General features: G+C 38.2%; 1 protein-coding gene and 1 long non-coding RNA gene across 2 annotated transcripts; both read right to left on the bottom strand.

Moving 5' to 3' along the window:
- Positions 1-52,173: 52,173 nt before the first annotated feature.
- Positions 52,174-53,306, bottom strand: GSC (goosecoid homeobox). The gene is made up of 3 exons (XM_072339133.1): positions 52,979-53,306; positions 52,616-52,875; positions 52,174-52,326 (listed from the first exon to the last, which is right to left on the bottom strand). Exons 1-3 carry the CDS (start codon positions 53,304-53,306, stop codon positions 52,174-52,176), a joined length of 741 nt encoding a protein of 246 aa, XP_072195234.1.
- Positions 53,307-64,050: 10,744 nt separating this feature from the next.
- On the bottom strand, positions 64,051-71,019 carry LOC140252476 (uncharacterized). Its single transcript, XR_011903662.1, has 3 exons — positions 70,978-71,019; positions 67,331-67,420; positions 64,051-64,076 (listed from the first exon to the last, which is right to left on the bottom strand). It is a non-coding gene; the product is annotated as an uncharacterized lncRNA (long non-coding RNA).
- Between the last annotated feature and the right edge of the window lie 1,070 nt (positions 71,020-72,089).

The raw sequence follows: 72,089 nt of genomic DNA, 5'->3' as shown, positions 1-72,089 counted from the left end.
ACCACATATTGCTTTCTATTTATTTTTCAGAAACAATAATGAGGTATTAAAAATGCTAATACATGACCTAGTATCTTCAGATGTTGCTCAGTTGCTGCTAAGAAGCAATGAATTGCTGCTTAAAAATGGTGAGCCCCCAAAATCCCAGCTGAAATTAAATAATAATAATATTACAAAAGCCCCACATATCTCAAAACTGTAAACCTCTTTTTAAAATTCAGTTCTGAAGTAAACATAAAATTAAAGCTATGAGCTGACAAACAGTTCTCTGCCTTTCCCTCTCTAGTTGCCATTTCACACTCTCCAGCTGCTGAGACAATCTGAGTATAATAAAGTAGCAGTGTAATGCTCAGGAAGTGATATGGAAGTGTGCATGCTTGAGAGTCAGTGTATAAAGGGCAGGGAAAGCACAACATGTGCAACTCCCTAGGCACCTTTCTGGAATTCTGCCCCTCCTGCCTGCCTGTGATTAAGCACACTGCACACTGTTTTTATGAGGATCCTCTGAGAATCGTTTCATTTTGTTTTCCTGAAGTATGAAAACGTCAGAGTTCTTGAATTGCTTCATTCAGATGTCCAAGTGAATCAAATGTAATTCTGAAAAAGTGGAAATACAAGAAAGCCAGGACCTCATACCATTTCAAATTATATTTAGCTGATCCTCCTCATTTTGAGTGATTTTGCTCTTTGGAAACATCTAGCCTGGTTGGATTTTATTCCACACCCAGAAAACATTGAAAGACATCCCAAAAGCCATCTTCCTCACTAAACCTTACACACAGAATGGAATAAAATGGGAAAGAAGCAGGAATATTCAAAACTGGCTGCAGAGAATGTCCTCTGAGAATATCTGTATTACATGGCTATGTAAACTTATTTCTTACCTGAATAAGGTGAGTGGAGTCAAGAAATTCCCATTGAACACAGTGGGAAACAACTGCAAATTGAATTTGGATCACAACCTTTACGTATTTACCCAAATGTGAACGTTTGCCAAAAGCTGCCTTGGGACATGGAAAGGATTGATCACTTTAATGACAACTGATGTTAGCCTCTGGAAATCACGGAATCAGAATTGCAGGGGTTGGAACACTCCTGAGAAACAGCATGCATCTCTCACTCTCTTTTGCATGAATTAATTCCTCTTTCACAGAATCACAGGGGTTTGAAGGGACCTCTAGAGATCGAGTCCAAACCCCCCACAAAGCAGGCTCCCTACACCAAGCTGCACAAGTAGGTGTCCAGGCGGCCTTGAATACCTTTGGAGAAGGAGAATCCATAGCCCCCCTGAGCAGGCTGTTACAGTGCTCACAATTCTATGACTCTTCCACTACTTGAACCACAAAAAGCTTCAAAATACTGTCATTTCTTCCTGCTGGGTTCCTATTTTCAGCCCTTCAGACTCAACAGAGGTGGTGCCATTGGGAAATATAATTTAGGCAATCAGGTTGTAAGAGCACTCCCATATGGGTTTTCAAAAAGGTTCTGCAGCTCTGCCTGTTTTCCACCACTAATGCAGCTGTACAATGTGCTGTTACCCTGTAGCTGTTGACTACTTGCGTTTTCAGGCAAGTTCTAAACTTTTTGCATTGAGGTAAATTATCAACTAAATGTCAACTTACAATTTCCAGTTATGTGCTGTTTCTTCTGACAGCCTCTCCAGAAAAATCACAGCTTACTGTCATCAGTTCTTATCACTGACTGACACTGATCTGATTTGTGTCTTGGTTTTCAGTTTTGCTTTTTTGTTGTTGTTTGGTTTTTTTGTTTTGTTTTGTTTTGTTTTGTTTTTTTTAATGGTACCTGCTCAACAACTTCTATTAAAAGATTTATGTATTATTCATAATGCCCCTTAATATAAGAATGCTTCCTTCTCCTCCCTTCAGTCCCCTACCTATTCTTAAGAATAAATAAATTAATAGGAAAAAGGGAAAGAGACCACTACTAGGCATCCATTTGAATCTATTTGCAAGACTGAGCACTAATAAAACAATGGTACTGGGAGTTATACCATTTCCTCCAACAGGCAAATTCCAATCACAAGATGTCCAGTTCCTGACGCTGAATTATGCATCTTTTCTCACTTGCTGAGAAATCTCGCTGATTTTCCCCTCTTTTTTTCCTCATCCAAGAATTGTTTCTTTTTCCTACTGACCACTCCATAGCATTATTTTGGGACTAGATTCTGGAAAACGCTTCACTCATTTCATTCTACTTTTCATACTGGATTTCATGATTTAAGCATGAACTTCATTATATCATTCCCCACTTTGTTTGATTTTAATTCACATTTTACAAGAGCTGCTCCAAACGTAATGCCTCCTATTTTGTCAACCCGCAACATCAGAAGATAATGTTGGTGATACAGTAGTAGAGACTGAACCTCTCCACCAATATTTCATTACATTTTGTTGCTGAGCAACAGATGGCAGCAGAGGAGCAGTGTGACAGAATGGCATCTGATATGAAAGTGTGGTTGAAAGAAAAGTGTGGAACTGAATTCCTTCAAACAGAAAAATGACTCTCACTGACATTCATCAACATTTGCTGAACACTGATGGGGACCAAAGAGAGGACCTGAGCACAGTGAAGTGGTGGGTGTTGTGTTCCAACAGTGGCTAGAGTGACAAAAAAGGCAAGCCATGTTCCAGACAGCCATGGATATTTTTACCACAGGGATATTCAGGTTTTTAATCATCACATCACACATCACATATGTGAAAACACATAGCTAGTGACAGTAACTGTATTAAAGAAATAGTATTTTGTGGCTGAGAATTTGCTTTATCAAATAGTGTTATTCTGTGTTTCCATTCAGGTCTGCAAAAAGTGGTAGAGGAGAAGATAAAATGAGAATCTAAAGTTCACCTGAGAACTACCTGTTCCATGCTGCTGCATGTCAGACAACATTATATTACACAATAATTCCTTACTAGACTGAAGTAGTACTTTGTTGGGTGGGAAATGTGCCATATCTGCTTTCTGCCTGCAACATGTCTAAAGCTCATAAAAATTCAATGGATAGATGTATGTCTTTCTTCTAAATTTGTGTGAAAAGTCAACAGTAGGAATATGTGAACAGTAATATTGCTTAGATAACGTTATTTGCCTTCACTCACCCTGAAATTTGTGTTTGAAAGATGCACTCATTTCCAAATACATGATTTTATGGAAAGCTGTTACTTTTTCCGTTTATTTTCCATTTTCTCCTATGTGCAATCTGAGATCCTACTCAGTCCCTTTCTCCATATATGATCAAAACTGAACAAAGACAGAAACATCGCTATTTATTTCTATCTTCCGTTACGAATGTTTAAGTCAGAGCAAACTTAGAATCACAAGCTGGCAGTGAAACTCTGTTTGGAGTGATACTTTTCTTCAGTATTCAAGATCTCTTTAAGATTTGAGGAGAAGCTTTTATCATACAGTTGTTAAACAAATGACCTAGAAGGTACCCGCCATGAGGGAAAACATAATATAGCAGCTTTCTGATGATTCTGTTTGTCTGCTGTCAACAGAGAATTTGTGAAATTTGTTACCTGTGATCCTCATTTTTTATTCTTAAAAATATAGCTCCAAAAAACAGTGGGAATGCTGTTCTGCCCAGAAAGTTATTCCAGCAGTTGGCAACTCCTGCCTAATGCAGATTTTGTGCCTCCACAGGACTTCCACCTTCCCTGTTATGTAACTTATAGCTATTTCCATTAAGTCACAGAATTCTTTTAAGGTTTAATTCACGTGTCTGCAGGAGCAGACAGTCATGGAGACAGTGTTTTGGGTAACAACATATAAAAATTAAAAATAAAAGGACAGAGCAAAACAGTGGCTGCCAATAGTAAATTCAAGTTGACAGACTTGTACAAACGTCAGTACTTAAAAGAGCTGAGTCATTAGCTTTGTGCTTGCATTCCCTGTGCCAGGAAGGGAAGGGCAAATTGTTTCCTAAGAAGGGGTGTTATATGAAACAACTCACATCTTGCCAGAAGTTGCAGTGCCATCAGGCTCAATCCTCTAAATATTGATCAGACAAAGAAAATCTGATGGCATATCTGGTTCTGCTTCCTCTAGTCATCACTATCTATGCTAAATCACGAGGAACTTCCGGCTTGCAACTGTAGAAGCACAAGAAAAGTTGAAGAACCATATCAAGACCTCAAGCCAGGATGGAAAAGCAGACAGAATCTAGCACATCATTTAAAAAATTCTAGTGAAGCAAGAAAGAGGAACAGCACCTAAAACCTAGAGGAAACAGAGCTTTAATGTATGCATAATGAAAAGAGGTTGTACAGGTGAAAAATGGAAGAGCAAAGGACAGCATAGATTTCTAGTATGTAAAATGTGTCTTTCAAAAGTAAATTGATTTCTAGGCATTTAGAAGCTTGTGTAAGGTTTGGCACCAAATGGATAAATATAAAGCAAATGAGCATTTGCAGAAGCAAAAGGTAGGTTGAAAGAAATTACTTCCAGATAAATAAGTATGTCAGAATCCCATCACCAGCTCCCCTGCCTTAAAGATCAAGAGGCTACTTAGTAGCAGCCAACAAAATGGTTGGTGGGAGTTTGCCAAGGAGAGCCACATGCTGTTGCTGGAAAAAATCTGTCGCAACTGAGCTTGGCATATGTATCTGAGATTGCCATTCAGGGAGTCAGAGAGACTAGCTAAACTGCACACTTTATTGACCACCATTATTATGAATACACTTAAATTAGGAATATGAATGCAAGCAATTAGCAGCCCTGCATTTCATCCAGAGATCCACATCTCACTCTTAGTGCAGGGGTTTCTGCAGTGTGGATGTCAGCAGGTCTGGTGCAGACAAATGCTTTTTTTATTATACGAGATTGGAACACAGAGTGAATTCTAGGCACTTAGTTTGCTTTCTCAATGCTATATAAATAATCTCCTAAATTATGAAATATCTGTAATAATTTAGCCTTAAAAGTCTGAAATACCAAGAACATTTCACATCCCTCAGTTTTATTCCTTTAGTACTGTTTGAAAGAACTGTCCACACAGCTGATAGGTGTTATATCCCTAAATCAGCTGCTCTGTTTATATTTCCTGACGTGGATGGAAAAGAAGCATAACCAAAGTCATTTCCAAAGGTACGAGACAATACCTTGAAGTAAAATGACAAAGACTTGAAATCTGTTCCCTGGACAAAGAGTATTAATGGGAATCACACAAAACAGATATTGAAATCCTTGAGATGCATGAAACATAAATCATTTAAATGGAAGAACAGAGACTGTAGATTAAATCATTGGAGGTGGAAGAAGAAAAACAAATAAGACCCAGAGCTAGCTATATGAAGTGCATACACAACATTTTAAAATTAACAGGAAAAGAATTTTTGGCTCTGTTTCACCAGCAAAATAATCTGAAAATTCAACGAGGTATTCTATTTCTCACACTTGTCATGATCCTTTCCGCACTAATAGTCTAGAATATGGTAATTTCTCTGACTAGGCAGACCACCTTCCAATATTACTAAGCGGAAACAGGCATTTCAGATTCCCATCTCAAGAACATAAGTCTCCAAAAATGTTATCCAAAACAAATTATTCATTCATGACATTCAATAAGCAGTACCTATTTTTCTTGCAGAATGTTCCAGACATGACTTCCAGGTCTCAGCTACCCTCTTCCTGTTGGAAAAAGCTGAAGTATCTTTCACCTTCTGGAAGGCAATTTCTTCAGAATAGATTATATGGTTCTGGAAACCTTCTCAAAAGAGTCCTTAATATTCTTTCTCAGCCCTTTTGACTGTACTCACATAGAATGCCAAATCCTCCCTTGAAATTGCTGAAGAATGCTCTCAAGAAGGGCTATGATCAAACATTCCAGGAACTGCAAAAACACAGGTCCAGGAACATTATAATACTTCCAAATAACAAAATTTTTTGTCATTCATCTTCACTAGTGTTCTCACTTAAAGAAAACTGTGGCAACTGAGATTCTGGGTGTTCCTGGCAGTAAGGTTGGTTGCCTTTTTAAAAAACTAACTTAATTTCAGATGATTTCCATTATTAGTTATTTTAAGCAATTACAATGAAATGAAGTGCCAAATGGATACCAGAAAATGCTTTAATTTAATTATATGCCTAATAATCAGCATGCTATACTAAACTTGCTGAAGTTTGGAAAACAGATACAAAAATGAGCTCATATTTTTCCTCTGAAGGTTTCCAGGACTTTTCTTATTCTAAGTGTGCAGATATTACCACTAAAATACTTCTGCTTTATTATTTCACATAAAAGAGAACTTGGAATTTTGTTAAAACCACGAATGGTAAAGGTTAGTTGCAGTACAATAGGCACTGGCTTCTAGTTATCATCATTCTGAGAGAAGCATTCACATTGACAACCTCATTCTGAACTAAAGTAACTAGATCTATTAAATGAACTTTGTACTGTTAAACATGTTGTTTTCATCCAAAGCATTCTAGGCTGACTTAACAGTCTGGCTGAAGAACACTGTGTGATATTTCCCAGACCCATACCCAAACAACTTTCTCCCACTGAGCACTTGAATGGCTGAATGGCAAAAAGCAAAGAGGCTGTCAGCAATACACTTATGTACCTGCTCTAGTACTACTGGTAGCAGTAGGACCTGACTGCTAGCTTGACCTTTTCTTTAAGCCTAAACTTGGAGGAACATTTAAAGTAGCCACATAAATGGAACCTTTAAATATATTAATAATGATCGTTACATCCTTAAAAAGTGAAGGATAAGTAAGGTAACAATTTACACTTTCATCTTTAAATTAACTCATAGCACCAGCATTTGTAGTCAACAAAACACAAGGTGCTGAAGACAAAAAATATTACTCATATTTAACACAATGTAAAAGAGAAAGCTGAAAGCAATTTATCTTAGTGGCAAAGTTGCTCCACCCAGAACTATGACTGGAATGCAAGAGACTCCAGTACCCGACATATCGGCTGTTATTCAGGCTTCTCTGTTTCAATGCTTTCAGTACACACAAGTGATAAAAATTCCAGAAAAATACATGACGGCTGCTCCAAAAGTAATGCCTCCTATTTCATTGTGTCAGCCCACAACATCAGAGGTGGATGTTAGTGGTATGGCAATAGAGTATGAACCATCCCACCAATATTCTGTTTCATTATGGTGCTGTGTAGCAGAAGGCAGCAGAGGGGACACTCTGGCAGAATGGCATCTGAAATGGAAGTGTGGATGAAGTGAAAGTTTGTCACTGAATTCCTCCAATAAATAAATAAATGGCAACAATTGATGTTCACCTCTGCTTCCTAAACACTGATGGAGACCAAAGAGTGGATGTGAACACAGTGAGGCCATGGTGGTGTGTTTCTTCAGTGTTCTGGGCAGTCATGCACAGCTGTCACACCACAAAATGAGAACATTTGTGGGAATCAGCTAATGGTTGGAAAATATCATTTTGTTGCTCAGAATTTGCTCAAACAAATAATGCTGTTGTGTTCCTGGTGTCAATTGCAGTTTCTATAAAAAAAATAAGAGACCTCGCTTTCAGAGTAATTTATGTACATAAGCTGCAATCAATTTTCTCAGTAGATCAAGCAACAGATCTTATCTGGCACAATAGAAAACAAATAAACAAATAAAAAGTGGATTGAATGATAATTAAAGGTGATTTCTCTCAAAACAAAACAAAAAAATCCTTGTTGCCTGATAAAAAGGAAAATTAAAATATATTAAAAATAAACAATGAGGGAAAAAATTAAAGTAAGATTCAAAAACAGAGAGACTTAAGTAATTTCATAGATACATCTCTTACCATAGTTAATCTATTTGCTAAGAATTACTTAGCAAGATTGTTTACAAATTGAAAAGTTATTATATAAATATTGTAAACTATCCAAAGAACTCAGTATCACTCACAAAAGAAATTCAAACAGATTTTTTGACACTTACCAAGCTTATTATGAAAACTGCAAAGCACACCACAGACATAAAATCACAACTGCCTTAAGCTGATCTACCTGCAGGCTACTGAAAAAGTGCCAGAAAATTGCCTTTTCTGCAGATCTTTTTGAAGTCCTTTGTTTCAGCTCTAGCAATTATTGTTTCATTGCAGATCAGATTATCTCACTGATCAGATTTAAAACAATTATCTATTTCCAGTTAATTTTCATCCTGATGATCTACTTCTTCCACAGCTTCATGAGTTCTAGAACTGATGTAAAGAAAGAGACAGGAGAACATGGCCAGAACAAAGGTGGGAATGCACACAGAAAGCAGCGTAACCATCAATCAGCCTAAGATATTTATGAAACACTATGGGAGTATGAAAGCTATGCAGTTACAGTGGGAGGACTGATGTGAAACTGACCTTAGTAGCTTCTGACCAAATATGTTTTATGCCATTGAGATACTGATGAGTGTTTGTGGATAACTACATTATAGCAGATTTGGAACAGAGTCAATGTATTCTGAAATATGGTTACTTTACACAGGATGAGTCTTCCTGAAGTCTCATTAATTTCATTGCATAGGCCACTTGCCCACTCTACCTACCTTTATTTCCATTTCTTCACACCACCTTGCAAAATCATTAATAGAGCACTACATATTTAAGGAGAAGCAGGAATTAATTTCTACTGAGTGATTCGTAATAATAACCAGCCATATTCTAGCGAGAAAGGCACTAGCCTTTGAGATAAAGCTATTGCAATTTTTAAACGGCTGGTTTTAAGATGGGATTTTCCTAAGTTATTTAATAGATATTACTTAAAGCTAATGTAAGACCCGAGTATCTAAATAGGAGACATTTTAATTTTACGTATGTCAGCATTAAACAAATAACATAAAAAGGGATGAGCAGTATTTCAAAAGGAAAGTTTTGTTAAACAGAAAGGCTAGAAAATGAAGATTAACTTTATGCACATTTCTAAACAAAGAAAGAAACAAGTCCAGAAGAGAACTAAATATGAAAAATAATAATAATAATAAAATGATGACAATCAATGGAAGATGTGCCACTATGAAACAACATCTGACTCACTGGAAACAAATCATCCACTGAAGCTTGCATCAGAAAGATCCAGCTAGATGACATTTCAAGCCCTGTACTAACCAATCTATTCTCCACCCCACACAGGCAGGACAAGACATCTCCCAACATGCTATCTGTCTTCTCAACAAACATTACGTTTAAAAGATTGGCCCCTCATGTAAGACAAATACCTCTGGATTCATTTATTCAACAACAGAAACAAATTTAATGCAAAGTCAAGTTAAATTATAGACAAACATAAAATAAAGGATTTAAAGGTGAGGTCAGTGGTACTTAAATGAGGATACTCAAGAAAGATCTGTCATTCTGGATAAGTTCAAGACATGTGTTATCAATGCCAGATGTCTAAACTCTGAAGTTCACTTCTCTACCTCTTACTTTAGTAAGCCATTCCTAGTCCAACCCTTGCCTTTCACATCTGAACTTTTTGTCAGTGCTACATCTTTAGTACATTCTTTCATAGGACTTGAAAACATTAAGATAACAGAGATAACCAAACCACAGAAATCTTGGGTAGGAAGCAGCCACAGAAGATTGGTTTTAATTTCCAGCTCTGAAAAAGAAGTGAGAAAATTTAGACTATCCCTGACACTCATCTCCTCTTAACATTTCCAATAATAGGGATTCTTCAGTCACTAAAATTTAACGTATCCTACAGAAAGAAAGATTTCGATATTTAACCTAGATTTCCTTTGTCAATTTAAACTGGTTACAGTCAGCACTGGTAACAATTTACTGTTGTCCTTATTCTCATAATATTTAAGAATTAGTGCCTTTCCTACCTCTGTTCACCTTCATAGACTTGTATAACTTAAGATCTTGGCAAACTGGCCAAGAGTGTTGTTTGTGTGCAAGCTTTTGTGGGAAGCATCTGGCCCAAATTTTGTGGTATTCCATGTTGGCATTGTTGTTACCAAAGCAGTGAGGCAGATATTCAGCTCTGTATACAGTGACTGAGTATGAATATGCCAGTTTGCATGGATGAACTGACTGAGACACTTTTCATTTTGTGGTGTAACAGATATGCATGGCTGTCTGGAATTCAGCTTGTCTGTTACAGTGCTGTCACCACTGCCAGAGCATCCCCTCTGCTGCCTTCTGCCACACAGCAACATAATGAAGCAGAATACGAATACTGGCGGGAAGGTTCAAACTCTATTGCCGTACCACTGACATCCACCCCTGACGTTGTAAGCTGACATAATTAAACAGGATGCATTACTTCCGGAGCAACCCTTAAGTATTTTCCTGGAATTTTTATCACTTGTGTGTACTGAAAGCACTGAAACAAAGCAGCTGATGTGTAGGGTATTGGAGGCTCTTTTAATTTTGGTAACTACAACATATTTGGTATGAAACAATAGGCTTATTTAGAATCTCCCAGCACATAATTCATTATCAAGCATCTCTGTCACATCACAGACTACCATAAAAACTTTGCATGCTTCCTTCCCTGTCTCACTGGCTACACTACTGCAATGATATTTAAGGTATTTATCTTTTACCTTGAAAATACTCAGCTTTCTGACAACATATAGCAACAGTGATTTCAATTTTAATATGCATGTGATACTCTCTGAAAGAAAAGATTCTTCATAAGTGGCTTTGAAACACTTAGTGTTTCAAATTCAAAGGGACTCTCAAGACAGAGTATGTATTTCTCTGTATACAATTCAGCTGATTGTAGATAGGAACATGTTATTTTGCATAAGGCATGGATATGAAACTTGTGCTTCACCTAGTGGTTGACAGGTCTTTCTGTGGCAGGGCTTGAACCTGATGATCTCTGAGATCCCTTCCAGCTGAAGCCAATCAGTGATTCTATGAAATCAGATCATCTTTAGCCCATCAAGGTCTTATCTGAGAGTCATTAAACATTCTTTTCAAATAATTGTTGCAGAACAAACGGGTGAAAAGGAAAAGGAAAAAGAAGAACAGGTCTGGAAATTTGAAAGAGGGAAAAGTGTATAAGAAAATCCTAGAAAATCCTTGAGAAATGTTAGAGAAGACCAGGATTACTTCATGTTCCAAAAAAAAAAAAAAAAAAAAAAAAAAAAAAAAAAAAAAAAAAAAGGATGAACAAAGTCATAATAAAGTAACAAAGTAACAAGACTTAATTGTGTGTCTTGTGACATGAGAACAGGTATTTCAGTTAAATGAACAAATATTACATGTATATATACACACACAAAACAAACTGAAAATTGAGAAATTCAAACACAGTGAAAGGAAAGGCGTGTGCACAATGACTAATGACATCCAGGATCTCTGCCCTACAGAAGGATAATGAGACTGAGAAATTACACAAAAAGCAATGAGGTACTTGCCAGTAGCAAAAAATTCCCTGACATCACACCAAAAAAGCCCTGCATATCATACACTGGGCTTCAGGCCTTAAACAGTCTCTTCAAAGCTAGTACATAAAATAAAATCCAGTGATGAGGCAGGCAATGACATTTCAGCCTTCTGTGGGTTATTCCCCTTGCTCTCTGAAACATCCACAACTCACTGCTCTCAGGTCCACTCCCAGGATCTAACGCCCGAGCTGGCATAGCATCTCCTAAAATCATGAACATACAGATTCATAAAAGCATAACTCCAATTTATAAACACTTTGAATTCAGTTTTACAAAGAAAGAACACGTCAAGATTGTTTTTATTTGTGAGGAATAGTTGTACTTCTACTCAAGTTCAAAGAACATACGCCTGTCTATTCCTCTCTACTGCTACCATATGACATAGGGGTGGAAGTACTCTCAAAAGGCTCCCTTCTATCTATCTCTGGATGATTTTTCAATACTGCACATAGTTATTCAAGCACTGAGATATATTTATAAGTAAATACAGATATAAATGTACATACAAACTTCCATATAAAAATACTGTAAAAGAAAGTGCCTTTAGTGAGGATTGAAACAGTTGTTGTCCAATCCATTACAGATTCTAAATATGCGATTCAAAGGCATCTTGCCAACAAAGTCTTTGCAACTAAATGTGCAGCTCTTGATTAATTCTGAGGATGGTTTTGATTGGGGAAAAAAGGAGGGAGATGGAAAGGGAGGGGGAAATTTACCATTATTAAAACTTTGTACATCAATAAAAACATTCTGTTTATTAAAAAATAATTATAAGTTTTTTTATATTTTAGAAAGTGATACTGGATATAGCACTTATGGTTTACTATTCATTCTCTTCCATATGAATTTCATTTCCAAATGCACTTTGATATTATGTCTGAACTAGAAAGAGCAGAGGTTAACTGGGAATGAAACAGGAAATGGAACAACAAATAAAAGCTCTGAAACAAAACCCACGTTCTCGTTCTGTGTAATCTGGTCACTAATGGCTTTATGCAGCAGGAACACTACATATAGAGGAAGCCATGGAAGGCTGTAGACTGTTGGGTATCCAAATACTGTGTCCTGCCAACCAGAAAGCTGGCTATGGTCCAAGGGCCTAAGAAATACAAAAACACAGTTCCAAAACAAAAAGAAACAAAAAAAGAGATCCCATTCAAGCTCCCTGAATTTTGCTGACTTCATAACTTTACTGAGTTCTAGTTTTAGACTTTTTTTTTTTTTTTGTGCTGAAACAGCTGCAAAAGCATTCTTTTTTAATACTTCAGAAGTTTACCCCCAAACTAGATTAGAGATGACATATCTGCTTAATCTTGGACCAGAAAGCTGAGGGCAGATTTTTTACAGACTTTTCTGGCTACAGCTCATGCCCCCTCAAATACACAATGCTAATACATAGTCTCTTGGCTGCCTTTGCATATAACCATCTGTTAGGCAGAATCTCCCATTCACAAACAGTTCCAGCCTGTTTCACAATGGTTTTGGACCCAAGAAAAAGCTGGCTGAGATATGAAATTGTGCTGTTGTCACTTGCAGGAAATATCTTTTGCCTGACTGTAATGCCAATCTCACATGTTTCTGTAGATTTTATCATACATAGCAGAGCTTAAAGCCAAAATGAACAATGAGTGGATAATGGGAAAAGTACTTTACAGACACTTGTAGCTCTGATGTTTTATGGTAGAATCTGTCTAGTAATCTTGGAAAAATAGGTAAAGTAGTCATCTCAACATTTGGTGGTCAATATGCAATGATACTCAACTAATCTCCCCTTGAGAAACATCAGATTTCAAGTTAAATATAATAGATATGCAGCCTCAAAATATGTTACATAAAGGATGGAATCTTCACGCAAGCACAGGAAATGCAAATCAAAGCTAACAACCTAATTGAGACCCACAGTAATATTCCATTCAAACTCAACAGCAAGTCTGTGAAGAAGACTATAGCTTTATTTTCTTTGAAAGACAAATGAATGCAACCTCAGACTTAGCAGTGATTTTAAAAAACTAATCAGTACTAACCCTTATGTATTCACTAAATTTTTTTTCTGCAAAAGATTTCTCAAGTAAGATTGGACATATTTGACAAACGTAAAGCATAGGATAAGAAGTGAAAGAATTTTCATCATTTCTCTGTGGAGAGTATTCTCTACTTTCACTGAGATAAACTGTTTATTAAGGGAACACTTCAAAAAAGTAGAACAAAACAGAGAGCTGGGAAAAAAATAATAGGTAATACAACCTCATTGGTGCATACTTCTGTGATTTGCTTGCAGCATAAGCTGATAGCCACCAACTGTGATTACATGAACACCCTTTTTTTAATTATTTTTATTTATTTATTTATAACAGAAGTTTATAGTTCTGGTGGCTCATCTTTGCCAGGGGTTACCCAGATTTGATAAAGCATCTAGGTATGTCCGAAAAGTTTGTGCCCATTATACATGAATGCCTTCCTACCTTAAAAATGAAAACAGAAATATTTAAATAGGTGTTTAAAGTAGCAGTTATGCTCAGCTGATTCTGACATAGCCTGGATACCCAAAAATCATCATGAGGCCATCTCCTTTAGTCTGTTTTTTTCCTCACTGCAATTTCAGTTGCCTATAAATGATACCTGACTTCACAACAGGCAACAGTGGAATTCTTCTACTCGATATTTCATCCATGACTTCATTCTATCCAGCCTCTACAATATCCTGCCATCCCAACACTGCTTGTGTAATGTTATTAGAAGACCAGGTAAGAAACACAGAGAACAAATGTGAAGTTCTCTTCCCAGTTATCTCCAAGCTTGACTTCAGTGAGATCCTCTCAGTTAGCAGTATGGATTAAGAATGAATTTTAAGTTGATCCCAGCCTCCAGGCCAGTCTTAGAAGACAGAGGAGTCTTAACCAACCACTACACTTTCCTGGACTGGGGCCAAAGAGTTCAGCACTTTCCAGGAAAATCCAGACCCTGAATCAACTTTGAAAATTATCCTGAACTCAAAAAACTCAAAAACAGACCTCCTGATATGTTTTGTATAGTCCTATACGTTATTTGATGACATAGAATTCAATAGTCCTGCCTGATGTCAGAACAGTCTTAAGTCATTCCAGTTAAATAGCAGAAGCCCCCAATGTCCCAGCTCAGGTTTTTCTGCTAATTGATCAAACATCACTACATCTTTCACTTGAACATGCTAATGAGCATCTACTCCAATTCATTAGAAAAACGTAATATTCCTGATTGCACACATCAGCTTGCCATTAATTTTTATTGGACATTTTCCTCATTTACAATGTAGTCAGTCTATTCATCTGCACATTTCAGAGTTTGTCATCTGACTTCTTGTAAACTTCTCATTTGGCACTAAATGCAATGACCATGTTGATTAGAGCAACCGTATGACATGGGGATGGAATTGCTGTCAACTCATTACAAAAATATATAAGGCCTCACTTTTAATTACTCACTTAGTAACAGATTAGTTCTTATTGCCTGCCAACAGCATGACCTCTCTCTCTTTCAAGGTCAACATAAATCAAAAGAAATCAGATGAGCTTGAACTTGTCGTTTATTCACTTCTAACCCTTTCATAAGAAAATCTGTTAAACAAAAAAAACAAGTCACTGTTCAATAAAGAGACCATTATTAGAGCTAAAGAGCCAAATTTCCTGTTGTGTTTTTTTTTTTTTTTTTCTTTTTTCATGAATAGCCTCAAGTAATATTCCAGGAAAAAGGCCTTGATACTGTTTTCTTTGTGGAATGAAAAGAAAATCAGCATTAGAAACTTGAGATTGCTTACAGGTATCAAATACCAGTACGAATAAGAGTTTCCTGATTCCGTGCTTTAAGGATTAACAGTATTAAGTACTGCAAAATAACATTTGTCATGTTTACTTTAGCTGTCTCAATCTGACAAACCACTGCAGAGCTTATAAACAGGGCTTGAACGTGGCTGTTTTCTAACACTGCTCTTAAACAGTGGAAAAATTCAAAAAAAAAAAAAAAAAGTATCATTTCCCTTTCAAGGAAAATCCTTAATAAATAATATTATATATAATAAAATGGTAATACTTTTATTACCAGTTATGACTTTTGAATATGTGGCTGCATCCATTGTCAGTAATAATGATTTAAAGGCTTTGGTGTTCTAACACATTTTGTTTAATTATAAAATTATCTTTGTGGGCGTACTGCCCACATAGGATGTGTTTACTAGCCACCTAGCACAGGCTGCTTTGGCAAAGAGCCATGTATGTATGCAAGTGTCTGGCCAATTCAGATGGAGGGCAGGTGCCCAGAGAGCTAGACCTTTTTGTATTCCCAAAAGTACTTCCAATAGGTCTGTCATATTTATTATTATATATTAAAAAAAAATAAAAAAAATAAAAAAAAAAATCGCTTACTTCGGCCTTTTCCATAATTGCAAGTAGTCTGTGCTCAGATATGTCAAGTCTCATATTGTTCAAAGTGAGTTTCAGTACTCAGAAAGGAAGAACCTGGATGTCTGTGAAGCTAGAAGGAGAAACAAGGGCAATTTCTCAGCCACAAAGGAGAAGGACTAATTCACCTTTGTCCTATGAGGAACTTATTTCAAATGAGTAACACTGGATGAGGTAGTTTTAACATGAGAGATGAAGTAAAAGTTCTATAGTAAACAATACTGTTTATAGCCAAAACATTAAGGAATAAATTCATATTTATTATTTGACATTTGAAGAATTGTTAAGATACAGTAGTTTCCTAACACAGCCCTATTTAACTCTTATTCAGATATCAGACTATTAGTAGGGCATTTGACTAACTCAGTTATCCATATATACTTCTGCAGCATGATTTGTGGGTTAATTTTAGCAGGAAAATTACAATGACAAATATATAGACAAAGCAATATACATTATTCATATATGCAATAAAAACATCAAATGTATTGTCATGACTTATTGCAGTGCAATGCCTCATTGGCCAGATGATACACCAGATGTTTCCCTTCTTTTAGATTTGAAAAGTTCACATGAAACAGAAGTCAGGTCCTGAGGGCAGGGTTGGGATTTAATTATCTAAAGTTAAATGTGGAAGTATTGGCAATTAATAAACTGTTAAAGTCATACAATTCATTGTCTGCTTAAGTCCTATTTTTCCCTGTCCATTCTCTTAGAAGATAAAACAAATTGTTCAAAGAGACTGTAGAGAAAGACTTGATAATGGTTTTGTCTTTGTCTCTCCACCCATCCTACTTTGAAGCAACTTGTACTTAAATTTTAAAGTGCAATGGGATAAATGTGTCTGACTATAGAATGTATTAAAAACAGGATTATATTGTTTTAATCCAGCCTTTTCTTTAGCCAAACAATAAATAAATAAAAACCACACACACACCCAAAAAAAAAGAAAAGAAAAAAAAAAAAAAGGAAAAGAAAACTACACTTGATTTTTAAGTATCAAAGACATTTGCTCTCTGAATACATTTGTGATTATAGAAATAAAAATAAAAGTACAACATCAGTAAAGACTTGTTTCTTATGCTTCTATGCCTGGGTCTTCCCCTTTATCTCCAAATGTTGTAAAAACAAACAATAATAATTAAAAAGTGGGATCGGAATTACAGACAGAAATACATGACTAAGAAATGTATACACCAAATATAGGTAAAGAATGGAGCAAACTGCCAGAGTAGACAATGCACTCAAATCATTACTGACACCACAAGAGCATTGCTCAATCTTCCACTAGAAACAAAATGCCAAATGCCTCACACCCTTTTGCTTTTGGTGTCCTTATGCTAGAATACGACCAGCTCTGCTCCCCTCCAACAATGCAGCAGTGTCTTATTTCAATATAACAGGCAGTGACCACCAGCTTTCCCATCAGCTCCGCAGCTTTTTCACTGGAAGCTTAGCAATACTCAGGGGCATTCTCCAAACCTGGGCCAACCACAGGACTATAAAACCCTGAAACCCATAAGGATCCCACCTTTCCTTCCTGCAAGGAAGGAGGCAGAAGTCCAGCATAATCGAAGGTTTTACAGTTCTAAAGAGAGCTGGGGGTTGTAAACTGCAATTAGACCCTCATGCACTGTTACATTTTAAAAAGATAGTTCAGCAGGGTTTTCTGGGTCTCACAGGTGCCCTCATACACCCTTTACAGGCATCTCAATAGGTTTGTCTGAAGAGATGGGGAACATATCAGGCTGGCTTTCATTTTCACTGATTCCATTTGAGCCCTGACAATATTAAAGTCCAGAAACTGAATAGACCACAATGGAAACCATCTTAACACTGCACTCTGCTGTATAAAATACATTACATATCTCTTTTATGACTTATTTTGTGCAATTCTCTTTAACCTCACTCTGTGTGGTACCTGTCACATAGACGAGAAAAAAAAAAAAAAAAAAGTAAGACAAGAAAGAAAAGCCACAGAACACATTTGTGTGCCTGTCTTTAGATATCCAGAATGTATCTTCACTGTCTAAATGCTTGTCAGAAGACAGACTGAAGAACCGTGCAAAGCAAACCACAGAGCAAAACCAGCTCTCCAGAACAGCAGTTCTCCCTCAGGATGGGAGATATTTTCCCCCCATTAGCTACACAGTTATCTACAAGGAGTTGCTTTTGATCTTCTTTCTGCTTGAAGATCATCTCCTGACTGTACTTCTCCCATTATATCTGAAGTGTACAATGAGATTTAGAGGAACTTCAGTCTATCAAACTACTAGAAAGTCTTATACATAAATACATCCAATGTCTTTCATGAGAAAATAAACTTTGAAAAACCGAAAAATAAATAAATAAATAAATTATCCCATCTCACTAAAATTCAGGCAGCATTTTTGAACACAAGGTGGCAGCACAGAAAGTATTATTCCTTCCTTCCAGCAAGGAAAGTTGTTGATAAAATTTCAGAGCGCTTTTAGAAATAAATAAAAATAAATAAAATAAAATAAAATAAAAATAAAGGAAATAGATGAAGCAGCAACTTTAAAAGAGGGAGGAGTCTAGCTATAAAGCTCTGAGGTCAATAATGGGCAAGTAGAATCATCATAGAATGGCTTGGAAGGGACCCCAAAGAACATCAAGTGCCAACCCTCTGCCACAGGCATGGCCACCAACCTCCAGACCTGGATCTAGATCTGTTTGCCCTGGGCCCTGTTCAGCCTGGTCTGGAACACTCCCCAGGGACAGAACACCCACAGGCTCTCTGGGCAGCCTTTTCCAGCACCTTACCACTCTCTCTATGAAGAATTTCCCTCCAACATCCAATCCAAACTATTCCCCTTTGATCTTAAGACCACTTCTACTTGCCCTATCACTGTCTACTCTTGTAAAAAGTTGATTTCCCCTCCTGTTTGTAATCCCCTTGGGGGATTATATATAATACTGGAAGGCTACAATAAAGGATCCCCACAGTCTTCTCTAGAGCCTCCAGGCTGAACAATCCCAGTTCCTTCAGCTTGTCTTCACAGGGGACATGCTCCAGCCCTCTGATCACACATCTCTATGTCAGAGACCATGCACCTCCCCCAGATAAAATCTGCTCCAGGCTGCTTGTTAGCTAACCTGATCTATATAGACATCTTAGGTCCAGCAGCACAGCCCTCACCAGAAGAAATTTTTCAATATACAGGATAAAGCTTGAAGGGTGGGAAGAAGCTACTAAGGAAATACTCTTTTATATTGAATATTTAGTAGTTTTTGCTCTATTGCCATTTGTCCACAGGCATAGAGAAAGAAGACCAGTTCATGTCCATGAAATATAAACTGCACTAATTTTCAAAACAAAGCATATTTTCCAATACTTCTGATCACTTCTGTAGATTTTCTTTGAACCCTGACCACATTATTATTATTATTAAAACTATAAGTAGTAGAATTTAACTTCTTCATCCAGGTATGATTCTTGGAACCAAACAGTGAACTGAGTAGAAGTTACATTATTTAACATTCTCCACTCCATGCATCCAAGGGTCATTCTTATTAAGAACTACTCTATCCATAGCAGATAGAAATATCTGTCATATGCAACAGGCTGCTGGAAGAGATAGAAATCCACGACCTCAACGCTTTATTAATAAAAATACTTAAGGCCTACTATAATAATAATATAATATTAAGAAAATGTAATTGCAGCATAGCAAGAGTAACTGGAACAAACTCTGACAGCTTCCAGCAGCAAGTACTACTGCATCTCCCTTAGCTTCTTCACTCTTCCTCTTTTTCACCACTCATCCTACCTAAGGTAGCAAGAAAACCCTTGGATCTCAACACTTTCAACTGTACCCCAAATTCATTTTCTCCACATCTTTCCTTGCTCTGACAACAACTGGCCCAAGCTTAACTTAACTTTGAATAACTAGACTTGTCATTATTCATTCTGCTCCCATTTTGATTTTGGGTCATTTGACTCCCCAGGAAGTCACATACATGTTTAGCTGTATCCGGGCTATCAGGATATGAACTAAATCATGTAGATGTGGCTCACTTCTTTTCTCCTTAAGAGATGAGTCTGCAATTTGCCAGAGTAAACTTACTTGTTTCCCTTCTATAGCCAGGGCTGAAGGCAATCAAATCTTCAGGTAAAGAATAGGGAAATGATAAATAGACAAACCAATATGTATTAACAATGTTTGAAACTCATCTTCCAAATCAATGGTAAGTAACAAAGCAATATACTTTCTTAAATGGTTAAGATGCAAAGTAAATATGTATAAGTGAATTATAATAAAGAATTTACCCAGTGAGAACTTGGTTGAAGTGCTGTATTGTAATAAAGATAATTTTACATGAAAGGAAACAATACAGCAGAGTATGAAGAGAGGCATTTGAACTCAGTGAATCTGCATATCAGAAAATTGTTTTTTTACAAGATGCAGCTGTTCTGGTGGTAGGAAGAAGAGGTTGTACCATGTGTATGACAAATGACTTCCTCCATTCTGTACCAAATGAAGGTGGGAGATGTTACAGTCATCTTAAACCCTGATTCCCCTAAAATCTGGCCAGATCCAATGGTGAAGCATTTCTGCAAAAGATTATTGCTACCTGACTAATGAATCTCATTTCAAATTAAAACCAGAGAAACCCAATCTGATGTAAGAATCTGAATCCAAGGCCAAAGCACCCACAAGGATTCAAAGAGGTTTATATTAAATGTTCTGGTTTTGGATTAACTCTGATTTCAAATGTAAGTAACTCTAATGCACCTCATGTGACTCAGTGCATAAGGGTTCCTCCCAGTTTCGACCCAGTTGTTATTGGAGAACTAGTTTTTCAAGCTGTGAAATCAACTTTATAGCAGGGCCTTAAAACCTTGGCAGTGCCTTTGAATGACAAATGCAAACCTTCTCTGAAATACATTTCAGCTATGTGACCCTGATTTAAGTTAAAATTCATAGACTGTTAATTAGCATGTGGAACAGGAAGCTTCTAAATAGCTCACCAGCTATGTATTTGGCAGGCAGTACACCAACACTCCAAGTGTGGTTTAAAAAAAAAAAACAACACTTTTTTTTACATCACTGAAAGTTTAATAAATATTTATTTCTTCAGGGACCTCCTATGTTAATGAAACCTGTCTGCTCTTGTTTGAATCTCTAAAACTCAGGTTAAATAGTAATGCTGAGGTAGCGTCTCTGAAATTACACCACTAACAGCAGAGCAAATACAGAGCATAAGTGTTTTTTTGTGTCTACTTAACAGCTTTTATGTGTCCATTAAGTGCTTGTTTTCTGTTTTGTTAATCATTCCAACTCTCATAATAATTAGACCGAAGAGGAAATCACAATCTCAAATGCTACCGTTTCTCTGGTTCTCCAGAGTTAAGAGGAGGAAGCAGGATTAGATGGCTTTCTCAAATGTTGTTTTTTCTTTTGCTAATCATGCCAAAATCACATTTCTGTGCACGTTAAATAGCCAGATAGCCCATCAAAATATTGTGTTTAGTATCAGGAAGCAATTCCATCCACTGTACTAAGATAATATTAAATGGCCTAAACTGTTATTTTATCAGTGCTATCATTATCTAAGGACATGTTCTCTGTCCTCTAAACATGTACAACTACTGATCCCACCATTTACAAATCCAACTCTTAACTTTCCAGCCCTAGAATGACATACCACACTGCAGAACAGCTTGGCAATCTGATACAGCAGAGTGCTTTTAGTGCCAAAAGTCACGTGCCAGGAGAAAGGTCACAAAGTCTCAAGCTGAACAGGGTCTTGCTCTGTCAGCTCAGACTGCTCTTTACAGCAGACTTATTTCCTCTGCAACACACCTCTCAACTTTAAATGGATCATGAATTTGCACTTCTGTGTTTCAAGTCAGTGCCTGGATGTTTTCTGATACTGAATCTTAGCTAGATAACCCCCCAGGGGTCTCTTCCACTCCCAATTACCCTGTGATCCCATAAGTGTTACTGAAAGAGAACCTGCAACAGCTTAGCACCACGGCCATTCCTCACATTTGTGACAGTTATGTGTATTCTTCTCTTCATGTGATACATGTAGATGCATTCACCAGGACACAGGAAATGCAGACATCTGCTGCTGTATTAAAAATGTCTCAGAGTGAGACGGTAAGCCAGGCTTGGACACTCAAAATATCATCTTTTCAGTTCTATTCCCAGCTTTCACTGCAGTCTTATTGCTTCTTTCAACAAAAATTTTGTGCAGTGGTAGATTCTGGGAGTTCTAAAAAATCTAGCCTATTCAAAGCAATATTGATTACAGTATTATTCAAATTCCTATAATGCTAGGAAGCATCACAAATCCTGGAGATGCAGCTTCATTTACAGGACCTTTTCTCTAAAGTGGGAAAAATACTTAACTCTTACTCCATGCTTCATAAGAAAAGTTTCTGCTGGAGTTGTAAGGCTCCTGAGGCAGCTAAAGTGAGAGTGGAAGACATTCCAGGAGTGCCAATGGAGAATAAAAGACTGAAAATAGTCACTAATGGGAGGTTTTTGTTCCAGCAGTTGTACATTGTGATTCTTGGCCAAGACAGCTTTAGGGTGTATAGGTGATACCTCACATTCTTTCCTAAGAAAATTCTTCTTTTACTCTGGATAAATGCGTAAGTCTGCAAGGTTTTTATTTGTCCAGATTGCAAGAGATCTAGAATCTTGTTATTCACTGTTTCGCAGTTTTAATACCATATTCTATTATAGAGGAATGCCTGTTATCAGCTCAAATCTCAATTGTCTACCACTTTCCGAATTTCAAGCTTCCCATCCTAAGTGTGCATCTCATTTAATTTATCTAGACTAGGCATAAACTTGAGTATTCTGCATACGAATTATTAGGAAGTACACACTGAAGAAGTATACAGACTAACTTATCAGAATACGTACAAGGACGAATTAAACTGAAATTTAAGAACTGTTTTCACCTCTCTGAGCTGTATAGTAGACATTAACCCTGTTCTGTTCAGTACATCCATTCCCATAATGCTAAATAAGATTTCATATACATAAAGTTAATAAAATGCTAGTGGTGAAATTCACCTAGCAGACAAAATACTAACATCAATCACCAGAAAAACAGAGAAGGAAAATGAGATACTTTTAACGAGCTTTACTCTGCAGGTAGAAGTATAGATATTAGCATGCATTTCATAATGAGAGAAAGTAGAAAACTCTGTTTTTCAACATGTGATTTGCCATTTACTATCACGATTGCTGTTTTCACTGGGGAAAAAATTCTAAATCCTGCAATCCATTTCACTGCCCCATTTCCACTAGGATCAGGTGATACATGACAGTGTCAGAGCGGCACTTTAAATAGGACTTTCAGTTCTTCCTTTGGGAAAGCAACGAAAGAGTGATACATACCAGAACTTCCCATACCAGATTGTCATAGTTTCTATTCCAAGCACTACATATTTCTTCCACAAAGCAACAATTCCTGTTCAAAATAGTTTCCTTAAGCATGGTAAACATGTAAAGCAACAATAAAAGAAATCTATTGACAGAAAACAGAAAAGAAAAATAGTTCTGGTGCATGAACCTCTCAGTTTTACTTACAGTTATCAGAACACACAACACGTTCTATCTGCAGGCCTTTGTATTTACTACTGAACCTGAAACAGTCCCCAGCATTCTTACCCCATTCTATAGGCAAAGAATAGTAGATACAGAAACATTTTGTCCAAGTGACTGCAAGACTGGCAGGGTAACATCTCTCATATAAAAATTTCAACAATAAATATTTCTCATGCCCCACGTCTACTACTTCACAATTATAACTGTTTCAAATTAGCATCAATTACGCAGTGTAATTGTTTTATAAATAAACATAGTATATATATAACCAAGTTCAAGATAATTTCAAACCCTACTTCAAGAAAAGTTCTAAATTTTAGCAAGAACTGACTAGAATAACCATTGCAAAACAAATCACGACTAGAAGGATCTTGCTCTCTGCACAAGAGCAGGACAGCAATACAAAACTGGAATGGGGTTACATCAATGAAAGGAAGAACCCAGATACACAGGCTAACTATGGGTACCACTGCTATCTGAATATGCATTTGAAGATATAGTTTCTGCAATATTAAGAAATCAGTGACCGTGAATATAAGTGATCTATCAGTTTAGTGTGTAGATATAATATGTTAAATATTGTGTTTTAAGAATAATCAACCCAAGTCTTCTGTGAGACAGATTTTTCAAAATGAATAGGAAAACAAACAATAGTACTGGTGTTTTAGAAATAAATACATATATGAAGGGAGGAGAAACAGCAAGACTTAATGTTCTTCCAAAGATAGCCTGTGCATCTCCCTTAATTTTAAATCAAAATCCCTTTTAGCAACACTGTGACTTTTAGATGGATCAACTGTTTTTTTTATTTGGGGAAATGAACAACTACCTGTTATGATGGTAATGACAGAGATGATGTGTACACCGTTAGACTGTACATTTGTTTTAATAAAGAACTCCATTTCAGAACCTCCTTCCACATACAGGACACTGTGTCAGTTGTGGATTTCTTAATGCACGTGGCTGACAACCATTTAAAAAATTCCCTTGTTCACTAGTCCATGCAAACCTCAATTCAGAGGTCTAAATGTATCCCTATTAAGGAAAAGTACTTAAGCATTTGTTTAATTCCCAAAGTCCCAGGCTCAAATGCTTTCTGCAGTAGAGTTGTTGTAACTGTAATTGTCTAAGGAGACTGTTTTCCAGAACAGAGGTGTTTTTTCTGAATAAAGGCCACAGCTCATTTTAGAAATATGTGCCTCTCTTACAGAAATAAATGGCGCACTGTTAGAGCCAATGCTCCCACACTTGAGCAAAGTGACTACTCGTCAGCAGCACAGTTTAGTCCCTGTGCTCACTCCTTGCAGCACCACAGTAACAAGGGATTATTCATGAATTGAGAATCTTCGGTTTTTTCATGTCATCTTTCATCTTGATTGCACAATTCTGAAATAGGAAAAAAAAAACCTCCACGTTCTTAGCTCTCAGATTTCATTGGATTTCAGTGAATCTGGGAAGAAGTACAGTTTTACGGAATGGCACTAGTCGTTGTTGATTTAAAATGAATGCAAAAGCATATTTTAGAGCTAAATTAGCTTTTTCAGAACAAATGTTGTATCATTTTCTAACTATAATTTATATGATTTAAGATTACATCTCAGGGACCTGGAAGCCATTTTTTTTTATTATTATTTTTAAGTTACAGTAAAAAACTCTGCATTAACAGCATAGTTTCTGTTCATCAAAGTCCTAATTTCCATTGGTTTTTATGGTTTTCAACTCTATAAATCAGAAATGTGCCTTTCATTTAATTTTTTCCACACTTTAAGTACATCTGTTCAACATTTGGTTCATGAAATACTAGGAAGTATGCTCTGAAGAAATATTCACTTTACTTGTCATCCTACAAAAATAATGCAACAAATCTGTACGAAAGCTTTTCTTTTCAGTAGCTCACACTTAACCAGCTAACTCCCACACTTACTAAAAACACATCTGTAATTCTCTTGGCATGAAGATAGTTCTATGCCTGAAACATTCACTAGAAAAATGCATTCCCATTTCTAGATTCTCAAAATGTTAGAAGGCAATAAAACAAAATTATAGTATCTATTTATTTGAATAGAAATTGCTGCCTTTTCCTAGCTCTCTCACATAAACAATGTACTATTTACTCTTTACAGCATCAAACTCTATCATGGGAGGAAGGCATTCCTGCCTATTAAAAAAAATAAAAATCTGTTAAAAATCCAAGGAATAGCAATGCAGATGTCCTAAATGTTAGTGGGAGTCGCACTATTTTGGATGAAATGAAATAAAATGGCAATAAATATACTGTACACTTCATAGCACAAGTCATATCACCTCCTCAGTGATCTACTTCAAATTATACCAAGGGAACAAAAAACTTGAGTTGTTCTGACGCAAGTTCTGATTTCAAGTGTGTGTGACATCAGTATAAATTTTAAGAGCTGCTTCTCCAGTTACATGACAGAATAGCAAAGTTCAGTGTCTGGCCAAGGTACTGACTTCTCAGCAGGCTGAAGATGTAAAATAGACCAGGGTACAAAACTGCAAACCAAATGCTTGCACAACTTGGTGAGACCTTATTACTCTTCAAATACCAGAAAGGCAATTGCAGTGAGTGTGGAGCTGGTCTCCTCGCTGATGACAGGATAAGGGAAAATGGCCTAAAGTTGCACCAGGGAAGTTCAGGTTGGATATCAGGGAAAACTTCTTTACAGAAAGAATTGATAAGCCCTGGAATAGGTTCCCCAGGGAGGTGGTTGAGTCACATCCCTGAATGTGTTTAAAAAACCATTTGGATGTGGTGCTGAGGGACATGACTTAGTGGTGGGTGATTAGAATTAGGTTAGTATGATTTGGTTGCTGTTGGACTTAACAATGTTGAAGGTCTTTTCCAACCTGAGCAATGCTATGGTTCTATGATGTTTTGAATGCTGAAGGCAGAGACTGCACTTGTGAATTGTCTCTAACCTTCTTTTGCCTGAAGCAAGCCTTCTATATCATAGTGCTATGTTTCATTTGCAGCATCTATGGATTAGAAATAGCAGAAGAAATTTTCCCAGTGCTCTCCATTATATCATTTTACCACTAGAAATTGCTGCTTTTTTCCTGGAAAAGACAAACCTCACCAAGGAAATAAAAAGGCTGTATGAGTACTTAAGGAAAACATAGTTCTCTTATCAAGAAAAGCACATACTGTACTGTTAAATATTAAAATTAGAAAAAAAAAAAAAAAACAAAAAACCAAAAACATTTCCTTTAAATTCTGAGTTTCCAACATCATACAAAAATATTTAGTTTCCCTCTTCTGGATGCAAAACTGAAGTAACTGATATATTTTTCTTTATTTTGATGTGCATGTGTAAGAGTTCATAGTAATAAGAACGCCTGCTCCAAGCCCAGAATTAAAAATAAATAAATAAATAAATGCTCCTAGCATATACCAGAAGCAGAAAGAATAAAAATGAATTTGAAGGGTTCTCACCCAAAGATTACTGAGAATTCTATTGGATTGTGGCTACTTGTTCAAACGGTGGATTCTGAACATGAAGGTTTATATTCTTCATTGGATTTGGCAACATCATGCATTTAAGAGACTGATAATTTTCCCTAACCTCCTTTTCCAGTTATTTTGGCTTCTCAGGGTCTCTTACTAAATTTGCTCTTTTTTAGAGCTTATTGAAACAAACAAACAAAAACCACACACACACACAAAAAAAAAAAAAACCACACACAGGATTGCTTTTGGATAGAACTGGTAAGAAGTGCTGGAAAGTTAGTAATCTGAACTCTCTAAATGAATTAAAGTTTGAAGACAGCTATTGCTCTTACAAGAGATAAAAGGATTTGGATACAAAACTCTGACTATTTTCATAACATGCCACAAAGCGTTGTACACTCTGTAGCACGGGGTACTCTACTGCCAAATGCAACCTAGGAAATAATGAAGAAAACTCTGAAAGGCTCAAAGAAACTGTTCTGGAGGAGTTCCACAAAGGTTCAGGAGTCTGTCTGCCTCCTATTTAAAATTTATCTTTATTCTGTCCCCAAAAGGTTATGCTACTGGCACACTCCCTTGAACAGGTCATTCACTTATCTACTATATGAGAACTGACTTTATACGCACGAAGGTCTAGAAAAAGGGCTTTCTCTACCTTATCACATCCTCACAGCATACATTTCAGTCTTTACAATTGTTATTATTCCTTGCAATAAACCTTCAACAATCTGTGTATTTATATATATATAAAATAAAAAAATAAAAATCCTAGAATTGTCTAAAGTGGCCAAAGTGCCACATTGTACAAGAGCAGTAAAAGCTGAAATATATATATATATATATATATATATATATATATATATATAGGGCATCCAGAGGTGTCTGCTTGCATGAACCAGTGGTAAAAATACTGATTTACTTCTGAAAAAGAGCTGTATGGGCAAGCACACTGCAACCTAGGAACCATTTAGGACTTCTCAAATGCACTCATAGTATTCTAGAATTAAAAAAAAAAAAAAAAAAATCTCTGGATGGTATGACATCCTAAGCAGATCATACTGAATTTCCACCTGATGTTGTTCTTGCCCAAGTTCTTTTCCCTTAGGCCATTCCCTCTTTGGTGCCATCTATGGCAGTGAGGCCACCTAGGTGGGAGGTCCATTTAATTTATTATTCAAACATTTAGAGAGTTATAGATACAGTTCGTACTGGTACTTGGCAAGCCAACACTCACACCACCTCATTGGAAGTACAAACATTTTAATAGTCAATATTTAGCTCCACAAAATGTAATCTTAGTAATTTTTTGTGTTCCTTACTGCTTTAATTTTCTGTTACCATTTAGCCCCCAATACCAAAAGTTTCTGGATTACAAATTACTGAAAACCACAAGATTTAATGACATTAGATTAAACTTACTAGATGTTTTTCCCCTGCAAAGTTAAACATAGTATAAATACTTTTTAAAAAAATTTATTGCACATTTTATGCTATAAGAAGCACTGGAAGTACATGGTTTCCAGCAAACACACGTGACTCAGACAAATAAAAACTGCAGCTAGGCTTGTAAAAAGCATATTATTTTTAAAGCCCTAACCCAATGTAGCGGAAAAGTCTTGTATGTCTTTACCTCTTTTATAGGAGAATATTAAGTGCAACCCCAACCCTTTATAACAATGTATCATCTGTTTCAAATTGGAAGGAAATCAACTCTCTAATATGGTAAAATAACATATAAGTTAATTTTCTAATTGAACTCTCTGGTCTTAGACTGCTTGCAATAAACCTTGACAATCTGAGACTCAGGCAAGCTCTGGTATTTTGGAGAGCAGATTGAATGTTACTAATTATATATAGTTGACAATTTCCACCAGTATAGAGAGAGAGCAGTTGCCAGCACGCTCACCATTCAGTGCAAAGAAACATATTAATGCCACATTATGGTTGTGAACTAAATCCCACAGTAGTCAGGAAATTCTAAACACTGGTTCTTAAAGTAATTACAGCTCAGCAGCATCTTCCCATGTATAACTATTAACTATATACTTACCAACAGCATATGTGTGGGACAGGACTTCACAGAAACAAACTTGAGGTTTTTCTCCTCCAGACATTGTTAACAGAAAATCACTATAGCATTCAAGTGTTGGTGAACAAGCAAGACTTAGGATGACATTTTGGGAAAGAAGAGTTCACAACACTATAGTCATAAGGTTATATTATAGCAGTTCAAACATGATCTTCTGAGCAATGAGGAATTGCATGGCAATTTCCTCTCCCCTGAATATTTTTTTTATTATTGAATATTAATAGTTATGAGAATTTCACCACAATGTGCAAGAAGCTATAGCCAAATTTTAGACAAGATATAGTTTAGGAGGTTCAAAGCCCTGATTTTCAGAGATTTTAACACTAAAATTCTCCCAAGTATACACGTTATTAGTACTCATGTATGACTTGAATACTGCTGTCCTATTTGTTAGATAAGAATAAAAATGAACCATTACTTTCTAGAAGATCATTCCTATCTTTATTCAACAACCATCCAAGCTGTAAACAGCACCACTTCATGTGATGCTCTTATCTACATGTTGGAGCATTCCTTCAAGAGAAATCTTCCAGCAATAGAATTAGCCCTATAACTACCGATTACTTGTCCTGCACATACGAAAAATAAGTTCAGTTTGAAGGAAGGAAACAATAATCTAATGGTTACACTGAAGAAAACAACACCTGTATGCAAGTTACCTTTGGAAGAGCTGAAAAGAAAGAGAAACTTTATTTCACCTCTAACTACAGTGTTTAACTCTGATAGTAGCCAAATATACTGTTACCAATTTAAGACCCTCAGTAAACAAGAAAGATCTCATTAATACTGTACACATATATAGAGATTCACACTGGCTTACCTTAGCCAAAATCTAGAAGGTGGTTTGGTGTGGTTTTGTTTGTTTGGTTTGTTTCTGAGATCAGTGATCTTTTGTTACATCATGGTCAATATCTATTACCAGTTTCCATTCCAGCATCAATCTAACAAATCCAGACTTCAATGGTAGGTTTTTAACAAGCTTTAACCATGAGAAGAATGTCTTTAGTATAACATGAATATGTCAGCTTGTACTATATACTGTTTGGTTTTCCAAAACAAAACTGATGTTTTCTCTGCAAAAAGCAGACAGTCCCAGAATAAGTCCAAGAAAAATATGAAAGAGTTCAATAATACAGCTGGTAATCTGCTCCATTCTTCTGAATTTCCTACTGTGGTTCAAAACAATTACCTCTATTTTGCAAGAGATATATGCAGAATTTATTACTTCATCCAAATAAAGAAAAAAGTTAATTTTTTTTTTTAATAAGAAAATAAAATCTCACTACACTCTTCAATACTCTTCAGAACTGGCCTCCTAAAACCTTAACTTCTCAGAAAGCTAAGTAAAATAAAGTATGATTTAGTTGGACAGACAAGAAGAAATACTCTTTGAAAGTAAAAAGAAGAAAACAAGTATTTGTCAGCGTACTATCCCTCTGAGTTCAGTTAACCCTTACATTTGTATGGTAGACAGAAGTGCTGAACAGGAAGTCCATCCATACTGAGGCTTGAAATGCACAAAGGAGAATCAAGCTGTGGTGGTGCAGAACAGGCTTCTGCATTCATGCACTCAAAGATTCATACTTCTAAGTCCATGAGAGAATTCAGAAACTAATTTGTCATTCATTCAGTCACAGTTTACCATTGAGATTTATTTAATAGACATCTTGAGAGATTCTACTTGCAAACAAAAAGCTTAAGGCATTTGAAGAAGCAGCTCTGATGCCCCACCAAGATGGAGTGTGACTGAAATGAATTCAGTGAGGTGATGCAAGCTTTCTACCTAACTCTAAAACAAATTCTAGCCCCGTGACTGAAGCTAGTAGGCCTTCCTTTGCTGAATGTGCATGTAGATGAACATATCCAATGAAAATGAAAAGCATCAAGATAGCATTCAGATTCTGTTACATTTTAAAGGTACAAGTGATGGAACAATCCCCATGATTTTTTCCCCCTTTCTTCTCTACAACTTCACATCTTAAAGCTCAACACAAATTATGGTCCTTTCCTCAAAACTCAGAAGCAGCTCTGTTAACTCAAGTCTGAGAGAGTGGATAATATAGGACAGCATACTGACATGGCTGCCTTTATTTTTAAAACTATGTAACTGCAGACTACAGCCCACACAATATTCTTTACAATCAACATAAACAACATATCAGTTTTGAAGAACAGCCAACAACATTACCACTCTTCACCCCATAAAAACACAAAAACAAAAAACAACAACCAAAAGCCATACCATACTTGTATGGAAGTACAAATATTAAAGAGATTCACTAAGGAGTTGAAAACCCATTTGAATCATGTCATTAGTAACTTTGTGGTTTTCACCAGACCCACAAAAGGGCTCAGAGTGCTCAGAAAGAAGAATCTTCTTTCCAAACCCAGAAATTTCCACAAGTTACAAAGTAACCACAGAAATGTCTGTTTTAATGCTTACTGAGAAAAAGCACCTAAACCAAGCTCTGTTTTATTCTTAGAAGGGTAGTTTTGTCTCCAGTACCTAATTTTGACCATCACAAGATGCAGGTGAATAGTCAAAACTGTTACTGTCATCTACAACTTCTTTCAGAGAGAGATGTAGTACAGACAGCAGTGAGGTGCATGGTCAACCTGGTTGATCACACAGTGGCACCAGATCTCTAGTCTACTGGGTCCACATTAACAGTCCTTCTACATCTAGTAATCTTAAGCTCAGACCCCTAAAAGCATACAGCTAAATTTAGTACAGTACAACATTCAGAAAGAGTAACTGCAGTAAGGTAGGGAACATCAGTAGGAACATACAGTAAGGAAAACAAGAAAGCATTATATGGCTTCACATATCAAGCATATGGAAAACAAAATTCTTTTTAATTAAGCATTGTAGTCTGGGAGATCACCTCTGCAAGGAAGTTTCTTTTCTTTTAAATGAGAGAAAACATATCTGATTCTGGCACACTCATAGCTGCAAACAAAATTGAGTTGTGCCAAACTGGAAGGACAAAACAGTCTAGATGCAGAGCCAATCGTAATGCACACCAGTTGTGACCTCTGGTGAAGAAAAGCTGCAGTTCAAGAGATCAACTAGAGTTTAAAATTTTATTGCATGAGATTTTCTTTAAAAGCCCTGTTTAACTTGACAATTTCTCTTCAGTGACAACCTTAATATCTATACTAAGGCTGCTGTAGCAATGACCATATACAGAAAAGGGAATTTTGAATGTACTTTCAATGAAAAGCAGTTTACAAGGTATATTGAGGCGAATCTTCAGTGAGCTGTACAGGGTATTAGCCACCTGACTTGCATTAGCATCAATGAGAAACCTCAACTAAATCTCTGCCCACTGAGCTAAAAAAATAAAATAAATTAAAAAAAAAAATTAAAAAATAAAAAACCACACACACAATTATCTGAATGTACTGAGCCATTGCATTTTAAATGTGGCTTGAGGAAAAAAAAAAAAAAAAAAAGCTACTTGAAAAATGAGAGTGTATAGTGGTTGCAGACAATCTGAACTGAGAGAATCTTGTTAATGCTTCACATATTAGACATGTATGGCTCAAGAAATGTCCTTAAATTAACGTGTAACAGCATCAGGACCAAGCATCTGTCAGCAGTAACCTCTACTGATTACAGTCTATAAGAATGAGCATTCTTACAGGACATTCATGAACAACTTTGACAATGGAACAAACCTCAGACAGGGCTAAAAGCATTCCTGGTCTTAGTAGCTGGTTCTGCTCTGCACTGACACATCTTCTATCCTAAAAGCACATAACCACACTTTCTGCATCCCAAAAGCATGTTTAGACTAACCTTTTCAAAGCCTTCTTGTGTGCAGTATTTGCAAACTGCAAACATTTTACTAAATAAATATATATATAAAAATAAAATGGGAAAGACCCAGGTCTACTGATGCAACAATTTTTTCCACATTGTAGTAGCTAAGTAGATCTGTATTTATAAGTACATAACCAAAACTTTAGAGTGGGAATCCACACACAGCCATTTCTCAGTAAAAAAATTCAGTTTGAATTTCTGCCATTAGGGAAAGTGGGAAAATATTATACTCTAAATTCATCCATGTTCATCTAAATTAAGCATTCTATTAAAGCAAGATGGTCAAATGAAAAGAGTTTTTAACCTCTATAAACATATTTACCATTTAATTCTTTCTAACTCACAGAACATGGGACTCACTAGTTTTAACTTTCCTTTAACTTTCCTTTCCTTATCCCCCTTCTCTCTACATGAACATTGTTATTTGAAGAGTTAATGTAGTTTTTTGTTTTGTTTTTTACATATTACAATGCTTTCTCCTGCTGCATAAATATATGAATATATATATATTCAGATATGTGTGTATTATACACAAGTAGTGCCTTCAACTTCTTGCCTCTCACCAGCTGATCACAAGAAAAACCCTTATTCATAGGCTGACATGCAATACTCAGTTGAGTTTAGTTCCATCCAGTACAGGGTAGAGATAGAAACATATATAGAACTCTCCTTACACATCTCAATACTAACACAAATAAAGCATTTTTCCTCATCTTTTGGTTAGAGTGCATAGCTGGATTCTGCACATAAATCAAAGAAGAAAAAAAAAAAAAAAAAAAAAAAAAAAAAAAAAAAAGCCACTAAGAGAAATTAAAACACACTTAATACGATGATTAGGAACTTCCAGCATGCAACCCTTAAAGACCCAGATTTCTAACTCAAATTCTCAGCAACCTCTCTCTCTACAGGGATATTCTTCTGAAGTCTCCTTGAGCCTTAACTACAGCAAGTAGATGTATCACAGTATCACAGTAGATTACTCCAATTAAACCAGGATTTAGAAGTGGTAAACTGAAGATACAACCTGTATTCCACTTAGGATTGATTCTCACATCTACACTGCCTTCACATAGTTAATGAACTCTCCTGTTTATATTTTACTCCTGTTAAAACTTAGAAGCCATTCACCATGCAATTAAAGCACCTCACAATAAGGAGAAGAAAAAGTAAATTTATGCTGTTGTTAAAGTGCTGGAGGCCTAGGGATCCCAGCAAAACAAACAGGATTTGAAAGCACTCAGCAGCTTCCAACTGAAAAACAGATTCTCACTGGAGGGTGCAGCTCACCCAGAGTTAAAAGAATGGACCCACTATCTTGTATCATGGAACATCCGTAAATATAAACCAGTCATTAAAAGAGGTTATCTAAACATCACATAAACCATATCCTGCTCCCACTGAACTTATGAGAATGATGAATTAATCATCAACATGAAATATTACTACTTAGCACCTTACTAAAATAGCCTACTAATATTAAGCTTATTTTGGTTGATTTATCACATATACATTCTCCTATCACAATTTGCATCTGGTAACTAAAATAAACAATTGTGACACTGTAATGCAATAGAAAATGTATCAGTGACAGTGTAGTAGAAAAATACTAGGCCACGGCAAGTGAGGATATGCACAAATACAACAGCTGTAGACACAGAAGAGAAAGGGAAAAAAATTAGAAAGGAATAATCTACTCACCTTTGGAAGGACTCAGATATACAAGGATCTCTAAACAGGATACCTTTGCCTCCATTATCAACCCTTAAATGAGGTCTGGGAAAGGGTTGATCCTGGCTCCACCCCTTCTGGTCACTGAAGTTCTCTGCGTGCACCTGAGCTCCCCTGGGCAGACCCTGACTTCCCACCTTGTGTTTAGTCACGGTTCAAGCCATGACATAGCATTTCTGCTACAACAATTGATTATTAGAATTATTAGTTGGAAACCATGAATAGACCTTTATAATACCTTTGATGAAAGAACAGTTGTTTTTTTCAGCTTTTTTGGCTCTTTTTTTACATAGAAATTATTGAAATATAGCCACGGGGAAAAAAAGAAAAAAAAGAAAAGTGATGCAGTATCCTTGATCAAGCCTCAAAATTGTAAAATGTTACAATCAACTAGAAAGAGAGTTAATCTAAAAATTACCTAGTAAATAATTTTTAAGTCCTAGTGCAGCTTTCACTACAATACACCAAGTCTGGCATACTGAATAGTAATTTCAAATAGTCAGATAGTAATTTTAGAAAAACAAAAATCATAATATTATTTCTTGTAAAGACAAACTTTTCCTCTTCTTTATGGATTTAAGGCCAGATGAAGTTCCAGGAAAAAAACAAAAATAAAAATAATAATTGCATTATGAGCTTTATTAGAGCAAATGACCGTTAATTAAGTGATAGATGGGACATAGTACTAAATTCCTAGTGCAAATGAAAACCCATATAGTAATATAGTATATTTTATAATATATATTTTGCTCTATAAAAATAACCAATCTCAAGCTTTGTTAAAAACATCTCAGATCTTACCACAGGAAAACAATATGAGCCATTTGCCGGCATAACCCAACTTGCATTTCTGCACTTTAAAATGTCCATTAAGTAGAGGAGTCTCAGACTAAGGTAGTGCTCTATTGCCCAAGAGGAACAGGTTAGCCCTTTATATGTATTTGTTAAACCGAACTCAAATTCTTCAGGAAACAGAGATTGGGACTAGAGTCAATGGGTTAGGTGAAGCACTTTTTTTAACTAAGTGTAAGACTGTGCACCAGTGTAAACCACCTAAATTTCCCAACAGTAGCACGTGTTCTTTATTTCAAGGTACTGCATTATCATAGTTGTTTATGTTCTTGATTTATGAGCAAGTGTATATTAATATGCATATTTAATAAATCTAATATTTGAGGATGAAAAGGGGAAGGCAGAGAGGTTAAGAAAGACAGAAACACATCATGGGTTAGGTATATGAAACACAAGATCAGAAGAGAGCAAGAACTGAGACAACAAGCCAGCAGCTACAACAGAACAGATTGCTGACAACCAGTGTTTGAGAAGGAAGGCATGGCAATGGAAGATCACGCCAACCAAAGACAAAATTGGGAAGTAGATGCAGACAATAGAAATCACAAGGAACAACAGAAAGCATAGTCTAGAAACATTCTAAAAAGTGCTAAGTACCTGGCAGGGTTTCCTTATACACGTGTGCGGCTGCCACTGTGCTGTCTCTGCCAGCCACCTGGTCATGCTGCAGTCTAGCTAGCAGAGATGCTGGCTACTTCCTGCTGCAGCGCTGATGGTCTCAGCACAGCTTGCTAGCTACTGCTATAGGTCAGGCACTTTGCTGCAAGCAAAGACATAACTGTTATACCATGGCCTCCACCGTGCTTGGAATCTTTAGGATCCAAATTATTTGTAACAAAAAAAGGTTAATAAAAAAGGTAATGGGTCTGTAATGTCTTCTTTCACATGACGTCAGAATTATAGCTGCCAGCAGATCCTTAAGGTTTAGATTTGAGTAGTTTCTTTATTTTCTTCTAGCAGAAATGCTATGAGGCAATCTACAGCGATATGTAATTTAGTTGTTCTCACCTGGCAATATAGTGCCAAATTAATAATACTGAAAATGTCAAAGCAACAAACCAACTATCCTACCTGTAGGGATCAGGACTTCTACTTCATTTATTCAAGAGCAAGTGCATGTGCTGGAAGGCTGAGCTCATCTATTAATTTCTGTGACATGCTGTGATCTTATCAAATATGCCCTTTTTATTATTAATCTGTATGATATTTCTTTTTGCCTCTGCTAAACAGTGCACAGTACCTTTATTGCTTACAGCTTCAAACACCATTCTCAGTCCTAAGCATCAGAAAGAGTCATTAGTTTGCAGTTACTTTAGCATGCTGAGTTATTATTGCATAGGCAGACACGGAAAGAAGAAAGTATCAATAATAGATACACTGCCAAACTGTAGTAGGAAAAGGAAAATAAAACAAACAACAACAAACCACTGCTATGATACACAAGGAATTCCAATAGTCATCAGTACATGAAGAAAAAAGTGTTTACTGCCTATCTATTTAGACAGTATTTAAAATTATACTCTACAGATACTTAAAGTCATGAAAAAAGTGTAACTGCACTGCACATAAACCCTATCTATCTCTTGCTCACCAGGCCAATCCCATTTGCCTTATTCTCTTTGAACTATTAAGTATTCCTTGCTAGCAAAGGCAGCAGGCAGAAATCCCATAACTCACACAACCCATCCTGCTGAAGTCAATGAGACATCCAGTGCAGGCTGCAACTGGGTAGGTTCTGCCCCACTGTGCCTTGTCAAAGATGGTCATATATATGGTGTGTTAGCTAGATCAATAATGTGTTCCATGAGATAAAGGTTATTAAAATTCACTTCTGAGGTATTTCAATATTCTTCGTGGGCTTCACACCCTATTTGCACCACTGAAAACCAGATAATCTTGTTCATAAACATTCTTCTGCTATAGGTAAATGAGATACAGTATACTAAATAAGGTCAAAAGTGATAATCCTCTGTAGAAAGGAGGAATGAAAACAAATATCGCTAATCAAGGAATGGAAGCTGTTTTTCCAAATGCTAATATAAAGATTAATAGCTCCCTTTTGGCATCTGAGAGCCTTTGGAAACTCTTCATATTCAAACACTTTGTAAATCACTTTCAGAGAAAAGACACTCAGGGAGCCCTATTTAATCAAATTAACTACTAGGGAATGCTGATAATATTCAACAAAACTTCATGTCATTAGAATTCTCATCATTGTTCCTAGGACATGCAATTATTTATGCTGCTTTGTACTAATTTGCATCTCTGTGAAGCCTTAAAAGAGAATTAGAAATGGTCAAGATGTCTGTTCATTCCCCTGTGTCTGCTCATCTCGGATCCTATCCGGAACCTAGTGAAGTCAAATGATTCCCAATGAATCTCTGGCAAAGCTCCCGGAGGCTGTGCTAGGAGTAAGAACAGACACATAAGGATCAATCCAAGTCCCGCTGAAGCTGGTGCAGGACTTCCATTCCTTTCTAATAGGCTTTGGATCAGATTCCATCCGCAAAACATTCTTAGAATCACCATTTCAAACAACACATAAGGAGGCACAGAACAGATTTCTGTACTGCTGCATGCTACTGACAAACTGAAATTTCTGCTCATCTTCTTGTGTGGTTTGTGTCACCTAGCACATGCTGTGGGTGCAGCAAACAGGCCTTGACACTTTGGGCTAGTCATACAAACAACAGCCACAGAGCAGCTCAGCATGGAAGGGAGCTAAGCCTATAAGGTACATGACAAGACACCTAGAGCACACAAGAAGAGGACTGCCATTTTCTTCTCTTGTACTGCTATTCTATGAACTCTCCAACATCAGGAGCAATGCTAACAGAGGCATCCCAAACCACCATATGGACCTTCAGCCCTCTAGCATCATTTGCTAAACAAAGCTTTAGCAGTGCTCCCCCAAGCTCTATGCAGTAGTGTTCCAGAGGAACCTCAGCAAGTGACTTTCCAGCTGTCTGCAGTCTGCATTGATGGAACGTAGAATATTTTTCTCATATCCAACTCACTTTCTCCCACAAACTCTCTCTACTTTATTCCCTGTGACTTAAGGAATCAATCTGTAAATTACACCAACATTCAAACTGACATCTTATTTGAGAATATAATTTACACAAAATGGTTACAATCTCAGTTGTTCCTAAGGATCACAGAGCTATGAAAATCCTGAACTCTCATAAATTTGCCACTGACTCACTGTAAAATGCAAGTACACTTTTAGCTTCCCCATGATGATTCCATTTTTCCAACTGTAAAACAGGGACACTATCACAGCATATATCGAAGAATTTTCAAGATGGCTGAAAAGCTGTTTAGAGTATATAATGTTCTGCTCACAAGTGCTAAGCTTCAATCTTTGAACCTAGATCTGGGCTGGGATACTGAAGTCCTGAGGCATATTTATATCTTGGGTTTTGCTTTGGCCAGGACCAAGTGCTGGGACACAGAACCAAAGCTCTGCATTGCTGCAGGAGTACTTGAGAAGACACAGCCAGAAATACAGGAGGAAAGGTGACAATATTTCACTCTATCAGCAATTTCCACAACTGACATTAAAACATGCAGTGATGTATTCTTTACTGGTATGCACATAATCATTTTGGAGTCTGATGTTCCTCCCACTGAAATACAAGAGAGAAATTATATATCATATATAGTGAAGATCTTGACATTTGATTCCTCCCACACATTCAAATGGGAGGAAGGCATTAAATGCCAAAACCAAAATTGAGTATACAGAACCTATCCCTCAAAACTGAAATGCATTCCAAGGCACAGCACTCATTTTGTGCTTACACTGACCTCCGTCCCACACAAAGAAAACCCAGTGGTTACCCCTCTGAAAACAAGACAAATTTTTGCTATTTAAAATAACATCTGTGGGATTGATGTTCTAGCACAGCTTCTACAAGTGCATGTAGATTGAAAAATAATTTCCATTGTTTCAATTTCCATTCAATTCTAGCAGTTTGTTTTACTTTATTTCAACAGTAGATCCCTTATCTCAGGTTCTTATCACAGACAAAATCACCAAAGAAACCCAAATTACAGATAAGTGATTAATATGAGCTCCTACAGTATTAAGTACATTTACAAAGGCAAAAAAACTGCATGTGAGATATATTAGGTACTTCACACCCTACACCTGTAATCTACAGGAGGAAAGCATTCTTATTTGTACATGTAAATCACTCTGAAGAGTAACAACATGAACAGAAACAAGCAAGTTTGTATTTTATTGTCTCCAGTTCTGAGAATCTTGTGTGACATTGCCCTCTTCTCTCCCAGGTTTGCAGTCACACAGAGAATGTAGAAATGTCATCCCTTCCATTGTGCTCTCATTACATCAGGTCTCAGAAGCTACATAAAGCTGGCAGTACAAGATGTAATTTACAGATCTCTGGGAATTGCCAGATGCAACAACAACCCTGCAGAGGATCTCTGTTAAGTTATCTGTGCGTTGATGTACACAGCAGTTGTGACACAACTTCAGTTTTAACACTCTTTCCAAATCATCTTTATTCTCTTGGAAGGCTCTCAAAACATCTTATTGTTACAAATCCTGAGTTTACAAACTGTGCATCAGTTGAATATATCAGTTACGACAGTAGTACTTTTACCACAGAAAGTGTCCTAGGAAGGAGCAGTTTTGGTGTTCCATCAACATCTGCTGACTGTGCTGAAACTGGAGCAGAATCTGACTCAAAATGCCATCAACAGGCTCAGAATGGTGTTACTTGAGGTAACAAGTAACTTGAGAGTTTTTACACTCACACTGATCTACAGAGGAGATGTTCAGCACATCTAAACACCAGCACGGGTACCTAATTATCAAGTAAGATAACTCCAAGCTATGTGGATTTAAAAATTTAAACAGAACTTGAATATGTGGACTACACTTGCTCCAGAAAAATATATATTGTTGTATTGCTTGTCTCATCTAAAATATTAGGCAAGGGGTGTATTTTTCCTTAATATATGAAAAAAAAAGTCAGAGAGACTATTTGTCTTGCAGGTTAGATTTCTATTAAAGATTCTCCCCCACTTCCTCAGTAAAGCTTCCAAACCCATGAGTTTCGTAGGTACAGATGTTTATGAAGGGATCACTACACTAGCATGTGTATTTATACAAACACATGCAAGCAGTTGGCTTTCTTAAATCTGCTCCACATCAGAAGTGGGTGAATTTCTCCACCACAGGAATAAAATATCTTGCATGAGTAAACTGAAACTCACTGAAGTGGTTTGGGACAGAAGAAATTTAATGAGCAAAGCACTGCACCAAACATGCTCCTTGGGCCAAATCATACCCGTTTCTGGAGCTTTACTGTCTGAGAAAAGAAAAATGTGGATTTGAATCATTCCATAGGTTGGAAGAATTTCTCAGAACATGAGTTGAGTTCTGTAACCGCAACCAATGCCCTTTTAGTATCTTTATAGGAGGAGCTATTGGAGATGTAACCAGAATGTCTCACTAAAAGAACACATTTATTTATCTGTAACCAGTGATAGATTTGCAACATTTGTACATGCAACAGTAAAGTGAAACCATAGGGAGACGTGAATGTAAATTAGTGGAAAAACTGGAATACATATACAACTCTATACCCAAAGGAGGTAAAGTCAGTCATTATCTATCCCGTCAGTTTCAGCTGTCTTGGTACGAGAAGAGCCCAGGTAGTAGCTAATGTTACCAAATGTAAGCATACTAAACCACTAATTACTTTTTATTTGAAGTTCTTCTCTTTTCAGATTCACGGCACAAAACAAAGCTTCCTATGCTGATTCGGTGTAAACAAGTACAGCTGCAAAACAAGCAGAAAATCCAGCACTGCAGAGCTCTCTGGGCAACAAAAAGTAAAGACACTCAGCAAATCAACATTACTGTAAAGGTACAAAAATTCAAGGCCTGCAAACCGGAAATGACCTGAAATGTGATACAGACCTACTGCACGTAAGTAGGATTGGTAATGAAAGCTTTTAGAGCTCTTGTTTTTTTCCAGTTTTCCTCTCTTGACAAAAAGATGGATCATCCATCTTCTGCCAGATCATAATATATGCCTTGAAATCTCTAAGATAGTTTTTCATGTGCACTTCTGCCTCACCTCTTTCTCCATCATTTTTCAATTGCTGAAGTTTAGAACTACTGGTAACAGAAGATAACCATTCAATATGTGAAGATGCATTCAGACCAAATTCTGCTATAAAATGTGTTCTACAGATGAGTAAAAGTATTATTTGTCAAACTGAAACCAACCTTCTGGCCACCAAAAGTACATAAAGTCACAGAATAGGTTATGAATAGGTTATTCTTTCCACTGATGTTACACGTGCATACAAGACATTATGTGAAGGACCATGCTACAAGAGACACCTCAGGCACCACATAGTGGGAACACAGAGAGTTCAGAAGACTATTTACTTCCTAAAGAGCAACAGTATTTAAAGAACAAGTTTCCTCACTGTATTGGAATTTGGAGATTTAAGTCACTTCATAAACTCAAATAACAATTGTAAGTACTAATCATTTTTGCCTGTTCACTTAATATGGGCACATATTTATGAACAAATGTTTATAAATCTTATCTATAATTTTTACATCTTATAATCTCAGAAGTAAAAATGATGTTAAACAGGAAAATGTCCATATTCTTATGGAGGAAAAAAAAAAAGTATTTTATTTGTTTCAATCATTAGTTATAATGTTAGATCATAAGCTAAAATGTATGTTATTGTGAAGCTTGTTCATTTTAATTACTTTCATAGGGACTTCTGTGCCATGGGGAAGTCCACAAAGGGAATGGGTTTGATCTCCTGATAGCAGTGCAAAGGACATAGTAATGGCATGAGCAGGGTCACCAAGCTGTGAAATTTGGTCAAATCCCAACTGTTGGAACTCAAGCCTTGTATCAAGAACCTAGCTGTACCAGAATGCTGTCAGCTGAAAGGTCATATGCAGCCAGCCTTGCAGGAGCCCACCTTCCCTTTCTCAGAGTTACCCTGCAATCAGTCCAAAGGAGCTTTACTCTTAGCTGTTGATCAGGGAGGAGGGAATGCATGGGGCAGAAGATGGTCAATAGCAATCCATCCCTCTAGCAAGAATCCTCCTACTTGGACAAAGTGCCCTGTTGATTTTGGGGCAAAGACTCCTCAATATTTCATGTACTAATAGATTAAAACCCAGTTTTCCAAATGGTTTCTCTGAGGCTGCAATAATTTTCAGCTCAGTTCAACACCTGCCATGAAGTGGTTATCCACCTCACCACAGAGGAGCATTACAGGCTCGTAATTTATTTTGATAGGGGGTAAGTGACAAGCCAGAAAAGGTTCCATCATATAAATGAAATTACAATGTGTAATGATCACATTTAACTTGCTGTTAGTGACTACAAGATCATCTGATAACTGTGCACTGTAAGATCCCTCAAGGGGATACTTACAATACTGAAATAAAAGCTGTTCTACTTGAAAACACACAAATATACAGATGCAATACATAACCAATAAAAATATCACTCATAGATACAGATTAAGAAGTTGCCAAATTCATTAACCATTGCCTGCACTGGCATAGTAGCACAGATCAATGAGGTTACTCCCCAGCCTCCCGCCTCTACTCAACTGATTAACCCTTTAGTTCATTGGAAACAGTTCATTGGAAACAGTTTATAAAAGAAACTACTGCAAGATCTCATTCTGACAAAGCCCATGGATTTATATGTCTCTATTTCCCCCTTATTTTTTCAGTCTTTTCTTCTACAGCTCCTCAGTGTCCTTTCCTCTAGGACCACAGAACGTGGCAGAGGGACAACCTACAATATTCCTCCCCAGGCATCTCTCACATGTTCAGATGCCACTATGATGAGTCATTTTATTCCTCCTTTGGGATGGATTTTAAGCAAGATTTTAGTGGGCAAAATAAATTCCAGTTTACAATATCGGTGCTGGTAAGGTCAAGTCAGATTTTGCAGTATATTCATTCTCAATAATCAGTTTGATTTGATATTACAGACCCACCTGAACATTTTTATTTTTTGACCTAAATTATGGTTCTATCTGTAGTGAATGGAGAAAAATACCCAGAAGATATCCCAATGGAGGTATAATGCTTAGGACTTGGTATCTGTACGTATTGTATAGAAAGACTTCCATATTCCTGATGAAAGCAAGTTTAGTCTAGCTGAGATCATAGGCCTGCACAAGTTTCTAACAATAGCAGAACTGTGGATGACGTCTCCTCTACTACTTCCATACTCACATTCCATCTACAGAACTGTACCACTGACTCTCAGTTTGTGCTGTAAATACTGTTTTTTTAAAAATTCCTTTTCATTGAAAAATCTATGCCTAAGTTTTCAGAAAGGCTTTAGCCTGAAATACTGCCCTTCTGGTCCTAAAAGTCTTCCTGAACATTTCATTGTTGTTTCTGTGTCTTATTTTATATCTACTGGGTATGAGTTTAAGCTTGCTGAAACAGGTAAAGAATAATTTTAGCCCTTGAAAGTACAGTCTAACAAATTCATATATAATTAGCTTCAGCACAATCTTAAAATTTTTTGTTCGTTTGTGTTTTGGCTCTTTAATAAAAAAGGTAGATTTTGGATGTTTTCAATTTTATAGTAAGGAACATCCCATTCCCTTCAGGTTTTCTGAGCTGCCTGACAAATGACTGGTCTGTACAGAACCTTATCATTTGAACACTGCAGGTGCATAATCATGAGATATCAGGAAGCCCTAGAGTTTCTAAAACTGGTCAGAATGCTTCAGTTATTTGCAAGCACAAATTCCAGTCTTCACGACGTATGCTGCAGCAACAGTCTAAGAACTTTCAGTAGAGGAAAATGAAATAAATAAATAAATAAATAAATAAAACAAAACAAAAACACATGATGGTATACAAACAAAATTGCATTTTTTTCTTCCAAAAATAAACACGAAATGCATCTCATATTGTTTAAAAATTCCCAGAACATCAGTTGTACAAATGTACTTTAAAACAAACTTTAAATTGTTTTAATCTTCAGCCAAAATCCATATTACGTTGATTTTATCTGAAACCCAAATCTTTTTAACAAGAGTCATGCCCACTCATACCCACACTGACTTTAGGCCTAGTGATGACTTGGAAATGCAGTGAAGCAGCTCTTACCTGTTCTCCTTTCTTGATCAAGGGCCAAGGTTCGCTTGGCAATGCACCAATCAATAGTACTTCTTCCGGGTCACATCAAGTCCTTCTTTGTCCAGAAATGTCCTTAGACATTTTTCTAGGACAGCTGTTTCTACTTTGTGCTGATTGGGATCAGTGGACTGGTTCTAAACTAGCATCTAGTCATTATTTACGTGTCCAGAAGTATTTAACCAAGCTTAGACTTGTAACAGAAAAGAAAAGCAAAAAACATGTGGAAATTGTCAAGGGGCAAATTAATAAGCTTTTTTAAGAGCTTATTTTTAACATTGGATTTAATATAGAAACTCTTCCTTATTCTCTTTTAGTTCTGTATTCATCTGATGTCCATCCAGACAAGACCAAAATTGTTGGTACACAACAGAAAAGGCTGTGAAGCTGCAGTGAAAACTGATTCTTCCCCTAAGTCAGAGACTTCAAAGAGGGAGATATGAAAAAGAATTATTCTAATGCACCTAATACTTTAGCTCTTAGTACTCAACGTGAAATCTACTTGCCCCTTAAATGCAATGTGTCTGGCAAATGGACAGTATTCACGGTGATCAGTCAGTCATAGCGTTAGAACATCATAAGCAATATGGCCATAATAAGACCCTGTTTCAATGTTTTTTTTCCTCATGTCAGAATAATTTAGATGCTTGGATATCTGAAGCAGCTGTACCAATGAATATGTGAGCAGAGAAAAATACAGCTGCTTTCCAATTCAGGAACGCTGTTCTGGATTTTTCTTCAGCATCTGGTAAATCAGATGTTCCTCTGAGGACAAGCATAATAGGTGTGAATTCACTTTACCTTGCCTTGCAGGTGAAGGTGACATATAAACAAAGTCTAAGAACCTGGTACTGATCCTAGATCTTTGGGTCATGTCCATGTTGTCCTTTCAACTGGACTGAAGGAGACAGTAGTGAATAAGGTTCCTGTGAAGAGCTCTCTCCTTAGCATTAATGTCAACCAAAAGAAAATGAAGGTATGATGTAAAAATTTGCACAATAGATTGAGGTAAATAAATAAATGAAATACAAGACTTTGTGTATAAGGACAGGAAGCTCCAAAAAAAAGGTACATGTCTTTCTAAACCATTACAGTTTCCACAGAACACATCAGCCTCCTCAAAGCTCTTAGGTTAATGAGATTTATTATGATAACAACAGTAGTAATTTGAGACAGTTAATCAGAATTCTAGCACTTATAACCCCTCTGTGGAAAATACAAATTTAAGAAGTTGAAGGCTGCATATTCAAGAGTAAGTTTGCAATCTACATGCAAACAGTAAATTTTGGTTATGTGTTTCATTATCCTGGTGCCTTATAGCTTTTAAGGGGGTTATAACTTGGCTATAATTACCCACTATGCGGTAAAATTTGGCATTAAGAGAACTCTTTTCCACTCTCTGTTCTTAACAGAACATTATACACTGCTGGTACCTCATTCCTTGCACTGGCAAGATTCACAGTGGGTTTTTGAGTGTGCAAGTGAAGTAGATCAGGGAACCCATTTAGTCACTTTTAAAAACATAGCATTCCATGCCACAAAACCATATTGCCCTTTCCTTCACTTATCTTGCATTAATTCAGCTTTTGGTTTGAGTTCATTCATATGGCAAAAATTGTGTAATTTATTCATGAACCAACAGGAATTAAATACAAAAATTACATAAAGCATAAACATGAAAACTTTATTTCTGCCAGAAAAGCCAAATTTCACTGGGATAAAAGGAAATCTTGGTGACAGCATTAAAATCATCACCAGAAACATGGCATCACTTCCTCTTCTGCACAGTGTGCCAAAACACTTCCTATGTGACTTTTTGAGGAAGAGGAACATAAGCTTCTCCCAACAGTGGAACAGAGTAATGCTAATAAAGTAGCTCCCAACCTTGGGACCACTCTGAAAAGTCACAGCTCAATTCTGAGACAATTTGCCAAACGCCTTCGATAAAGGAAACAAACAGTTACATTTAGAGTCAACATTATTAATTCCATTTTCTGAAACTCCCATCCTGATTCTCTGCAATTCATTCCAGCACCATAATTTGCTGTGGAGGATCAATGGTTTGTCATGATACATGGCCATCAGAGTCATAATCTGGCTCTGAATTCTCTTGATATTCATTCTTTTCCTGAAGAATGTATTGTCTGCAGTGTCCACAGGTTCACCTGTACTGCACAGAACGAGGAGCCAAAGCCCTGCTGGTTGGTGCTGTGCCCAAGAAGATGGCTCAGCCCAGGAGCGAAAAGAGGAGAATCCATACACCTAAGTCTTTCCCTCTTGCCAAGCTGCAGCCAAGGCCAAAACACAACACACAGTGTAAACAGAGCACTCTGCAGTCACTGGATAGCAACCACTGACTAAATCCCCTCAAAGACTGGAAACCATAAAGATTTATTATAGCCATTGTACCTATGTAAAGAAACACATGTAGAATCTGGTGGAGATTCAGTGCTGGGTTCAGAATTAAAGGGAATGTTCCTTCCCATATATATAATGGGAAGAGGCAATTGAAATTCCAAGTTGGCACATATATTAAGTATGTTTTGAGGTATTCTAATTAGGCAAAGCTCCTAATCTCCCAAGTTAGAAAGCATGCTCAACAAGGAGTAGAAAAGAAATGTAAATACCAGTATTTAAGCATCATGTAGAAGACAAAGGTGAGGTGACTTTCAGCATTTTATTACACAGGCAGTTTTAAGCTATACAAAGTCTCCTGGCCTTTCGCCTGCTGTAGATCCACGTTCCACTCAGTTGTGCCATTTGCCATACAATTGTAGCTCAGGTTTTGCTTCATGTCCTTGAGGGATATAGTCTGTGCTTCTCTGCAGACATCCACTTTATCTCCACCATTCCCCACAACTCCCTCCCTCCCTCCTCCCCCCTTCACCACCTTCGCAACCCCCCTCCCCCCTCCCCCCCTTCAATTATTCTCTCCCCTCCTCCCCACCCAAAAAAAAGGAAAAAAAAATAAAGATGCTTGATTGGTTGGTTGGTTGTTGATGATGATGATGTGGTTTAACATTTTCTTCTTCTTCTTCTTTTTAATCATTATTTTATTTTACCTTTCAGTTCTCCCTCTCTGGAGAGCTTCAGCACAAAGCAGTGTACTGTAGCAACACAGGGCTCTACATTCGAAATTATCAGAGTTTAAGTGATCGGCCCCTTAACTTTGTATTAATTGCTTACAAAGTACCATATTGCAGCTACAATTATTACCTTTGTATAACAGGCTCTGCGTATCAAATCAGGGTAAGTGTAACCCCAGAGAAACAAAGTAATTGAACTGAACTACTCTGTCTAGATTTTGTCAAGACTCGCCAGGTCTCCGAAGTAGAAAAACATAAAGTATAAGTGGAATGAAACCCTAAGGGAGTAGAACGCAAAACAAGAACTCTTTGGGTTTCTGTTCCTTTATGCTCCACAGTGTATAACCCCAGAGAACCAATAAATGCAGATGGAGCACAAAAAAATATGAACTCACCTTAGCGTTGCCTTTTTTTTAACTTCTACTAATCCAAATGTTTGCTTCATGAGCCATGTAAAAAGGAGTTTGCATGGTTTATATTCCCAGGGTCCCATTATGGTAAAGCTCGAAACCAGTTCACCAAAGTATTACTAAAACCAAGGGGGAAGAGAAGTATAGATTTTCAACTGATAATAAATCACTTTGTCAGCCAAAATAATCTGACTCTGCTCTCCAGTATTACTACAAGATGACAGGAATAAACACAGTAAATAGGGTACTAAATAAAAACATCAGTTGGGGCTATCTAGATACAAGTGGCACAGACGGAGATATGCATCAGACTGCTCGAGCTGACTGCGTGGCAGAATGCATCTGTGCCATACCTTTATGAGTCTGCTCTCCCTAGTTTCAAATGTCCCATGTTACAACTTTTCTCTGGCAAGAGAATTTCGTAATCCTAAACTGCTTATTGTCAGGAAGATGAATGTAGTGTATGGTCCTATTGTATAATTATTCAGTTGTTACTCCTATAATGCATAGTGTTATCTGGAATAATTCTTCACTAAAACAGTGAGCCTCTGTGAGCAGCTTATGTTTCTTCTTACAGTCCACCCTCCACCCTATCTCTCCAGTGAGATCTGAAAGGGATATTATTCATTCTACAGACAAATTTAGGAAGAAAAGGTCCAACATTTCATAGAAAACCACACAAACCAGTTACAGCAAGAAGCTGAACTCAAGTTCTAAAACCTCGGTAGTATGTCAGTATCACAAACCATAGAGCATGTGTCCAAAAAAATGATAATAAAAAATGCCAAATGAGTTTTTTAGTCTTATTAAGCCTTTTGAGAACAAGTTTGCACCAAGGCTGTAAATTATGATGGAGATGGAGACAAAAAAACAAATTAATTGTATCTATGTTTTGGTCTCCTTCTACAAGAATTAACATCCAGCACCACAATGAAACCTTTCAAAGCTCTTTTGTTAGAGCTGAACCTGTTAGAACATAGTGGGCATTCAAATCCCTCATGTTGCCTTTCCCTTACTGCACTAACACAGAAAATAAGGAATGTGCTTTTGTAGGATTTGCATTTTGGCACAGGGGAATTTTCCTAAAATAGAACTTTAAAATAAATAAATAAATAAATAAAATTCATCTAGAGCCTGATAATGTCAATGAAACACGGTGATTTAAAGAGAGATTTTACTAATATCACCTTCATACCTTCCACCTTTTGTTTTTCTACACTCTTGATCTTTTTAGTGATGCCTTCTCACTTCCTTTCTGTTATCGGTCTATTCCAGACCCAACAGGACTTGATTTCACAGCATACAAAGGGGAAAGCAAAGCCCTTGGATTTCTGCCACACACTACTGAGAAAAATAATAAGACAGATAGTCCTACCAACTAATGGTACCAATACCATTTTTAGTAAATAATATCAAGCTTTTAGATCAGGATTAAAACTGCTTTTCAATTAGACTTAAAGTACTGAAATATAACTTTGAACATAACATTTTTATCCCTAAAAGACCTTGATTTCCATATAGCATTAAGAACACATACTACTGACTGCAAGACCAAGCTTTAGTGGTCAAGACCTCAGAGAAAATGCAGATACTAACTCAACATAAGGCACAACATGACTTAAAAAGCAACCACTGGTGATTTCATCACGATCCTATGCATAGAAAGCTTGTTTTGGAATGCAGTTTTTGCATTCTTAAGAAAAATGATGTGATTTCACAGAACAAATGTTGTATATCATAGTATCATAGTATCATAGTATTGTGCGAGTTGGAAGGGACCTTAGAGATCATCGAGTCCAACTCCCGGGATTCGAGCCCTCTGTGTAGCAGAGCGGCACTTCTACCCCCTGCTCCACAGGAGGGGATTCGAACCCGGGCCCCCTGGTGTTGCAAACGGGAATTCTACCGCTGCGCCACCGGAGGCACACAATATAAGGATGTGTTCTGTGACCTGGAGCTTTCATAGTTCTTAAGTGCTTTGCTCCCACTGGAGAAGTCTGAAAATCTCTGAAGATGAGAACTGTAACCTTAAGTTAACTGGTACTGGTTATTACAAATGTATTCCAAACCCACCTCTTACAGCACCAAATCCAGTTTGACACTCACATTGAAGTAAGCAGTCTGAAACTCTCATTTCTGACTTTCAAAATTACCATTCCACTATACTCACACACATAAAATCCAAACAAACTAAGCCAAGCTCCCAGTACAGCAATGAGGCTATTTATACATGAGAAATAAGGAAAATATATCTGTATTTGTGAAATCCTTGGCAATATTATCCTTAGACCTACCTTTTTATTTGCCACATGGAGAACATGCTTTTAAAAAGTAACAGTGACTAAATACAGAGGAGATGATGGATTAAATATCCATTCAGTGACTTCCTGAATGTAACTTAAAAATAAAAATAAATTGAAAAATAATTGTCACTAATTTGAACACTAATTTTCTGCAAGGTTGCAGTGAATGGAGTCCAGATATGTATCCATAGCAGCAGGACAGCATCTCCAAAATGCAGTAGTTCCGTAGTGCCAACCCATGGTATTTATCAAAGAAGAAGAAACTAAGAAGTTTGCTTTGCACCTTCCTTTCTCTGTATGAAAAAAAGAAGGCTACTTTTCCTCTCTTCAAGAGAGCAGTAGCTATGAAACAAGAAGCCCCCTAAAGGGCCGACTCATACAAAACCTCGGTTAATTTCTTCTGCAGTAGATATTCCTACATCCTGGTATAGGGAGAGTTTGCTCGAAGAGAAATACCACATCTACAAGGAAACACACATAATGTTAGCAAATGTTACCTGAGCAGACAGCAATGGGGATCCTCCCTGCCCCACTGACACCTACTGTACACACTATGATACGTTGCCCATAAAAACTGAATATATTATGAGAGTGAAGAAAAGCATGAAGACAGGCAACACAGCTGTAAACTGTTTCTGGCATCACTGGAAGCAACGTTGAGAGCGTTCCTATATGTCTTGTCTAAGCCAGACAAGATGCACGTATACAGGTGAGCACAAGCATTTGAGGTACTTAAGGAAAATTCGGTTAGTTAACCTTGTCTGTTGACTGAAAGACGCAATATGGAGGTTTCCAATTGGAGGCTATCTGCATTGACTTCGTACCTTCAAGTCATTAGTGTTCAGTTTATAGAACTCTCATAGAAGAGAAGAAAGGCCCTTCTCAGCAAAGCAATACAAGAAAGTGGCCATCTCAGAGTGGTAGCTCTGCCTTGCAGGGACAAGTCTTGAGATTTTGGGAGTCATGGGGAAAGAAAAGGCTTAGGAAAAAAGAATGTGGACTTTACAGGGAGAATAGATACCTCTGCTAAGAGGACTTCCCCGAAGGAAGAGCAAAATGAGAGCCGCTTTCCTAATTGCAAAGGTGCTGTCTCAAAGAGGTCAAACATCAATTTGCAACTTCTTAGCGAACATCCCCGAGAGCAATATACAAGGGCTCGTTCTGCACTTCAAGCTTAACGCAGCTGATAGCGGCTGAAATTTATTAGCAAAGCTTTCAGACGCTGATGTATTAAGATAGCTTTTCTATCAAAGGCAAACTTCTGGGAACTCAGCGGGACAGAGCTCCACAAAGCAGAAAAGAGAGAAAAGTGCAAGGAAACACAGCAGAAGAACAAGCGGGAGGCTGGATTTGTACTGCCTGCAAGTATTCCAGGTTTACGAGCCGGGAGTACAAAGGAGGTGAGGGAGCAATAAGGGACGTGAGGGAAAATAATAACAATAATAATAAAAAGGTATTTTGCCGCGGGCCCAATAAATTACCGGATCGCAATGACTGCGGCCTCCGCGCCCCACCTCGGGGAACGCGCACGCACCGCTCCGCCGCCCCTCGACCGGGCTCGGCCCCGTCCCCCTCCGCTCGGCTCCGGCCGTACCCATCCCTCTCGCGGTCACCTGCGGCCCGGCAGCCCTCGCCCGCGTCTCGGACCCGGCACCGGCTGCCTGTGCAACACCTCCGCAACACATTTTATTTACACGAAATCGACTCGGGGTATTGTACATTATATACAGATAGTTTCCCCCTCCGACAAGGCAGAGCTTGTGCAAGATAGTAGCATCCTCCGGAGCGTATCCTACAGTCCACGGGGAGCGTCCCCCTTCGCGGCATCAGCTGTCGGAGTCCAAGTCACTTTTCCCGTCTTCTTGCCTCTTCTCCGGTGACGTTTTAGACGCTTTATTCCATTTTTGTGCATTTTCCGACTCCTCGGAAGACGACCGCTTTTGCCTCCTCCATTTCGCCCGGCGGTTTTTGAACCAAACCTGTCAAATGAGGGAATAAAGTTAGAGAAAGGAGAGGGCCCTTTCCCAGCCCTCCGGAGCTCTGGGGCCTGCCCGCCGGAGACATACGAACCCGCGTCCGCCCCCGTGTTCGGGGCTGCACCGGGAACCTCCGCGGTGCGACCACCTCCGCGTTCTCTGCCCTCTGGCAGGAGCGGAGACGTTCCCCAGCCCCGAACCTGTTGCTCTCGCCGAGGCCGGCGGAGCCCAACCCAAGCATCTCCGCGTTTAAAGTGGAAAGGAAGAGAGAGGAAGGAGGGGATCGGAATACCTCCACTTTTTCCTCTCTTAAGTGCACCCTCCTCGCCAGCTGTTCTCTGGTGCCCACGTCCGGATATTTCGTTTCCTGGAAGAGGTTCTCCAGCGCTTCGAGCTGCTCGTCAGTGAAGATAGTCCGGTGCCGTCTTTTCCGCCGGCAGTGCAGCTGGTTGAGTAACTGCAGCTCCGTCCGGGACAAAGTGCCTACGTTCATGTAGGGCAACATCTGATGGGGAACAGGGGACATCAGCACCGACCCAGCGCCCTCGTAACCTACGAACAGACAGACGAGACGACGGGAGGCTTCGTGCGTGAGACCGCCGCTCCACGACGAAGAGAGCCCACTCTTCCCCGTCCCCCCCGAGCGCTCCCTTACCTGCGGGGGGCACGCAGGAGCACTGCTGGGCCCCCAGCGGCGGCACGGCCCCGCAACACGACGGGCCCACGGGAGATGCGGGCACATGCAGCTGCCCGTAGTAGTAGTTGTTGTAGCCCAAGCGGGAGCCGCCGACCGCCGGCAGCGCCGAGCCGGGAGCCACAGCCCGGGAGTAAAATCCTCCGTAGTCGGAGGCAGCGCCGTAGAGGGAGTCCCCGTGCAGGCTGGGGAAGACGACGGGCGCGGCGCTCGGGGGCAGCAACACCGAGTCCTTGCAGCGAGGTCTGGCCGCCAGGATGTTGTCGATGCTGAACATGCTCGCAGGCATGCCCCAACGCGGGCCGGGGACCGGCCGGGGGAGGGAGGTGCTGCCGGAGGCTGCGGCGGCAGTGGTGGTGCTGGTGGAGGGGAGGGGAGAAGCTGGAGAGACGCGAAATCGAAACTTTCGGGAGAAATTTTGGAAAGGGATCGGAGAGAAAAGAGCGGAGCCTTTTCTGAGGGCAGCAATCGGGCAGAGTGTGTGTGCGTGTGCATGCGTATGCGTGTGTGTGTGTGTGTGTGTGTGCGCAGGATCCACCCCTGGAACTTTCCCCCCTCGACTCGCGCCTGTTTCCTGATCTCAGCCCGGAGGGCTGCACGGAGTATAATCCATCCGAACCTCTTCCCTTTTTTATACCCAGGCGACGTCATCCTGGATTTAGTTCCTGGTAATATGCAGATGACAAACAAAACCAGATTTGATTTTTCACCCACCTTCACCCCCCACTCCACCCCCCCTTTGCCTCCTCCCCTGCGCGTTTCTGTAGGGAAGGGATGGGGGGTTGCACAAAGGAGTGAAAGGAGCCTGGTCTGTGGATTGAGAATTAATGAAATTAACGTAATCCTTTCCATTAACGGTCTTTTTTGAAAGGCCCCAGATTTAGGCTTGATCTCTGCTGCACCGGCTAATTGCCCGGGTTAATCTCATTAATGCCATTGTGCAGAAGTGGTTAGCAGCTCCTCGCCTTGTCTATTATGCACCTACTTTACTCGTGCTAAGTTTGCATTAGTGGGTGTGATTTCCTCCGCCTGAAGATCGGATTCATTATTTATACTTCGAATTGCTCGAGAAAAAACATATTAAAAAAATAAATTTCGGTAAAACCATGCAACTTTTCCCCTTCGAAATGTTTCTGTGCTACGGGGCGAACTTTACTCGGGGAACCGGAGGGGCACTGAGGAGTGCGCTGCTGTCATTTGCGCTCTGTACGTTGTGCAACATCTTCTCCTGAGTATACGAGCTGTTTTTTTTCCCCTCATTTCCTACATTACCTGGAGAGGAAACATTTAAACACTGAAAATATTTAAATTCTGTTTTATTTTGTGAATTCTCATCCACGCAGGTATCGCTTTCTGTTTTTTTAACGAGCCAGGAGGGGAGAATGTCAATGACCGCTGCCATCCCGGAGCTGGTCGGTGCTCCGATTCGCTTCTTATCTCCGTTCTGGTGTTTTTCTTGCTTCACTTTCTAAGCAAGAATAATTCCTTTTCTAACTTCGAAAACGAAGCGTGTAGAGTTGCAGCGATACGGGGAAACTTCGCCTACTGAATGTGCAGAGAATTTGAAATGGAGCAGTTTAAAGTCTGTAAAATTCTCAGCTGAGACACTCGACTCTCCCGGTAGCTGCTCTTGTGATTTGCAGAATACTTCGTCTGTCACGACTGTCACTGGGAATCCACAGGAGGTGAACTCAATCAGATTAGACTATTTACCCCATCAACCCTCCATCACACAAGGTAGGAAATTGTACGCATGAAATGAAAACAAGCTATTAACGTCCGTTTACGAGGAACACATTTTTCCTCAACAAAGACCATCCTCGTTAGCGTTCACTCGCACTTTGTCCTTCCTTTCCTCGAAATTCCAGGTTTTGTTACTGCGTCCGATCTTGACCCAAACCGAAGACCCGTGTCTAGTAAAAGACACGTAGCAAAGTTAAGAAAAAAGAACCCCAGGACTCGTTTCTTACTTTAATACATCGCGATGTGACTAATAGTTATCATCGTTTCTTCTTTTATTTACCGATTTCTTTGCGCCTTTGGTATTTAGAGCTGACCTTCGTGAGAATTTTACAAATTTGATGTAAAATGGAAGAATTTGATGTGGAATGAGCTTTTTCTTTTTCTCTTTTGCTTTCCTCTTCTTTTCCTTTTCTTCTTCTTACTTCGTGTATGTTCTGGGGTGTTTTTTGATTTGCTGTTTTGGTTAGATTCTTTTGGTGTGTGTGCGTGTGTGTTTGCTTTGATGTTGGTTTTTTGGGAGTCAGTCGTTCCCTGGCTCCGGCCCTGCCCCGTGTGGTGCTTAATTCCCCTCTCGCGATGCTCACTTATGCCCCAGCGGCTCCGCAGCCACGCTTGACCGCACCTCCCTGATGCCTCCGCAGCTCTCGGCGGTGCGGAGTCTTCGGGCGGCTCCGAGCCCCGGCGAGTGCCGGGCCGGGCCATTAGGGCACAGCCTCGGGCCTCCGCAGGTGCCCTGAGGGCCTCCACGGAGCCGCGGGACGGAGCGAGGGAGGGATGAAGGGCAGCGGGGAGATCTCACCGAGGCTGCAACGCTCACCTTCATTGTCAATTTGGAGATGATTTTTTATTATTGTCATTGTTTTATTTTCCCCAAGTCACTCCCGTCGGGAAACTTCTCGTTTGGTTTTGTTTTAATCTCTGAAGCCTTGCAGAGCGAACTCCGGTGTCGACACCCACTTCGCAAGGGCTGCTCCGGCAGTTTCTCATCTCGCACCCTCTCCTCGTTAACTTTGCAGACGTAAAATTGTATTAACCGAACAGTCAGCGCTCCCACAATGTCGGGATGAAATTGTAATAACAAATGAAACGCAAGCAAATTGTGCTGCATAGTGTTGCTAAGCAATTGTTTGTTACTGAGGGGTAGTCACAGCATGGGCTGAAAGAGAGACCTAAAGAGGAGTATGGCACCGGGCAGAACAAGCTGTTAGATGGGAAATACAGTAAACACTGCACTGATTTTCAATATTATTACCCAAACACGATTTCATATAAAGCAATCACCGTACTCAAGTCTATGGAAATGCGCTTGTTGAGAAATCCGCCGTTTTTTTTATTTAGAGGTATTAAGGAATAATTCCGGGGATGCAAAACTCGCCGCCTGCGGGGCGTGGGGGTTCCGCGGCCGAGCAGCATCGCGCAGCTTTCGCGGTCGCCCCGCGGGGCCGCACCGCCGCGTTCGGGGCCTCCCGGCGGGGGCTGCGGAAGGGGGCTTCGGCCTCTGTTCGCCCACCGGACCCCGGTTGCGGGGGAAGCTGAGGAGGATCAAAGGGTCGGCTCCAGCACCGAGAGCCTCGCGGAGCTTTGCAGCACATCCCTCCCGTGCGAATGCCATCACCCTCCAGCGTTTGCCGAGCTTGTTTCAAATTGATTGCATCATTACTTCAGAGGAAAAAGGAGGAAAAAAACCCAACCAAGCAAACAAACAACAAACCACCACCACCAACAACAAAAAAACGTACAATGCGATATTACGGTAATTTGTTCTCAGAATAAACTTATCTTGAACTGATTAGGAAAGTCAGTCATTTTGAAAACGAGGCAGCGTTTTCAAAACGCGTCTCCCTTCCCCCCACCCCCTCAAAGTTTCCCTCTAACAATATCGGCTTCTAAAGTTTTCATTCATATAAACTCTATTAATGAAGATCTTTTATTTAAATGTCAGGGGGATTTGAAATTTAGAGTAAATTATGAAGCATGCATGTCTTGCCAAGTCATGGGTCAAATGCATTTGTGAAAAACTGCTAAAAGAGCATATGGTTTTGAATTTTTCTACAATGACTAGTGTTTAAATAAATTGCTTGTACTGCTTAGCTTCATGTGTAATTTTGACAGAAATTGGCCTATAGCCTTTTGATATGTAAACATTTCAGGCTTTTATGCGGTATAAAAAGACACTTGCTTTTTGGGATCAGCTAAAGCAGTCACCCTGTAATTCAGCAAGCTGGCACCTACCATTACGTTCTTGCTACATTTCAACTTTCAAGTGGCAGCAGAACGGGAAAGAGAAGGGACGTTTCAAAAGCAACGTCCAATTGGAATTAAAAATTGCAAATGAGGTGAGAATGTGCCACTCACTCTCTGATTGAAATGGACAAACCATAGCATTAACGCAAACTCTCTGTCTTGTTTTCTAAGGAACAGACACGAATCAATTAAACACTTCAACACAGCGCAGACCTGACTTGCAAGCACGGGTAGGTGGGAGAAAGGAAACTCAGACATCCCTCCTGAATGTATTTCTCTGAGTCCTTCCACTTTTTCTTGGTTTATAAAAATTAAAACAGACTTTTGTGCATGGAACGTTGCACACAGGGTTGTATCGGCATGTCACAATCCATGGTTTTGCTGTTCAGCCAACTGCACGTCCGCTCACATTTCACCAGTTCCAAAGACTCTTGCAGGTATTCCTCCAGTAAATATTTCATTGACTCCAATTCGGGTTGGGTAGCTTTTCTTTTTTGTCGTGTCGTGTCCCGTGTGTCCGTGTCCACCCCCCTCCCCTCCCCCCCCTCCCCCCCTCCCATTTATTTATTTATTTATTTATTTTCCCTGTCTAGTGAGTAGCAGCATAGCAGCATAAGGGCTTCATCACACAGAGCACACAAATAGTGGCTCACTCATTCTTAAGTCTCCTTAAACTGAAATGATCTTGTGAATGTATATAAATCCAGCAAGCTACTGAATAAATCCATTTATTGCTAATATATCTGTCTCACATAAATAAACCTCCTAATGTTGATTGGATGGATAAGCCTAGCAGAGCGCGAGACAGAACAGGACCTGGAGAGTTGCTTGGTGCCAGACAGCTCAATGTGTTTATTTCCTGTGTGCTTTAGCTGAGGCTAAGCTGAAGTTGGAAAAAGGTTCAAATGAACTATATAATTTCAATCTGTTACTGTAGTAAGATCCCTATTTATTGTATATGTCAGTTTGTCATACACTCACTTCTCAAGATACACTGCCCCTTTTGTTAGTGTACAGAGATGACTTTTTTTTTCCAGAACTGTAATGAGTCAACATAGACACATTCTGTTGTAGGTGGTTTGGATGTTATAGAAGCTTAATATGTAATGGTTTCCGTCTGATGTGAGGTTTTCTAATGAAGAAAGTATAATCTCTTAAATAAGTCTTAAATAAGTTTATGAACGTGAACAAAAGTGAAAGATAGGGTGTGTATACATATATATATATATACACATATATATAATTTTATTTTGCAGTTTTCTCATGTATTCCAATACAGGTTATACTTAGCAAACAAAGATGTGTATCATTAATGATAAAACACAGGAATTACGCCACATCTAAACTGTGCAGGTCATTGCAAGGACTCTTTCAAAATAAAGTATATTTCAGAGTGGTCAGTGAGAAAACACGTCTGGTCCTCGATTGTGCTCACAGGAACCAACAAGAGGATTCCATGTTCCATGGTCATTTGCCTTCCACTAAATGTAGTCTGGGTCATAAACTCAAAGATACTGTGATCAGTTCTGCTTAGTATCAATAAAGTGAGATGATGCAGACATCAACATTAAGAAAAACAAACATGCCAGAGGTTGTACTGCAGAGGCTGACATAGCAGTCTCCTGTAGCAACATGATTGACCCACAATTTAGAAGTGGCTCCCTACCATAGGACAGACAACAACCAAATTTTCCCCTGATAATTGAACCATACCATAACAATGTTCTCACAAACTTCCAAGCGAAGGCGACTTCACTCAAACATTTCAGTACTTTGGTTTGTCTTTGTAAGGATAATTCTAATTCCCTCTGTTGTACATGCAGTTACATATAGCTATGTATAGGTATGCACATCTAATTCCTACATATATTGTGCCTAAATTGTGTTAAGCACAGTATCTTATTAAATCTCTTCCTGTGCTAGGTTTCATACCAGTATAAACACAGCAATTTTAAAAGAATAATAATGATAACCACACACACAGTAAGCCAAAAGACTGCTTTCTTGATTGACGAACATAAACCAAACTAAGACCTCTGTTGGTGATTTGCCTTTTTCCAGTGATTGAACTAAGTTCTTGGATCATCATGTAGCACACTGGATTTTAAACCACAAGAGATCCTGAGCACACACAACTACAGATCAAGTCAACAGAAATTGTGTGTGGTCAGCAATTATCATTCTACGCAAGCATTATTTCCCTGGCTAAAGCTCTTCTTAATGCCACCAGAACCTCCCCCATCTCCATAAAGGACCTGGGAGATTATACCCAAAATAGGCATTTATTTGTAATGCAAACAGCCTCACAAGGATTTTCTAGGGAGTTAGAGAAACAAAATCAGTGTTAAAAATAAAGAAGATAGCCATAGAAAAGACATTGTTTTCTTTAACATATACATGAAACTTCTATGTTATTTTTGGGATTGTTGGAGTTTATGATTATCACTCCAGCATAATCTAGTTGTTCTACTCCAATAGGACTGGAATTACCACCCAGTCCCATACCAAGGGAAGCCTGTTTGCTAGGTGTCACTGATTTTGAATGAGAACAGAGAGAGAGAGAGAGAGATGGCTTTTCCAGCTAAAAGGTGCATTATCATTACCAAACACCATATAACTGAAACTTATTAGACTGCCTTGACTGCTTTATTTCTTGAGTGAGTGAGTGAGGTGTGCTAGACTCACATCAGGAAGATTTACAATTTTTAAAAAAGAAGAAATTATATTAAAAATGAATTCTTGCAAAGGTCAGAAGTTAAAAGGAAGGATATTTATAGTAGAGAAATATAAAATGAGGGGTAATAGGTTTAAGGGAAGCAAGGCAAATATGCCAGAAGGAATTACAAAATTGCTGCCTTGGTTAGATGTAATTTTGAACTAATGAAATAAACAATATTGCCATAATTGGTTGCAGTGATCACTGGTTACACCACACAGATATAACAGGGTCATCCAGTTAAACAGCTGAGGTAAAAGAATGATTATACTTACCTACTAATGCTCTCGACCTTAACATAGGTCTCTAGATTAAATCACAGCATTCTCAGTCAACTGTATCCCCAGCTGAATTCTAATTCATGCATTTAGGGGGAAAAACACAGTCTGTTTACAACAAAGGTCATTTGTGGAATTGAACACAAGACCCAAATCTCTGAAGGACAGAAGTATAAAGCTATGTTTATACGACATTCTAAAGCTTGTTTTTTTTTTTTTTTTTTTCTTATTATTATTTATAAATCCATTTTTATTTGTACCGTTAGTACACACAAGAGTCTTGATACCTTTCTGAAAGTTAACAGAAAACTTTTAAACTAAATAGGATTATCTCTGAAGCCTAGATTAATTGATAGCTTTTCCCTCGCTACTCCACTTCTCCCAGTTCAGGACTTAAGTTTCAGATTCTAGCAATATTCCTACAAGTCTGAGAACTTTTAGCTAAAACTTTATACTTCAGATCTGATCAAATGGTATTTTTATAATTTGGGATTGTAAAGTATGCAGGGGAAACAACTGTGTCGGCTATTCCAGTGAATCAGGAATGTTTTGCCAGTATTTATACGTTTGTAGAATCATAGAATTCTTTGGGTTGGAAGGGACCCTTAAAGGTCACTTATTCCAAGGCCCATGCAATGAACTGAGACACAAACAGCTCAATCAGATTGCTCAGAGCCCCATCCAGCCTGACTTTGAATATCTCCTGCTACATTTGTGGCTGTCTTTAGGATCAGATACTTTGTCCTTTGAATACATTTTTTCTCTCTAATTCCTACGTATTGTTTCCATGCAATTTGGTCTGCAACCTCTTGGTTTGGAAGGAAGTTCAGTTCTTTTATGATAATTCTGAGCTTTCTTGGAGGATTTGTTCCAAAGTTACTGTAAGATATGCAAGATCATGGATTGGGCCCAATGCCTGTTTCAGGAGGCTGTTGTGGTGTGTAGCTAGATATAATCCTGGGCCAGGAACTTAGCTGAGAACATGCAGCAGCCAGAAGGAAGGGATAGTTCATATTTCAGAAGTTTTACCAATTATATCTTCCTGTTTATGTGCTGACATGATATAATACATGTTTTTGAAAGCAAGGATGAATTGTTACATGACTTTTATCCTTGATAAATTATTTTTGGAGAGGGAATAATGACTCCTTCCCACCCTTCCTTTTTCAGTACATACATCAGCAACAGATTTGGAGATTAAATACACTCAAAACTTGACAGACAGACATCAACATTTCCTAGGCCACTTCTTTGTTGTGCTTTAACCTCAGGGCTGTAAATACACACTAGGTACCACACTGTGATAATCCAGAGAGCACAACATACTTTGGGGCAGACTTATTCATGAAAGTTTGTGTGCATGAAATGAGAACTTATGGTCTGTCTTGGTCTATACTACATCTGTAATTGGGAGTTTTTTCACACCACAAGTACTCTTCACCTTTCAGCTATTACATGCCACGTGTGCCATGAGTGTTGTACAGTGGGCATTAAGAAAGCAGTAAACTCCAGATCTATATCAGAATCCTACTGCATGCTCCTAAAGAAATCCCAGTTTAATAGACAAGGAATAACCTTACCTTAAGGCTGTATGGGCTTTTACAGCAGAGTACTTCACCTTCAGAAATCACGTAAGGATAAACAAAAGCACTTCAGCTTACTGAGGCTGTTTTTCCAGGTCTTACCAGAATCCTTTTAGCACAGCAACAGATGTCACTGTCTAAGCTTCACTTTTGCTGCTCTGGACTGTTGAACTTGATGTTTGCTGTTTTGAAAAGGGCATGAAGACAGACTGAAACAGAAGCTGGTGGCAGCAAGGTTAGCCTATTTTCATTGCTGTTTCATGCATCTATCTGAAGTGCTATCTGTGATAAATCATTGCAAGACCTATGAAGGATGTCATGTTAAATTCCAGAGTGCAAATATTTTGTAATGCATATTAGACAGATTGTAAAACATTTGAAGGTACTTTCAGAATCTTTACAACCCAAAAAGTTTCCCCATTGTGTTCATCCAAAATGGGTAGCATGCTCTTCTGGGTTTTTCTTGATTGTAAAGTATTTTCTTTACAATGACTTTTGAAGTCATTGGTCACCAGATGACTAATGCCGTATTCTAGCAATCAGTTTAAAACCCACTAATTTTAGGTTCTCCTAACCTCAGCCTGCTCTAATTCAACAAAAGAAGACTGGCTAATGTTGAAACAATAGCAGAAATTAGGGAAACCAGAGCATAATTGTAAATATTTTCTACAAATACTCCCCAGCCTGTACTCTGGCCCCAACAATTGGATTCTTAATACAAAGACTATCTCAGCGTGAACATCAAGATCTCAAAAGAGCTTTGCTAAAATAAATTTACTTTCTTGTGCATGGTATATCTTGACTTCAAAAATGACTGTGGCTAGTGAAAATGTTGGCTCAGCAGGACATTTGCTTTGACAGCCTTTGGACTGTGTCATAAAATCTTCCGGACTGTAAAATGCACTTTGCTGTGTTGTGTATTGTAAGGCCTCAGAGAAGAAAACTGAAGCATTCACTCTACTGAGGTAACTGTGGAGTTAGCCTATGTACAGCAATTCCACTAATAAATTTATTCCAAAATCATTTTAAGGCAACTCTAATATTTGCAAATTTAACACCAGAAATTCTGAATCTGTGGTTGGATTTGCTGCCTGTTTACTGAATACTGAACAAATATGTGCTGACAGCTTATGGAATGCAGGAAAAATAATAGTCTGTTTCTTTCAATGACCAAACCACACAAGTCTAAGAGTGACTGTGATATTAAAGATGCTAGTCAGATGCTATGACAAATGATAGCATAATATCACAATTTTTGCATTTCCTCAAGTCACAGTAAGTAACACTCCCCCCCTTCCCCCCCCCCCCCCAGATCCCTGGTCACCCCACCTGCTACTCTCCAGCTTTCACTTGAAACTGAGGTCTGATTTCAAATGTTCTCAAGCCAGACTGGTAAAACACATGCTTTTCTCTGATGCGTCATTTTGCAGTGCTCACTTATTGGGATTTAACTGGAGAGAATTGCTCTTCTTGCAGCTTGAAGGAAAAATTAAACTACATGAAAAGTCAATTGTTTTGACTAAGCATTGCATCGTGGTGCACACACTGAAAAGGAAAAATAAGTACCACCAGAAACAGCTCTGAGGTTTTTCCATTAAAAGCATTCATTGCTATGTAGCACTGTATAAACAGGGTAGGGTAGGAGTCAGTAAAAGCTGTTCAGGTCAGGGAAGAAAAACACATTTAACATTCATGTCTTCCAACACAAGGCTATAATGTATAAACACATAAATACATATACAGAAGAGATCATTACATTTCAGGCAAGAAGCAAATGTCACTGCATTCGAGTTTATAGCACTAACAATCAGCTCAAGCAGCCACAGATTTCTTCCTTGGATGATGTGGACTTTGTGTAATCATGCTGTGTCTGCAGTGCACCCTGTGAATTAAGTAATTCAGAATGCCAACCAGAGAAACTTTCAGCTGCAGGTAATAATCCTCAAGGGCTACAGCAAGCGATTTAACTCCAGCTAAGATCATTTTCATATCACTGGTCTATAAACTCCACATGCTTTTCAAGATTAAAATATGATTCACTGCTCCCAGAGGCAGCTGGGAAAGTCTGTGCCACTGTCTAGCAAGGGTGAGAACTGAGATCACCCCCACGCTTTGCTGTCACTTCATTCTCTGAAACTGTTCTGGATGGGGCAGAGAAACCTGCTGTGGCATGGAAGAACTCAGTGGTGCATGGGGGAAGTTTGAGGCCCTGAACTACCAACATCAACACCACACCGACAGCAAGAGTATTCCAGCAAATCTTCAGCACCTTGGGTTTTAATGGGTGTTGGGTAGGTTTTAATTCAGATTACATTGCAAATACCTTCCCAAGTGATAAAGGGCTAATTGCAGGAATAGATGGAAACCGCAGGGCCTCTGGGGGAATTAAAACTCTTAGGAAAGCTGTACTTACCCATAGGCAAATTATCTTGTTGTTGACACTGGGTGTAAACCACAGGTCCTCCTATTCCTTGTTTGCCAACCTATTTACTGCCCTGTTGAGCATAAAAAGAGCCAAGCACTTTAATACCATTACAGAAAACTCTGCTAGACATCCTGCTGTGCAGGGTCCAAAGTGTCACCCTTGTTACTGAATTCTTGTTCCGTACTGACCTTTTACACTACAGTTAAAGTTGTGGTGGTAAAAACATTTTCAAGTAATTTGCTCTACCACAGGCCAGTTGCAGATTACTGACATCAAGTCAGTGTGATTTAATTTAAAATGTTATTTTGAGATAGCCTTTGCACTAGCTGAGCATTGTGAGCTACTGATGGATGTTTTTACTTTGTTTATTTTAGCAGAGTTCAGCTGTTTTAAGAATAATTCAAATTAAATCAGAATAAGCCATTCTAGAACTGGAAGAATTTGGCTTCCATGTAATGATTTGTATTGATGTAATCAATTCGATATCGAGAAAAACTGAGAACATTAAGTTGTCAGACAGACTGAAAAAAGTATTCTTGATACAATTAAGAGATATGCTTTTTGGGGATTACTTTCTGTTAACGTATCAAAGGATTATTTCAAAATGCTGAAAGTATCAGAGCTACCTTTTATAAGAAGTGGGCCAAAATTGAAAGAACAGATTTGAACTCTTGAATTTGTGGGTTGGAATGTAATTCTCACACCTATTTATCCAGCCTTGCCAGACTTATTACCACCACTTGAGCCCTAGGAGTGAACTTACTTTTACAGCTTAGTTTCCTGATCAGATGCAAAATTGGAATATGTGTATTTTATGGTTTGGGAGTAGGCAGAGCCAAAACTGTGCAGAGCACCATTCCACTCAAGATCAAGTATTCTCATCAAGATCACCTAATATCCGAGGTCTTCCATTGGAACTTTATTTAGTTGAAGACGCATGTGGGAATTTAACATGATGTAAGTGAAGCATAGCTTAACACAGATCCAACCCGGTCTTCAAATTCTGCCTCTGCCTATTCCTCCCAGTAGCTGCAACTAGTCTGGAAAACCAGTTGATCTGGCACCAATTGCTCAGACAAACAAGTGGTTTTAGCAAAATTTAGTTTCTGAGCAATCTTTTAAAGCAAGCTATTCCTCCCACATACCTCCTAGAAACAATTTTTTAAGGCTATCACATATATATATATGTGTATAAAGTATATATATATGTATAAAGTATATATATATACTTTGGGAAATGTGTGTGTATATATATATATATAAAATTACATATTATATGTATATTTCCCAAAGTAAATGTACATAAGCAAAAGTAATCTTTACAGCACTAAAAACATGGGAATTAGAGAATCTAGGGCTTCAAAATGTACCTACTTGAGAGACATTTGGGAAAACAGAATATACATTCACTATGAATAAAAGCCAGTTGTTAACCAGTACAAACAACAGTAACCTAATCTATTTTTCTTTTCAAGAACACTGGTATCCTATCAAACACCTTTGCCTCCTGTTATACAATTCTACCACAGCAATAAAATCAACTGTCTGCAACAGTTCTAGTTTGTTGTATGGTTAATACCAATAATGTACTCAAAATTGATGTTTAACAGAGTGAACTGATTTGTTAGAGTGTTAACAGCCACAGACTTTAACTAATAAACAGATCATTAACTGCTGGTAATAAACAACTTGCCAGGATCATTTATTATTTAAGAACATACTTTGTCTTACGAAAAGATAGCCCCATTTAGGTCTATGTGTGACACCTTTCTGGCTGTCACTCAATGTGTGAGACAGACAAAGCTACCAAAAAACTACCTGCCACACTCTAGATCAAAATACTTTAAAAACCACTGTTTTTAATCAGGAAACAGTCAGAGATAAAAACAAAACAAAACAAAACATTAACTCCTTCTACAGTTCAATTATATAATCAGCATTTCTGCAAAATTCTTTTCGATATTGCCTCTAACTGCAACATGAATAGCCTAATTTCCAACACTGATTAAACACTGTAACTGCTTCACCTTTATTGCCCTGTGTAATGCCACTGCTAGAAACATTTCTTTCTGGCAGCAGTTCTTCGTGGGGTATACTATTTACACGCAAAGGGCTTTCATAACAGAGAAGAAAGGAAGTTGAGTAGAAAAGCCACACAGATTTTGTTCTAGGAGAGACAAGACAGAAAAATAAGCTTGAAATGGATTCTTTCTTTCTTTAAAACAAAGAAACAAATAAATAATGGAATTCTCATGAAGAGAACAAGGAACCCAGTGAATATCTGCCTGGAGGTATTCAGAAGTCCCAGTCCTCAGCAACCGGCTCAAGGTGTCCTACTTGAATATGGGAAGAGTGCAGAAGACATCCATCAAAGGTCCCTTCCAACCTCAACAGCTCTGTGTTTCTGTTATTTTGCAAGACTAAGGTCCAGGTAATTTAGAAATATCATACAATTATTCTATATGATGTCTGCAGATTTACCAGTTACAGTAGAAAATCTTTGTTTTCCTGAAGCTGTTTTATTTGTAATACAATACATTTTTTTTGTATAATAAGATAGACTGCAATCCCAGTTCCCTTCTGGTCCTCATCCATGAAAGGAATATAGGCATAGTAACTCAGAATACTACAATACTTTGCTGAAAAACAAAGACGCCTTCTAAGACTTACTGTTGCTACAAAAACTAAGCTACCTAAACCATCAGACGAAGGTGCCCTAGCCTTTTTCCTGCTTTACTTCAACAGTCTCATTACCCACTCCTAAAAATGTGCAAGCGTATATCTGCTATCCAGATTTTAGATTAAGAGTCATGTAGTATTATTTTCTTTTCTAGTGTCTCCCTAGGGATAACAACAAAAAGTATGAGATTATTTTGCTAGGTACTATGTAAATAAACTACACAAATGCCCCAAAGATATTACAGGTTGTCTGCAAACACAGTCTCAATAGAATGGCGACCCTTAATAATTAACTTTAAATTCCCTCTGAGACACACATAGCACTTTAATCATGGACAACTTACACAGTTCAAGGAGGCCTCCTTAATGCCAGATCTTTTAAAAGTGAAGAAATGCCCCTTTAAGAAAACTTTTTGATTAACTTTTTTCTTTTAACATCCTAACACAAGCCAGGGAAAATGCATTTTAAAGTCATCATTAAAATAATTCTGACCTTAAACTAATATCACATATTGGCTATTACTTGCAGTAAGAAACAAAAACTGTATTTGCATGCTGGTTGGAAAAATGCTTCCATTTAATTGCTTGTGGAAGAAGCACTTTATTTATAGACATACTGTGCAGGAGGAAATTTGTCTCTCCTACCATATAATAAGATGCATGGCTCTCTGCCAGGATGCTGGCTATCCCAGGACATTTGGTGTTCCATATACCAAGAATGTGGAACTGTGCTGCCTATAAACAGAAGAGGCTTATTTTTTCCAAGGATACTTTAAGACATGCTTTTTTTTGGATATAAAATCAAAGACTCGGTTGCAGGAGAAGGAACTTTCTTTTGTATATTCATCACCAGCCACTTTAATTATCTAAGGGATTGCTAAAATATTATCTGCCAGTCTTTTTTCTATTTACAGAAGATACTAAAAAACAAAACAAACAAACAAAAACCCCCCAAAAACAAAAAACAAACAAAAAGAACCAACCTCCTGGACTTTCTGGGTTTTTCAAAGTAATTCTCAAGACTCAAGGTATTACTTACACAAGTATTTCCACTCAGCAGGATGACACATAAATAAGGATCGTAAGAGCGGGATTTGCTAATCTGGGATAGACAGCGCATCCAATTAATTCATCTGTTTGTTTAAGTAGGAGTTTTAGCTCTTTATTATCTTCAGTATCTCTGACCGCAGCAGAGAGGGGTGAGGGGGGGAGGAGGGAGTTAAAGACAGATTTTTGAAGGGAAGCCATAATTAGCTCAATCCTTGGATTGAACTCAGGAATGTTGTTACTGCTAAATAGTTCCTTAAATAGAGTGTTTATAAACTAGAAGAAAATCTGTAATATTAGAAGAAAACTCAAAACAAAATAAATTTAGATGCAAAAACCTCAAGGTTAATGCCCTGGCACAGCGACATAATCCAGTCTACAGGGCAAGGAAGGAGGAAGTGTGTGACTGACGGTAAACCAGCGCATTGTGCACAGCCCAGTTGGAACCCTAGTAGGACTGGGAGACATCAGAGCTTGTACCTCTCTGAAGCTTCTCAGAATGGTGCCTGGCTCCCACACAGGGCATGCATGGGCCTGCTGCCCCCCACTGCTATCTGCCCCGTAGCCATCTTTGGAAACACCCGGGTTTCCACTCAGACATCTTCACTCCTTCCACTTGCCCTTCCCAGCAGCTATTCTGTGAGGGATTCCTGCCCAAACAGATGGATATGGAAATTCTTGGCCTGGGAGCAGCCTGGCTCCTCATTGCCTCATTTTGCAGCACTTCCACAGCAGGCATAGGGCTGGGGGTCTACCTAAGGGCATGTTACAACTGCTCTGAAAATAAAGCTGTGTTTCACATCCACTGCTGCACAGCCACGTCCTGTCGTGCCCTTGCCCTAACACAGTCTATTCAAAGAAGGTTTTGGCTTTTATCACACAACCTATAGGGCCTGATCCAGCTACCATGGAAGTCATTTGGACTTATTTAAGAATGAGTTCAGGACCACAATTATTTTCCAAGCAAAATAAATCATTAATCTATGATGCAAATTATTAGTGCCAGGTCTCCATGCAAGACTGAATTTAATTGTTGCAGATCAGGGTATTTGAGGACAACACCTACTTCATAACTTCATTAAAAAAATAAAAATCAAATAAGGGATCCACAGCTTGTCCAAAATTTAAAATTATTTTCCACATTTCAGAATTTTATTTTATTTTTTAACATACAAACCTTGCTTGTACTGTAATATCCCAAGGAAGCTTGTTAAATGGCTTTCCAAGGCTACATGATCTTTATTAAAAAATTATAGCACTGTCTCCTGGCCACAAGGAAAAAAAAGAAATAATCTATTTTTCAGATCAAGGCTTGTAGTAGTGGAAAATAAATCTTACAAATTCCCTCTCAATTTCTACATAACATTTCCTGTTCCAAATGTAGAGGTAGTTGTCTCCTAAGTGTTCTTCAGTGCATTCATAAATTGCAGCTATACAGTTTTCTTGACAAATCCATTTCAAATCCAATTAAAAAAAATAACAGGATTAACGGCTTGAAAATTTAGTCAAATGGTTTAATTTAGTGGAGCAAAACAGTGTGTGTTAGTATATTAAGAGTGCAAAATAAAGTTAGTAAGGGGAAACTGAAGGCAAAGAAGTGGAGATGTGGGATTCTCTTGCAACTGGGTGTCAGTGGTTGCGTAGGAATTTGATCATGCTACACAGCTTCCCATGAGTGGTGACTGCAAGACTGGTGCTCTTTGCTGAGCACAGAGGGAGTGAGGGAGAGGTGGGAGAGCACAAGGCTCTGTGGTCAAGTCCCCAGACAGGAAGAACTTCCTTCTGATCGCAACAAAAAGAAAATATTACATTTTTGTCTGTGAAAGTTTGGCCAGACCAGTACAGAGCTGCAGCACCAGAGTGCAGTGGTGGTGCTGGGAGCTCCCCCCACGTCTCTCAACAATTTCTATACAGGAGAGACTGGAGACCTAGAAATGCAGTATAGCTTCTCTGAAATGTATACATCTACACAGACATGCATAGTCATGTATATATGTATGCATGTATGCATAGGATAAATTTTTATTGTACCGTTTTTCCCTTCACCACTTTAGGATACAGAACCCAGGGGAGAGGTGGTAGAGAGGTAGCAGAGTGTGAAAGGCTGCTTCTTAATTGGTGTTTGTGAAACATAGCAAGTTTCACAGTGAACACAACACCTCTGACTAGCCCTGAGGAGCTATTGTAATAAATACAGTAGATAGGCTTTGTGTGGGCCAGACAAAGTGATCAAAATGCTGCAGCCAGCTCTGTTTGGTTTGGCATTGACTATGCTACAACTCCAATTTTAAAAACAAGCTACGATTATACTGGTAGAAAAACCCCAGCAGGAAAGAAAAAATGTATTTTATTTGGAGAAAAATTGTACTCAGATATTTGAATTTCTCATTTTCCAGCAAGAAACTGTTTTTACACCTTGATTTTTCCTTCACTTCATCTGCTTTATTTGCTTATTTCTTCAAGCAAATCACACTCACACACAAAGAAAACGAACAGACAAAAGATCCCCACTGAACTGCACGACTGAAATTTACCACAGTACTGTAAAACTTTGTCTGTTCAAATACTTCAGTATAAACAGAACATGGCAGCAGCATGAGCTGATTTAAATAACTGATTGTAAAATATAAACATGGATGGATGAGTGAATGGAAAAATAGTAACAAACTGTTGTAATCTATGAATTTTCTGATCAAAGTTATTTGCAAAGTATTTTTGCATTTGAAAACAAGTATACTACTATGTGTTCATCATTTGTAATTTATGCACTATTTCTTGTTGGTCACTGTCCATGCCTCATGACAAACCACCTTGGGCACATGGAACTACTTTTGTTCTCTTCCTTAAGGAAAAGAAATGAGTCCTCCTGGAACAGAGCATCATATTTATAACATTTTCATTTTGTTTTCATAGACCCTCTCATTAGCACAAATGATCCCAATCACTTTCCACAGAAAATACTTTAAATATCTTGCAGGTAGATCTATTATGCTCATTCACCCACCCTGCACATTCTTCTAACATTTCCATGCGTCTCTGCACATATGCCAAAATTAAAAGACTTTTCTATCATGATATAGTTGAAAATAAGAAAATTCTGAAGTCCTCTATGTGCTGCAGACACAGATTGAGTTCTAAATTACATTGTGAAATGTTCTGGTAATGTTTATGTATGTTATGTTTGTAGGTACAGAAAGATTTCCAGTCATAAATCTCTACTGGGCATGCAAATTCACCTTACTCACCTCTGGATGCTATTTTTGAGGAGTCTCAAAGCCTTTCAAGTCAATCCGTTTTTCAATCTGGAGCAGTAAATAAATAAATAAATAAATAAAAATAAAATAAAATAAAATAATAATAATAATAAAAAAAAAAACAATCAAAAACACCACAATAAATAGATGTGAAATGAATTTAAAGAAAAGTAATCCATGAATTTAATAGGAAATCTACTGCAAGCCTCAAACACCCACAAGTTCTGAATCAGAACCAAAAACTCTAACAGACTGGAATTTTACGAGATCTTTGGTGGTTACCTTTTGCCTTCTATTATTTAAGTCTTTGGGGCTAAGATTTGCCCCAAAATTTTCCCAGGAACTGCAAGAGCTAAAATCATCCCTTTTTTATGAAAACTGAGAATCGCAGGTAATGAGATGTCCCTTGGAGCTGGCATTCTAAGAAACAACACCAAATGTCATGAGACTTGTAATAAAATCAGAAGTGTTGGAAACACTGTTATTATCTTGCTTTCGGAATGCAATATTTCTTATAAAAAACAAAATAGTGCATGCTAAACCAATCTTTTCCAAATCAATACCTCTTCATTTTGAACTTACACTGGTAGGCTGAGGGTCATATGGCTGCTATTTTCATACCACAACAATTTACAGGGCCATGACAACAAACTTTAGTTGCTAAAAAACAATATCAATCAAAGAGCAAGGAAGGGAAATGGACATTTTTTCTCAAACATGATCCCTGTTTCTACTTGCTATGGACACAATTTCACTTTTTCATTTCACAGCCTTACCTTACGTGACCCTCTCATGGGAAGGACCACAGAACTTCTAAATGGAGAAAAGTGCTTTGCGTGTGGCAGCATTTTCCCAGAAAGGGAAAAAGTTACAAGCATCAAGTCATGAAAGTGAAGGAAAAAGACATCACACATTTGGAGCTCTACAAGCAGTAAATTTATTGTCAGTAGTCAAGTTCAAATAGCATCATTTGGGGAAAAATTCCCTACAGAACCACAGCATGGATGAGAAAAGAATTTTGACCACTTGTGTTCTGACATTTTTATGAATTTAATTTAAGGTGGCAAGAAGAGATCTAGTAAAAATGGAAGAATGCCCACCAA

This window comes from Excalfactoria chinensis, chromosome 5, assembly GCF_039878825.1.
Source record: "Excalfactoria chinensis isolate bCotChi1 chromosome 5, bCotChi1.hap2, whole genome shotgun sequence".
Taxonomy (NCBI): domain Eukaryota; kingdom Metazoa; phylum Chordata; class Aves; order Galliformes; family Phasianidae; genus Excalfactoria; species Excalfactoria chinensis.
Note: the sequence above shows the minus strand (reverse complement) of the source record. Positions and strands in the feature narration are given on the sequence as shown.

What these genes read in the sequence shown, in the direction of transcription:
- GSC (XM_072339133.1), bottom strand. Translation starts at nt 53,306, where the DNA reads ATGCCTGCGAGCATGTTCAGCATCGACAACATCCTGGCGGCCAGACCT. An exon ending in CTCCTGCGTGCCCCCCGCAG is followed by an intron (nt 52,876 to 52,978) that starts GTAAGGGAGCGC and finishes GTCTGTTCGTAG; the next exon opens with GTTACGAGGGCGCTGGGTCG. An exon ending in TAAGAGAGGAAAAAGTGGAG is followed by an intron (nt 52,327 to 52,615) that starts GTATTCCGATCC and finishes CTCATTTGACAG; the next exon opens with GTTTGGTTCAAAAACCGCCG.